This window comes from Bemisia tabaci, chromosome 7, assembly GCF_918797505.1.
Source record: "Bemisia tabaci chromosome 7, PGI_BMITA_v3".
NCBI lineage: Eukaryota > Metazoa > Arthropoda > Insecta > Hemiptera > Aleyrodidae > Bemisia > Bemisia tabaci.
The window spans coordinates 7,393,637-7,465,725 of NC_092799.1; the positions used below are offsets into that span (position 1 = coordinate 7,393,637).

Here is a 72,089-nt window from a genome sequence, read left to right on the forward strand (position 1 = left end):
GTTGTTCGATAAACCGCTCACCATCTTATCGATCAATCATCATCATCCTGGATTGGCAAGCCGCTGATTCGCAAAGCCGAGTATTAATACGCCCCGTCTAAAGCGTCTGAGTCAATCCCGGACACGTCTATCAACTATAGCACCGTGCTAAAGAGGAACACCGTCCGAGCCTTTCGGCGTTGTCAAACTTTCTTTAATAAAATGCGAATTTTCCGGAAAAACTTGGAGATATTTTGCTCTTAATTTTCCAAGTAATCTTCTTCGTAATTGAAAGCAGCTTATTTGAAGAAGGGCGTATCCACTAGAAGTCAAGTTTCGAGAAAACAAGATAAACATTGATTTATTCAACAATACTTCATTTTTCTATTCCAAAAAATCGACCAATATTCTGCATACCATCTACGATAAAGTCATGGCCTAGTGAGGAAAGTCTGAGAATTGGGCAAGAAATAAATAAAATTAAGATTGTGGAGGATACGCCTTTCTTCCGGATATACCGCGTGCTACTGCGATTGTTAGTAGTATTATGACAGTTAAGTAGCATACATAGGTAGGTATCGCAGAGCGGCCTAGCGCGCCGTAAAAGCGGCTAATACATACACAAGTAGCATACATAATCGATGAAAATATTAAAAATCACAGTTTGTGCCCTAACTTAAGAGTTATTATCATCAGGAAGTTCAAGGAAGCAAATTACGCCCTTCTGCCACTAGAGCAAACTCGCGAACGCTGGAAAAAGACGTTTAAAATGCAATTTTAGTAGAATCGCTTGGTAGTAAGATGCGCTAAGAAAAGTATTCAATCAAGAACTCAATTCCATTTAAATTTGACCGTTAAAGGCCGTCCCTGAAGAATACGTAACGCATTTTTTCGGTATTTTAGACCCCCCTTGTAACGCTTTTATGACGTAGGTCCCTGTTCTTTAATACGTAAAAAAAAATGGCGTAATGCTCTTCTCGACCCACCTCCCCCTAGAGCGTTACGTAATTGGACTACATTTTGCAATTTGGAACTATAAATTCTAGCCCAGTTTAAAAACAACGTATGTGCTATTAGTTTCCCTGTGAACATAAGTGTTTTTCCAGAAGAGGCAGAATTTATAGTTCCAAATTGCAAAATGCAGTCCAATTTAGGGACGGCCCCTTACGCCTCTCTCCCAATCACCCGTCCAATTTATTCTATCTAACATACCTGGAAATTCCAAAGAATAATTTTCCTCCAGAATACAATTGTTTTTGAACGCAATTCGGCAACACCTGAATGTTCATACGGCATAGTCTTGAGAATAAGCATCGCGCCGAGTTGAAAAACTACCGACGACCGGCGCGGCGGCGAGTGTTATGACACGTAAGTAAGATCCGCCGAGGTAATTGAATGGCCAATCCGATGCGCGGAGCCGTGTACTGCAGGTGGCGGCCCGATCGCGGCGCGACATCATCTGCATAGGACGGCTCTGAGCTCGGACTCGAATAGGAGTCCATTACGGAGAAAGTATGTTTAACTTGTGTCGTAACCGAGTAAATAGAAACACACTCGCCACTTTCTCCGCTTCGCGGCGTTGCCAAACCGGTGGCCTTAAGTAGCAATATTTGGGAGTGTTGCCATGTCTATGCCGCTTTCTGATTGGTGCATCTTGAAATACTTACACAGGAGTGTCGACATCTCCATCCTATTAGCGCAAGATAACTGTGCCGTTCGCCGATTGGTTTGTGAGCTTAAGGCTCTCATAAATCATAAATCCCTTTGGGACCAACCCAGTAAAGCCAACAATAAGTCTTAATTAATTTTAAAATATTTTATAATCATTATAAAATTGTCGTCGTGATAATTCAACATTCATTTTTGCATTTATTATGACAAATATTTTGACATTTTTTTAATATTTAATAAAAGTTAATTTTTTTTTTAAATTTTTAAATCATTATTATATTCTAAAATGCAATCTATATATTTCAATGAAATGGCTATTTTTTGTATCAGTGAGATCTGGAGATCCATTGGGCCGATTTTTACGATTTTTTTCGAGTGTAACGGTGCGTTTGAGGATTTGCCTTTTATTAGATTCAATTTTTTTAAATTCCTCGATCGTTTTTTAAAAAAAGGTTCAACTCATGTGCAGGCGCTGCATTTTTATCTCTCTCTGTTGCTTTGCACGGTCATTCACTTTCAGCTCCCACCTCCGCTCCCGTCGAAGTCATAAAAAGTTCTCGAGTCGCCTCCCAATATTTTTGTGGCCTCATAAAATCTACTCAGGGCTTCAATAAGTGGTTCAAATTTTCGTTTTCAATATTTTTGCGGGGAGGGATTGTTCAGGCGTGGCTTTACATAATTTTAGTGAATATATTTGCAAGAGATGTTTGGAAACACAAATAAATGCGTAAATAAAGAAAAACCTGATAAGAAATATTTACTTAGGCCTATGTTCCCTTATTTACACCTCACCTAGGATTTTATGCGAAATCCTCTGGTCAGATTTCTTTAAATATTTAATCCTTGATTCATTTTTATGGACTCAGTTCTTTAACGCTTCGATGAATGATCCTAGGCCAATCAGTAAGGTAAGAAATATTGTCTTATAGTTTTGGATCCCACCGCACCAGACTTTGAATTAACCGTTGGTTGCTTTTAGTTTCTGACTGGACTTTTTTCTAACGCTTCGGTGAAAATAAAAATAAAAATGTCTTCAGATGAGTAGTCGAATTTTCCGTGAGGTGACCGCAAAAAAACCTCCTCTAATTCGCTGATCTTCACGGAAAAAATTAAATTGCTGATTTAACAATTCAATTCCTAAAAAGTGACTGCAATATTTCAACGCAGATTTCATAACAACAAAATGCTACTTTAACCACTTTTTTTTAGCTAATATAACCACAGGGGTGGTTAAAGTAGCCTTCTTTTGTTGTAAAATCTACATTGAAACATTGCAGTCATTTTCTTTTACCAATTGAATTGTTAAATCAGCTATATAATTTTTTCCGCGAAGACGGGGGACGCAGCCCACATTTTAGGACGGCAATGTTTTATATATTCAAACAATTAAAGCATTATTTGGAAAATTGATCATGTTCGAATTAAAGACAGTGATAACTTACTTCATTGTCACAATAGGCAACATAGGAAATAAGTTACAGCCCAAGAAAAACGATCAGAGCGCCTCCAAGTACTATTGAATGTGACATCGCTCATTTTAACTCCAGGATGCAACTATTCGGGCTCTATGGATATCCGTGTTGCATACGCTTTGAAGTGAAGGCGTTTTGACTGTCCAGGCACTCACTACCTCACCCGCGGCTCTGAGCCAATGGTGGGCTTTACTGCGAGGATCAAAAATGACGGAGATCTTTAAGTTCTTCGTTTATACTGAAAAGATATCTCTTAGAAACCAATAGTTGGATGTGAGTATCTGTTGTGCTTCAGTTTTGAAATCTTGATGTGCTGAGCATGATTTGTAGAGCAACTTTTCATGTCCAAGAGATTTTTTTGAAGTATAAATGAAGAATTAAGGGCAGTGTGTCATTTTAGATCCTCGCAATAAAGCCCGCCGCTTCATAAAATGATCCTTTCAGGAAGGTTGGGCATGGAATTTTCAACTGAGACTGCAAACTTTCATGACAAAATATTTACACTATAGATTATATGGGGTGCTTATTGAAGGGAAGTAGGTAGGCGAAACTACATATAGCGAAATAAAGTCTGATGAATATATTTGTAAGAATTATATTATGCTCTACTCTTTTCCTCTTAAAATTTGAGTTGCATCTAGTTTTATAAAATAATCTGCATCAATAATGTGAAGGATAAATACATTTCATACTTGTATTCTTATTGTACTAGTGGTTCAATTATAGCAGAGATCATCTCAACGATCGACACTTTCGATTGAACAGCAGATTTGGCGGATCGAATCGATGACTCTTATTCGTCTACATTTCAATTGAGCATTATGAAAAAGAACTAGTGAAACTAGTCCGATAATGGATCAGTCGCGCTAGTCATTAGTCATACAAATGGAGGCGTGTTTTGATCGCCAAAACTTGTGGATTAGCAAAGAATAATGGAATCCGTGAGAACGCTGAATTTTTAAGGCTTATATTCACGGATACATATCTCTTCAAATATCGAGTTAATAAAAGTCATCTATTCTCGGGAAATGGACTATTGATTCTTCTGCTTCGCATTTCCTAACACAGTTGAAAAAATTATCCAGATCTATGAGTTTTGGTGCCTGCTAACACCGACCTCTAAGATCAATAGTCAACTCAAACATTCCTTCAAATTAAGTAGACGATTCTCTCATAGGTTTACATACAGAATGTTTTGCCAATTTTTGGCGAGATGTTACATTGAATGCAGGAATAGGAATTCTCTGTGGAATTCTTTCGGACCATTTTAATGCCGTCTAGCCCTTGAATGAGCATTTAATATAATTTTGGGTAGTGCGAGTATTTCATTCGATAGAAGGTATTCACAATTTTCGTTGGTACCAGTGATGGCGGTGCACACTACTTAGTGAATTTGATCAAATATTCAGTTATTAGTGATAGAAAATATACAAATCTTCATCGGAAAAATGCAAAATCTTGTGCGAGTAACAGAGCCCGGCAGCGTCGGGCTCTGTTACTCGCGCTTCTTACCCGCGCTTATTACACGGCTCACCGGTTCGATGTCTCACGACTTGCGAGGCGGGGGGGGGGGGGGGGGGCGTCCACCGCCACCGCGCCATGCCACTGAAAACTTTCCCCCGCGCCCCGCCGACCGACAGCCCCGCTGCCCGGCCGCGGACAATGCATCGATGATGTTACGATGATGACTCTTTTGTGTCGAATTTTCACCGCTTGTGCCGTCCGCGTAATGTGTTACTCAACACAACACAACACGCACTTGTGATCCTGACTTTGCTCCTTTGTTCGCCGTCCGACTCGCGTCCTTCCGTTTTCCGCGTGGCCGTCGCGCCGGAAAACGCAGCTCGGAGGAAGTCAACTACTGTACTGAAGAAAAAGGCCGTATGAACATCCGAATGTTGCCAAATTTCCGTTCATTTTTGAGGAAGTTTATGAGTATGTTTCATTGAAATTTTCAGACACTGAAGATAAAATTGCGAGATAAATTCTTTGAAAATTTGAGAGAAAAATGGCCCCAAGTCTCCTTGGACATAGTGTTTCCAAGTGTTCCTATGTAACGCCGTTTGCTGGTTTTTATTTTAATTTCTTTGTTATTTTTAATTCTTTTTTAGCAGTTGATAATGGTGCCGTAAGGTACCGAAACGTCCTGCCTTTATATTTTGTATTTTAGCCTTGTTTTCGCTTTTTCCTGTGTTTTCAATTTTTCTTGGACATTTATATTTTATCAGAAAAAGTTTGGCAACGTCTGAAGGCTTGCACGGAGTTTTTCCTTAGCATGGAAGTTATGCAAGAGCGTTCGAATAAGCATCGTATTGCGGGCTGGAATACTACCTAAAAGCGCAAAGTCCCGGAAGTGCAATAACCAAAAAGGCAAGAACGGTAGGGAGCGCGAGAATGCACAAACCTAAAACGCAGATCTTAAGCACAAGGAGTCGTCCCAAAGCGCAAACGTGAAACTCAACATAAACCTACCCTAAACTAACCAAACCCATCCTAACCGAACCTATTTTTATGCTAGGTTAGGTAAGGTTAAGCCAGGTATTGACTACTTGATTCCCTCTCTCCATTTGTACCTCACTGTCGTCCCAAAACCTTATACCATTTTCGTGAAGGAGCCACCACTCGAAAGCGCGCTAATATGCACCTTTGACTCTTGCGATTTCGGAAATTTGCGCTTTCGGATGTCTCGGGCGGGCCGATTGTCGAAATCAATAGATAAAACGATAGACAAAGAAGACGAAGAAAACACGGAGCGATCCTACTGGTTGAAGCGGGTGGTTGCAAACCGGTGGCTGGTGGTTGGAACAGAGGACGGAAATGTTGAACGTCTCTCGTGGATCGCCGTTAGTCAGTCTGTCACTTACTTCCTTTGTCGATTGCAACCAACAGCTTCCACCAATAAAATCGCTCCATTTACCAGTCTTGTGTTTTTTCTATTGCTTAGTCTATCAGTGTCAATGATCATCCCGCTGTGCGCATGAACAGCGTTCGGCGCGATCAGGCAGCCACGCCAAGACGCCCATTTTCTTTGCCTTTCGTTTGAGTCTCCAGGAAAAATGTCATCGAGATGAAGCATGGAGAGTCTGTAGACATTCTGTAGGTGCCATTTCTCGGTACATGATGGCTTACTTATACCGCCTTTGTTTATGACAATGCAGCCATCCACTATAGCCAATAAGATCGCCCCATTTTCTCTGTGTCTTTACTGTGTATAGTTTTGTCGGTCATATGAAAAAATCAACCCAGTGCGATATCGGTGTTGGAATCTGATACAATATTATATGTTTTTCCCATCTTATGTACAAGATATCTCTTTCTTGAATGGAGCTCTTGCTCAGTTCTTACAAAAATAATTTACTTCTAATAACTGTAACTCGCTAAAGCCGCAAATGTAAATCATTGCGAGCATTATAAGGCGCGTCTACGCGCACCCAATATAACGCCTTCGTCATCGGAGGAATACTTCCAACGCTACACCGTTTTACGCATTTGATGTGCAAATTGCCTATACTAAGTCCGGAGCGTACACTGCCGTGCTAAGCAAGAACGCCGTAAATCCATCAATATTTTCCCTCGTTTTTAGGAACTCAACACTTCATGAAATAAAAACTGTTTTACCCATGCACCTCAAATTTTCAAGTTAAGTTCTTGATAGTATTTGCGAAAGAATTCTGAAAAAAAAAACATTGTCCCAAGGTACACAAGTTTTTCTGCTACGATAAATTGTTTCCAAAACATGTAAAATGGCGTTTACGACGTTTTTGCGTTGCACGGCAGTGCAGTGCACACGATGTTTTAAGGTGCTTTTCATGCGAGACGCCCCAACGACGAACCTTCCTGCAAGCTGTTGAGAGTCTCCAGTGCCACCAAATTTCGCAGATTAGTCGGCGCGTTTTAGACAATGAAGCTCTTGCATGTGTCAGGGATTTGCGATTTAAGTGGTTTTCCTCTAGTAAAATTTTGTGATAAACACGATGATGCCACTGGTTTTCTCTGAAATAAACTACCTAGCTAGGAAAAGCTGCTAAAGTTGAAGCCCTAAGGAGGATGATCCCTCATGCCGCGCAGAGTCCATCCGCTTCATCCAGTCAAACTCTCCATTTGCTTCTCTATTACTAATGATTGTTAAATATTTTCTTTACATTTATCAATTTAATATATTTAAGTGATGATTTATTAGTATGTAAAGATAGGGAGCAAATAAATCTGCAGGGTTACCGTAGTCACGACCCTGGAGTCCCTAAATAAGGTGGAAACCCTGGTGATGCAATTGCTCCCTACACATGGAGACCGCTCTCCTTTTGCATAGAGTGTTTGAATGGATACAGAGGTGGACTCTCAGCTTGGCGTGGGTAATCTCCTCCATTACAGCCTCAACTTTTAGAGTTTCTTCGAGCCTGAGAGTTGGTCTCAGAGAAAACCAGCGTAAAATTCGCATTCCTCGCAAAATTTTACATTTGGAAAAGCACTTACATCGCAAATCCTGAGTGTTCCAGAGAGAAATTATTTCTCTCCGGAACAAAAAGTTATTGCTTGGAAGAGAAAATATTTTCTTTCACAGCGAGTCAGCGTTTTTCAACTCGTTATCACCATTAGGTTTATGCACATGTATGGGCTACCATCATTTAAAATGATAAAAAATTACACAAAATCTATCTTAGAAAGGTGTTTGATGAGACTGCACACCTTTAAAGAAACTTAAGGAGAACTGAAGATCTGCGGTATTTTACCATTTTTATGTCTGTTTGAAATGCTAGGGAATATGAAAAATAGAGAAGTTTAATGAAAAGGTTATATTTATTTTTGTTAGAAACTTATTGATCAAAAAATAAAAATAATAATACAATAAATTATACTACAATACAACAACACTGGACAGTTCGAATTTGTAAGAGCTAAACATGCTCTATATTTTCGTGGATTCATTGCTTTTCCCAGTAAATTTTACTGATAACACAAAATCATACACAAGCCGACAATTTTTTAGAATAAATCGGTGGTTTTATTGCATGCAAAGAAACTACTCGTGCTGGACCTGATATGGATATCTGCAATGGGAGCTTTTTGAACACGGTTTTAAAAGCTCAATTAGTTTTAAAATACTCTAAGACTTAAAGTTCAATTTGTTGTAGGTACAAGACTCTTGATGTTATCATGCAATTCTTAACGTTCTGAATTCGATAGTTTGAGAAGCTTAGGAGGATACTGAAAAAAGTGGACCTCAATGAAAGTTATACAAATCACCTGGCTAAAATAAATTTTCAGGTAAACTTAAAGTGATGTTAAAAATGCTTTTACTACCTTGCAACATCACTTCTCATATTCAAATGTATATTCAATATTCAAGTATTCTATTGTAGATTTAACGGTAACCAGAGTTTTGATTATTTAATCCAAGTTAGTGTTGACCTAATTCAACTCTTTCGTCTAGTGGAATCTGCTGGGAAGTGTCCAAAAATTGCTTGACCTTGAAGAGAATCACTTTATGTATAAGAAATAATCTCTATCAAACGTTACATTTCAATCAAAAGAGTGTATTTTTAATTAAACATTTGATAAATTTGTAAAATAGTCAACGTTGAACTGAAATTATTTAAACTTTTTATCAGAAGACATATTTTTTGTTTTATATCTGATTACTCTTTTCCAGTGCCAATGTTCCCCGAGGAAAGTCTCACTCTACACACAGATGAAACTTATTTCATACTAAAAAATAGGAGTATTGCAATTGTTCGGATCCTTCAAACAACTTTAGTAGCAACACAATAAACTGAACAATGCGTTTTTAACCGGCTGCTGTTAAAGGAAGACACTAAAATTTAATTTAGAGTATTTGAAAAATTAACTACCTAATGCATTACATGTCAGTGTAAAATTGAATGAAGGTTTTCAAAGCAATAAATTAAGGTGGTAAATAAGAGTTAAAATCACAGTCATTTTATACATATTTTCAGCAAAAACTTTAAAAATATAAATACAATTAACTATATATAAATAAATAAATATGAAAAACGAAGAACAAAAATAAATAATTTAAAGCTATAATTATATTATACAATAGTTGTAAAAAATGGCTCTCGAGCGATTTAACTTCCAGCTCATTATTTGAGGACGCCGTATTGATGCCGTTTTGCTTCCCTCTTTTTAATTTTCAATTGTGACTGCCAAAAACAATTATTTCTCCCTTTCTTATATTTCTCATTTAAGTTAAAAAAGAGAGGAATGAGCGAACCTCAAATTACATCAATAGCGCTGGAAAACGTCTCGATAGCCCATGATTGCAAAATTAAGTTGGCACCATGGAAAAATTGCGAAAAATCCGGGTAAAATTTAAAACAAAATTATCAATCGTTGTTACTGAATTCAAGCACAAAATAATCAATAGCAAAGGCTGCTTAATATCATGTGAAATTTACTTATCCCTGCATGTATTTAACTTTAGTAAAACGTTTAAACGTTGAACTAAAAAAAGACTGAAAAATCAAACAAAATAAGAACCAAATTATTTATGTACATTATTATGCAATAAATAACCTGGTGAGATATCCTTTAAATTTTGACTGTCATGTTACCGTCATCAAAAATATAATGGAACTTTCCCGCAAGTGTCATTCTCAGTCAATTTACATCACTATATATAACGGAGGACAAAAGTCAAAATTGAAAGGATTCCCATCAAAGCTGTGAATTTTACTTTACTGAACCAGAGGCCGATAAAAAAACAAAACAGAGAGAGAGAGTCATTTAAAAAAGCTGAAATTAAGAACTCTCTTCTGCTCGGAAGAGCAAAACATACTCCGTAGTATTTCTTTAAAAAAAATCAAGCCCGGAACACCTATACTTTTATTAACTTTAAACAAATTTTGTAATTCAATCTTCACATAAATGTAGAGGATCTCAAAATTCCCTTTTAGACTGTTTCCTAGGCGAGCTACCGAAACGAAACTTGAGGAATGTTCCATGGTCAGAGACGATTACTTAAAAGTACCACTTAAGCACTACCACAGTTCTCCTCCTTGATCTAGAAACATTCCCCGAAGTTTGTTTCAAAGGCGCCGTTAAGACAAAATTTTAAAAGAGGAACTACGGACTTTTGGAATACCCTATATATTGGATCACAAAACCGATATCGGAATAGTAGTGACTACAGCTGACGTTGTTTTACTTTTTTTTTCGTGCAAAAACCTTAGCCAGAACTAAAACAATCTATACACTCACTCACATTACGACGATGAAAGCAAGAATTTGAAAACACGTACCTGCTTCAAATTTGATGTCTCTATGACTTAGTTACTGTGTAATTTTCTCAAAGAAAAAATATGAACGTTACTCTATAATTTTTACAAGAAATTCTGGTCATGACTGATTCGGGAGAAAATTGATAAAAATTTCTTAAAATATATTCAATAATTAGTTTTCCGAAAAATTAAGAGACAAATGCTTGAAATATCAAAAATTGAGATACGTCTTTTTCGACTTTCACCATCGATTAGCTCTTAGCTACTGTTAACATCGACATGAGTATAAACAGTTTAAAAAAACATAAGTCTCGCACAGAAATCTAACAATAAGCCCTACCAATTGTAAGACAAACTTATGCGTCGAATCTTATCAGCTTCTGACTACAAAGGCCCGACTGACCTGATTTTGGGGATGAACAAAGGACTATCACCCAGGAAAGTATTCAAATTGAATGCCCGTTTTAACTCCCTTTCGGTGTCTGCAATTAGATGAAGAGGTTTAAACAAGCACCCACGCTAAATTTTACTAAAGGATAAAACGACCATTTTTACGTCTTTGGTTTGTATCAGTCTGGTTATGCGACTCCTCATTACGATGAGATCACATTTCAACGACCTCTGTGCCGTCCATGGTGGTTCTGCAAAATTGAGAGAAATAAGATTAAACAGATTAATTTTTGGTTCAAATATCGTTGTGTACAGAATTTTTACATTTGACAATCATAACGTGAGTATTTGGGTCTCAGCAAATTATTTTCCATGGATGCGCTACCGGAATGCTCTGGACCGAGCCAATACTGCCGTGCTAAGGAAGAACGCCGTATGAACATTCGAGGGTTGCCAAATTTCCTTTGTTAAAATGCTCATGTATGAGAAAAGTTATGAATATTTTTCCTTGAAATTTTCAGGAACTTTAGACGAAATTGCGAACAAAATTATCTGAAAAATTGGAAGAGAAATATTCATAAGTTTACCAGGAAATTCTTGTATTGTCAAAGAAAATTTGGCAACGCCTGTAGGTTCATACGGCGTTTTTCCTTAGCACGGCAGAATAGGAGAAGTCGGACAAAATCTGGAAACTTTGAAAGTTTATATTTTTGAAATAGTGAAACAAAAAAGTTTAAGTGTCATTCCATTGGGTTTCTTATGAAATTTACTTCGTGAGAACATCAGAATTTGAAATTCTAGCAAAAAATTTCATGTCCAGCCCTCTCCTCCTAGCACATTCCCTTGTGCGGAGGCATTGATTGGCCGCGGATAGTTCGAATCGCAGATATTCGCGGATGTTTGAGACTCCATAGTAGATTCTTCTTTGAAACTTTATGTTTGATTTTTGCACCATATATAATTTGTTTTTACACCCAGAAATGCAAAATTACAGAAACAATTTCATGAATTTTTTAAAAAAAAAAATTCTGCAACGGACTTAGTATTTCATGAAACGTACAGGAATGGTAAAATCTTAATCATGAAATTTTTGAAAAAAAATTAATAAGTCAAATTTCGAAGTTCCTTATCGGATTCTCAGAAAACCCTTGCAGGTTGCATGCCCAATCCTTGAAAAATCGTTGAAATCTTATGAAAAATGAAATTTTGTTTTGTATCTCTGCTCTCGATTGAGTAAATTCAGCGATTTGGTAATGCTGCATATTTCCATCAACAATTTTAAGAACTGAATTCATCAAATGAATAGACAATAATAGCTTCCTTGAAATATTTACCTCCAACCATCATGGTCACATTTTCCCCCTGATTTTTACTTTCTCACGCATTTGAGTACTCATTCTGGCATTTAAATCGGCCGCCATGCATCAAGATTTTTCCCTCGTTCGGCATAGCACGTGACGCGCGCACAATTTTCGACTCACTCTCAAAACGACTGCTACTTAGTCCCCCTATTTTATTGTTCCCAGATCAATACGAGCGCGGCGTCGGTGAACTACCGGCGACCAGTTCCGTTCGGCCAAAATTTCTTTGTGTTTCAATGGCGTTGAAACGAATCGGCCGTGGAAAATTTCGCGGCGCTTTCGTCCTCCGGCATTGCCAAATATCCCCATTTCTGCACGGGTCTCGGGGTATTTTAGACGATATTCGGCAACGCTCGTAGGCGGCTCGAGCCGCGATCACGAAAGTCTGGGAAACTGGAAGCGAATATTGCCCGCGGCCGTGGCGGTATCATTGTTCCAGTGACATCGTCCAACTTGCGATTTCTTTTTTTTTCTCATTGTAATTGCTCATTGCTCGCGTTTTGAGAGCGATTGCTCGAGTGCGGAATTAGCCGGCCAAATACACACAACCGGCCATAAAAATGAGAGAAACCATCCGCTGGAACAATTCGCACTCTCTTAATTTTTCCCGCCACCGCGCCGCCGCCGCCGCCGCGCATCGCTGACATGCGCGCTGCAACGAGCAGCGACTCTGGATCTGATCAGCTGCATCCGCGGCACTGCTGCCAAATTGCGCCGCGATACACTCAAATTTTAGTAATTTCTGATGCGTGCGCGCCTGCGCGGTAGCCAAAAATTTAGGTACTTTTCTACCTTCCCCTTCCTTTCCAGAACAAAAGATCTAACTACGCCCCTACTCGGAAAGCGTTAAAGAAAAGTTAGTAGGAATATACCACATCGGCAACTAAGCCCGTTAACGTTTCGAAAATTGTCAGCTGAGAAAGTTTTTCCATTCATCGGTCCAGCGTGTGATTTACGCATCCGTCGGCGAAATGTAAATGCTCAATAATTAGACACGTTTCCGGCGAAATTGAATACATCATGGTCACCCCGGAGATTCGTCTGTTGGCTGTCCCAGCGAGCACGCCAAACAGGGGATCGAGTCAATTAGAGAAGTCAGAAATGAAATTCTTGACTAAAATTACACTTTTTGATGTTTATTTCGTCACATTTTAAATTTCAAGGGGTGCTGCGAGAAGAAAATTTGACGATGAAACCAATGGAACCACTTTTAGAACATCAAAATTTTGTATAAACGGAGTTATAAGATTTTAAAGTTTCCGAATTTTGTCCGACCTATCCAATTGACTCGATCCACTGTGCACCACTTGTCTTACCTCGCTGACATTAAGAGATTTCTGGGGGAGAAAAAAACACCAATTGAGATCTTTATTTGGGGTTGACTTCAGTTACTTTTGTCACGCAAATTGTGTTGCACATGAAATTTTGAAAATTAAACATACATCAAAATGCGTAAAATTATAATTTATCCGATAGTTTATTAGGAATACATCGTCAATGCTACGATGGTCAAACAGGGACATAGAGAGACTGCGAGAGACTTAAACGCTCTACTAAGAAAATCAACCACTCGGATTCCATCGTTCGGGTGGACGTGAAATAGAATCAAATCAAGATTCGAATTCATTTCAGCAGTTCAGCACATTCTATGTTGAGTTTTGAAAATATGTAACATATCAACGGTGAAACTCCATTTTTCAATTTAGATTGTATTTTAAAAAATGCTTATTTAACCACCCCCGTGGTTAAATTAGCTTTGAAATATTGTAAAATATACACTGAAAAAAAATTCTCGGTGTTTTTACCAAGGTCCGTTGCTACCTTTACCATCTCACTTTTTTTATCAATTATTGGTAATTTTACCAAGACAGACTAGTAAACTTACCTAAAAACCAGTATTTTTACTGTTTTTTTTTTCAGGTAAGAACACCACTTTTATTGGTAATCAATTCCCGGTAACTTTGCCATTTTATCTCGGTAATTCTACCACAGTCGATAAAAAATATTGGCGTTTTTACCGAGGTCCAGTAAAATCACCGAGAAAGTTCAATAAAGTTACCGAGATTTCTCGGTAAAATTACCAATTCCACAAATGGTAATTTTACCAAGAATAAACTGGGATCAAATAGAACCCTGAATTCTTGGTACTTTTACCCTTTTCGTAGTAAATACACAGAGATTTTTTTTTCAGTGTACATTGGGAACATATCGGGCATATGTTTTGACAATAAAATGTTTAAATCAGCATTCCATTTTTCCGTGTAAATAAAATCTGAATTTTCTTTTAAAATTCCTTTTTTTGTTGTTTTTTTTGGCCCCAACCCTTAATATATAACATGACGGAATTTACCTTCCAACAGCGACCGCCCCGAGTCCTAGAGCAGCCCCTCCGGCGACGAGTCCGAGGGCAGGGAGGAGAACGGACGAGGAACTAGCGACCCCGAGTTTCTCCTTAATGGTGGAGAGCTCCTTGCCGCCTCCGTTGAGACCCAGGTTCTGGGAGATCTTGTGCGTGGCCTCCACCAGGGGCTCCACCACCGGCCGCGTCAGGTCCGACACCCTCTCGATCCCGGTCTGCATCTGCTCCTTGAACGACTCGCTTATCCGCTCCCAGAACGGCCGGTTCTCGCTCACCTGTCAACATCAAAAATCTTTGAGAACTTTTCACGCATTTCAAAGGGTGAGAGCCAGAAAGTATTAAATGGACCGCGTTTCTCATCAATGACCATCGGCAAAGCTGTAAAAGCTACCCTGAAAAAATTAAATTGCTGATTTAACAGTTCAATTAAGTGCTAAAAAAAGTGACTGCAACGTTTCAACGTAGATTTTACAACACAAAAATGCTACTTTAACTACTATCGTAAGCTCATTTAACCAAAGGGGTGGTTAAAGTAGCATTTTTGTGTTGTAAAAGCTACATTGAAACATTGCAGTCACTTGTTTTACCAATTGAATTGTTCAATCAGCAATTTAATTTTTTCCGTGTACGTATTTTGTGACACACCACAAAATTGTAGAATATTGCCCTGAATTCTAAAATCACCCTAGAATTTTTTTCGCTGCATTTTTGCAGTTAAAATTTTTCTTTTTTGGCTTGAAAAATAAAAGTTGCTGTTAAGCTTTAAATGATGTCCTCGTCAAACACAGCACCATGGTACAGGTACATGTACATGGTACCATGTCATGTTGGACATGGTACCAAGTTAAGCATTCTGATACATATTTCTTAAACCAAAATTTCACGTAACCCATGATTCGCACGACGAAACTTACTGGAATTAACTCCTTACAAAGATATTTAATGTTGCAAGACGCGTGAATTCAAACCTCCCGCCAGTGAAAACTCAATGATCTACGTGAGTCAAATCGCACACCAAACGTTACCGTGGTAGTCTCCGCGGTGCGAAAATATGGCAACCTCAATCTTGACGCTTTGGTACAGCTATATCAAATTGTTTACGCTTTGCACAAAAAAGGATGAGAAGAGAGCGATGCTCGTTTGAAGAAGCCCGCCGAAACCGTTGCAAGGCGCGATTTGACTAACGTGGAGTACTGCGTTTCTTATGACCGGTCAACTCAAATCTCCCGTAGCCAGTCGACGGTGTGTAAGTCGGTAATCACATAACTCGGTTTGCGACGTCGCAGACTTCCTGTCATACTTTATTTTTCAAACAGAAAACTCCTCAACAGCAATTCTTTAAAACTGCCGTGATTTTTCATCTCTGTGCGAAGAAAATTCTACAAAAACTTCAAAGAGTGATGTCAATTTGTTCTCCTTTAAAAAAATAACATAGAGGCGGAGATTTTCAGACACCGCAAACGAGATATGTGATTACGGACTTACGCTGTTGATATACTGGAGAATGTTTCTGCTTATATCAAGTCACTTTTTTCTCTAATGAAATTCAAAAATTATGCTGAACGTAATTCAGTATGGATGCTAGGACTAAGTGAGTTTTTTGGAATATCGCTCTCTTTTTGTGCCATACTAATTTGATTTATTTTGCGAGGACATCTCTGTACTCTTAAAGGATGCCTGTCATTCTTGATACGCTTTCAATTTTGCATGATACTGTGTAACACCTTTGTCGCGCAATAGTTGCTTGAAGCGGCGCGGCGGGTAACTAGCGTGACACGCGCGCTAGCGCCTACAAACCTAACAGGGATACTTCACGCATTGCGCAATGCTTGAAGTATCCCTGTTAGGTTTGTAGGCGCTAGCGCGCGTGTCACGCTAGTTACCCGCCGCGCCGCTGAATGACCCCTGAGTGGGGTTTTCTGATTCTAATTAATCGAGAATCCAAGAGAACAACATGACTTTACAATTAACATGCTGGTTTTTTTAGAGAGAAACCATCGCATTCGATACTGACATCGAAACTGCGATCGAATGCGATATTTTCTCTCTAAAAAAACCACGCCTTCATTACGTTGAATTTCTTTGTTAAAATTGGTAAAAGAGTGCTTTAGTCTCTTGAAAACAGAATTGCGATCTCGAAATTGAAGAAAAATGACGAGTAGCTGAAAAAATGGAACCAACTGATGCGATATATCGCATGCCGTTCTGACACAAAATATGGCGTCCATCGAATCACCTTAATTTCAGTATTTTAGATGTTAAAATCGGGCTCTGCGTGAAATTCTGGTTGAGGAACATGTATCAGAATGCTTCAATTCGTTCCTCGTCTAGTGGTCCATTCAACGGAAAATTCCAACTCACCTGGGCCTGGTAGTACGGGCTCGGGTAGCCGCTGATCTTGTAACTCGGGCCGCCCTTCGTGTGATACTTGTTGTAGGTTATATCCGGGTAGGGCGCGTGAGGCGCATGGCGGCGCGTGGGGCGCATGCACAGCCTGGTTATCATAGAAGTAGGATAGCGTCTTCTTCGGCCGCGAGAGGACCCCGGAGGTATCGCGCCCCTTCTTCGTGCTTCCAGTAGGCCCCGCCTCCGGCAATTCAACCTTGGCTTCTTCCTCTAGCCCGGGCTCAAAGGCGAACGGACTCCTATCCGCATGAATATCATGCGAGAAATACGCTAACGCCTGCTCCCTTCGCCCATCCCCCTTCAGCATGAGCTCATCATTGGAGGGCGCCGTGACCTTGGCCGCCTGGACGCCCAACTCCGGGTGAGCGTACTGCAGAACGGGCGTCCGCACACCGTCCTCGAAAGACACCCTCGAGGGCGCCTTCGAAGTGGGCGAATACAACAAGGAGTTCGGGTACACACTATTCCCCGGGTTATGCAACACGCGGGACTGGATACCACCCGTCTTCTCGGTCGCGGTCGGCGTGTTGCGCACCATCCGGGCGTCACGGATCGTGAACTTCTTATTGTTGTTCTGGTTGTACATCTCCTGCTTGTTTATGTTCCTGATGTAATCGATGATCTTATCCGTCACGTATTTCTCTTCGTAGTTGGCGGTCGTTTCGTCCTCGCGGATCCACAAGCCGGAAGGATGCTGCTTGTATTTCTCCCGGGCCACGGAGGGTTTCGGCGGCGACGGGTCGACCTTCTGCCAGCTGGGGTTCAGGTTCGACGAATCCGTTTTTAAAAATCCGTTCGAGTAGGGTTTACTAGTCACCAGACCGACGCGATCGTTGGAACTGGGTTTCCATTTATTTAAACCCGGTTGTGGAAGCGTGACCTTGACAGTGCTCGTATGTAACGTCTGGGTGACTGGTTTCTTGATCTTCGACCACTCGTAACTAGCCGTCGCCGTTTTTGTGATATTGAAGGGATGTTTTTTGTTCCCCTTATCGTAAGGGACTAGAATCCCGTTGATGACTCTGGCGTTCCGCCAGACCTGTTTATCGCTTTCATCGTCAGGGACGCGAATCCCGTGAATGATAGGGATCCCGTCTGAGTCGATCTGCAGGCGTCGGCTGTCCCTGCTCGAGTTTTTCGCAGGGTTCTCTTTGACGAGGACGGTGCTGGAGTTAATGACGACCGGCGCCGGTAGGGGCGACACTGTCGATTCTTCTTTTGCGACGCTTTTCCCGACGCGGACTCGAGAGCGGAGGCTCTCGATGCTTTGTCGCTCGGCGTCTTTTCGCTCCGCCGAGGGGTGGATCTCAGCCCCGGGAGGGATGAGGAGCGACCGGGCGCCCTCTTCGCGTTTCTTGACGATGAGCGTGGCGATGTCCCCGGTTCGAGTCCGGACGGTCATCGTCTCCGTCGCGTCCGGGTTGAGGCTACGGGCGATCTTGACCGAGGTTCGGGTTACTTGTACTTGAGGTTGGGCCGGAGGGTTTGAGTTTGGGTTGGGGCTTGGGTTGTCCGCCACGCTTAGCTGCAGCAAGGCTGACAGCAGCGTCACCGAGAAGTACCATCTCATCTGAAACATACAAATGACGAAACGATTAATTAAATATCAACATGATAGAAGAAACAACTTAATCGGCCCGAAACACTGACAATAAATCGGGACTAAGGCCGAAAATAATAAAAAGAACACATAAAATAAAATACAGTGCATAATAAATAAAACGAGTTTGTTTCAAGTTGCACTTGCTCGTTTATTTTGGTTGGACTATCAGTCTCACAATAACTGCGGTGAGGCCCATAGTGTCCTTCTTTCTAATTTTCTTTGTTTTGCCGGTTGAAAATTCGGGTATGATCCCTGCAAAACGTCCCGGGTTTTATTTTATTTTATGTGTTCTTTTTACTATTTGCGGCCTTAGTCCCGATTTAAGTTGTTTCCTTAAATATCAACGCATGCAACAGAACACCATGTATGGCTGTCTACGAGAAAAAGGGTCATACTGCCGTGCTAGGCAAGAACGTCGTATGAGTTCAAATTGTGCCAATTTTTCCTCGAAAAATGATTAATTTTTGAGGAAAGTTAAGCATATTTTCTGAGAATTTTCAGATGATTCAAATTAGGTAGATTGCAAACAAAATTGTGTGAAAAATTGGAGGACAAATTTTCATTATTTTCCCAGTACATTCGTTTCTTATCGAAGGAAATAAAGCAACGTCTAAAACTCACACGAGTTTTTTCTTCGCACGGCAATTTAGTCCATTGAAGTGAGCATTAAGATATTGATACCGGAACACAAAAAAGTGCTCTGCGAATATTGTAAGATTAAAAACGCCTCACTTTCCCCGTAAAATAGTGTGGATCCATCACTTACCATCTTGTTACATGCAGATAAGGTCACATTGTCAGTGGTTATTTCTTGCTCATAGAAATAGATTTTAACGATTTTAAAAGAAGAAAGCCATATCATTATTACATTAAATAAACTTTTGTTGCCAAGATTGAAGTTGTCCTTATCGTGTTGTTTGTTTCTTTTCGTAGATGAATATTTTCTCAAATGCAGCAAAACCAGATGTCGTCACCTTCCGACCAAAGTATCACGAGCGCCATACGACGTTTAAAAATTTCCGCCGCCATTTTATTTTTTTACAGAGCAGAAACTGTCCAACGAAGCTGTCCGAAAATTTCACATAATGTTCTTTGCGCTGCTAATAAAATTCAGTAAAATACTCAAACAGATTCAACCAACAATTTCTCTGTGAAAAATTAAAATGGCGGCGGAAATTTTGAAATGTCGCATGGCGCTTGTGATACCTCGACCGGAAGGTGACGATGTGATGGTAATGATTCAGATTTTTTCCTAAAGAGAGCACCAAAAGTGCTAAGTAATTTGCAAACGAGCATCTGCTCACCTGCTCGTGATCCAAAGGCCAGAATTCAACTCTCGGGGAATTTACGAGGAGGTCGACCTTGAACTCAAGCGTGAAAGATTTCACTCAAACGTCGTCAGCTCACGCGGTCGAGGCGCATAGACGTCACGGACGTCACGCATCACGCCACACCGAGCCGGGTGAGCAGTGGTGGTCGCGCGGCGCGCAGCGGTAGGCCGCACATGACGTGTTGCTGGAGCGAAGCGATCTTAACCAGTAACCCAGTGCCCTGGAGCGCGGATATGCCCTCTCTCGACGGTAGCATTCTTTTCGTCATTAATTGGACGTATTTCTGCCAAACGGAACTACGTGCATTATGACGTGAGCTTTGTAACGCATATGTTACAGGCAAATAGTGAAATCAGGCATTTTGTCAAATGCCTAGGCAGATAGTTGAATTTTGACCGTCTACAAAATTTTGTGGATTAATGCCGAAGATAGCGCAAGAATTTTCAATATTTTTGGGGAAAAAATTCATTAAACCTAAAACTCTTCCTCTTCAATTGCTTCTCATATTTTTAAATGTTGAAATTCTAAAAAACTGTATTTTATGACATGTTGAAAATTTCAAGATAAGTGTTTGTCCAGAAGCTAAAAATCGTTAAAATACTATGGTTTTATGCAAATGTTTACTAAGAATGTTTTCTTACAGGCGGAGCTAATTATTTTGTCTAAAATTAGGGAAAGAATCAGAATTTCAATCTTAGGTAGGATATTTAACTATTTGCCTAGGCATTGACAATATGCCTGATTTTACTATTTGCCTGCGACACATGTATTCTTATGGGTCTCAGGGCTCATGTATTGATGCACATAGTTCCGTTTGGCAGAAATACGTCCAATTAGAAGTACCTACTTCAAAAATATCCTAAAAATTTAAAACTACGTATTGATGGTTATAACCGTGCATCTCCATTGCGATGTGTCAAAATTTTCGGTCCGGTTTATTTTTTAAAAGAGAAACAAGCTAGCTTTAGAGCTTGACATTTTTACAGAGACTGCTAACAGAGAAAAAAATTACGGAATTTTTAAGAAATTACGTTTACTGGTTTCACAATGAAAAAACGTCAGGAACAGAAAGTCTGCAACGTCGCAAACGGAGATACGTGGTTTCGCACTATGGCTATCGATATTTTGCTGATTTTGCGTGTTTGCAATCCATTCGGACGGATTTAACGAGAGCCTGTTTTACCGCCTCTTCTTTTCTCTAGTTGTAATGCATTGTCGAATTCAGAGTCGGATATGACACCCGTACTCGCGACGGTGGCGCAGCGTGGCGTGAATTGCGGTGTATTGATTTTTATGCCATTTAAACGTATGGTAAAGAATCGATTATTAAGGTGTTCGCTGCGAACACCCTGTTTATCGATCCTTTACCATATCAGGAAATGAAATCACGGAAATGCACGGGGAAATTAATGGTGCAAATGTGTTTACCACGATGAGCCAAAAATAGTAGTTCCTCATCGCAAACCGTAGATTGAGATGCTCACTCCAAATAGACTACATTTTGCAAGAATGAACACAGTTTCTGGCTCAGATTAAAAACAAAGTATGTACCATTAGTGAAAATACCATAGCTGAGAATCGTAGTTCCTAATTGCAAAATGCAGTCCGAATGGGCTGTACATTTTGCAATAAGAAAGTACTACTTCTGGCCCGCCAAAAAAAGCATTTACCTGCAAAGGGAAATTCGTTGCACACTTTTTGTTTCTAAAAAGAGCTAGAATTAGTGTTCTTTGTCTCAAAATATGATCTTAGTATTTAGAGGCAAGTAAATGAATCCTCATATCGAAAAAAAAAATGTAGATAACTATGGCACTATACCACATTGCCAAAGGCCAAAAGGTACCTAACTCCATTTCAGCCATTCCGAGATATCGAGGGAAAACGTTTTTCAACGCCTTTCCTTGCCTCGTATCTGCGGGTAAATGCAATACGAGAAGAAGAGACCTATGTTATTTTAGGCCGTATGCTCTCTCAGATTCTAGAGAAGTTGAAGGCGAAATTTGAACCGAAAGTGAGCTATGAAGGCCTAAATCCAAAAAATTGGAGTTAGGTGCCTTTTGACTCTGTACAAAAATTGAGTTAGGCACCTTTTGCCATCTCGCTACCCCCGTTAGATACTGGTACCAAATGTTCCAAACATATAAAACTCATGCTGAGCCTAGGCATGCCAAAAATGCAAATAATTCGATTTTATCAAACATGTTAGTTAAGTACCTTTTGGCTCTGGGGTATACTGATATCATGGATTAGGGGAAATCCATTTATCCATTTTATGCTGACAAAAAAAAATATTAAAAAAAATTAATTCAATTATTTGCGACCAATATTACATCACATCGACGATTATTCAATATTAACGTAACTGGGCTGAATGAACAGTCTCAGAATTTTTTAAGGTGTCCCGGACGGAAAAAATTTCTCCCGGATTCACCTGCAAATAAAAGGCTGCCTTTCTCTCTTCGCAGCAAAGCCGGATTTTGCGAAAAAAAAACCAACCGTCAAGGCTGGCATACTCATGAGTCAGCATTTTGCAAATACCTGCCAACTAAAATCACGCCTTTGACGTCCGCGAAAAAAATTCGCGTCGCCACGGAATTTATCGCGCGGAAATTTAATCCTTCCTCATATCAGTGGGTCGTGGTAAACCCTCAAATTTCTCCAGTAATTTTGGTTCTTTATTTTCTGAGCTCGTCCTTTCTTCCGCGGCTCTACTGGATAGTTTTTTTATAATTCTTTCGCTGATCAAAAGATTAAATCAGAATTCAACAACGCTACGGAACCAGTTTTCGATACAAATTTGCATGATGCTGAAAAACGAGAATTTTTAAGTTTCGGTAAAACTTTACAAATTCTAACACGAGATTGAAAGGTAAGAATTGAGGGACTTGGAGAACAAGGCGCATAAGTGCAATTTTTGCAAGTTCGAGAGAAACATGTTTGAAGCTTCGAGATTACACGTATCCTTATGGCGGAGAGAAAGTTCAAACTGACTTTCTGATGCTTAAAAATTAGAATTTTGGAATGATTTTTCCCAGAAAACGCATTCAGATTAGTGTTACTTGAAAACATTAATATCTCAATTTATTCGAAAACAGCACTTGTCCTCCAAGTCCCTCAATTTTAATGTTAAAATAATTGGATTCAATTTAATGACCAGGAACTACAATGCGAAGAATCTTCCTGATGAATGGACTACATTTTGGGATTGGGATCTGCAATTTTTGGCAAAAAAATTACAACATATTTTCAATTAGTTTACTCATGCAGATGGGCGATTTTACGCAGCAGCAAAAATAGTATTTCTCATTTGAAAATTCGGTTTAACGATGCTACGATGGTAATTCCTTTTTGTCCAAAGGGGAGTGTTGCATCAAAGAATTTCAAATCCAGCTTTACATAATCCCTCACCACGAGAAAAAATCTGCATCTTTAAAGTGCAATGAAGGCCGCATAACGAATTTTAAAACAACTCTGTGCTCTATCAAAAGTTCAAGTTTCTCCGTTTGTCAGGAAAGACTAATGAAGAAAGTTACTATAAATCTTAAAAATGTTTGTTGGTCTATAAACTTCAACTACTATCGCAAGATCCTGTAACTGACCCATTAACCTGCAATCAACGATATACGAACAACTTGACACTCTAATTAACTACACTAAGCAGATTGCGAACATTAAGATTTTTAAATCTACGTGTTAAGTAGAGGCGTTTGGAACAGGCTATAAAGTCGCGATGACTTGAAAATGAATGAAGATGTGAGTGCCCGAGGCATACTTAGATCTTTCTCGTTTCTTTGCTCTGCAAAATGAAGATGCAGTTACCGGTCGTAAAAGGCGATGCATTTGCCGTTAAATGCTCGCCGGCCGATTTTTATACTTTAACTGAGCTATAACTCATTGTGAAGATTTCAATAATCTGCTTCCGGATTCATAAAAAATCGGACATTTATTCGATTCAGACCGGACCGTTCATTTAAATGCAGACGCCATCAATATTTCGACGGTGTAAGTCGGCAATCACATAACTCGGTTTGCGACGACGCAGACTTCCTGTCATACTTTATTTTTTAAAAAGAAAACTACTCAATGGCAGATCTTTAAAAGTGCCGTGATTTTTCTTCTCTGTGCGAAGAAAATTCTGCATAAATTTCAAGGAATGATGTCAATTTGTTCTCCTCTAAAAAAATAACTTAGATGCGGAGATTTTCAGACACCGCAAACGAGATATGTGATTGTGGACTTACGCCGTCAATTTGCCGTAAACGTCACGACATAAAATGATCGTGCACCAATTACAATTATTGGGCAGCTTTGAGCAGAATAAGCCCAACTACACTACACGTTGCCTGGTTTTCTCGCATGGGTTATTTTTTTTTTTGTCGGCTACGTTTACGCGTCGACGAGATGAAAGAAAGTATTTACATCTCGACGTTGCAAAATTTAGCTCATAGATTGTGTTTTTACCGGGAAACTGATGGGCATCTCTCACTGCCAATAAATTATCGTCGCTCCTCCGACGCGGAGTAGATCGAGTTAATCGGAGAGGTCGGGCTGGAGTTTGGAACTTTTGAAAGCACATAACTCCGTTCATACAAAACTTCGAGGCTTTAAAAGTGCTGCCAATGGTTTTCTCGTGAAATTTCCTGTGAGATACAGCCCTTACAATTTGAAATGTGATGGAATTAACATCTAAATTTGCAGTTTCGGTCCAAAATTTCGTGTCCGACCTTTCTAATTGACTCGATCCACTGTGCGACCTGAGGGCGTATCTTAGTTTCCACTCTAGCCCTATTCTCCATGTGACTATATCGACGGTGAAACTACCAAACCACGTATCTCGTTTGCGGTGTTTAAAAATCTACGCTCGCATTTTATTTTTTTGAAGTAGACCAAATCAATATCATTCCTTGAAATTTTCACAGAATTTTCTCCGCACGAAGAGGAAAAATCACAGAAATTTTCAAGACTGGACGTTAAGTAGTTTTTCATTTAAAAAATAAAGTATGACAGGAAGTCTGCGACGTCGCAAACCGAGATACGTGGTTTGGTAGTTTCACCGTCGATATGCTTTTTTGTGCTCATGATAGAAATACCGTCCGCATTCCGAGCTCAGAGGCCAAAAGTTCCGAGCGCAGCACCCGTAGCAACCGAAACTACGGCTCCAACACCCGGAACGCTCGGCCTCTGAGCCCTGAACGGACGAGACAATCTGTGTATGTAGCCAGTCACTTTTTTTCAGTGAAAATTTTTCGAGGTATTACTCTACTTATTCATCGTTTAAAAAATATAAAAAATGAAATGAAATCAGGAAACGTGGAAATTCATCTAGGCTAATGGAGATTTTGCATGTGTAAGGCATTTGCGATTTGACCATCGATTGTTATGTAAAAGTTCGCAAGAAACACGACAGTGCCACTGGTTTTCCCTGAAATCAACTCCTAAGCTCAAAAAAAGCTCTGAAAGTTGAAACAAAAAGGAGGGAATGTCCCACGCTATCCTGAGAGTCCACGTCTACATCAAGACAAACTCTCCATGCAGAGATAGGGAGCAAATACATTAGCAGTGATGCCATGTTTTCAGTTTTAGATTCCCCAAATAAAGTGGCAGCCCTGTTAATGTATTTGCTCGGGTGGACTCTCAGGATAGCGTGGGATATCTCCTCCATTTTGCCTTAACTTTGAGAGCTTTTTATGAGCTTGGGAGTTGATTTCAGGGAAAACCAGTGGCACTATCGTGTTTCTCGCGAACTTTTAAATGAGAATCAATATTCAAATCGCAAATTCCTCACACATACAACATCTCCATTCTAGTTAAAATCGCGTTATGGCTCATACAATGTTTCAACTTTCATTTGCGGACCGAAGACGGAGTCGCTGAAAAATAAACGTCGCCTCTGATTTATTCGGATGTTAATCAAAGCGAGATCGAATCGCTCATGCGCGCGGTTCCGAGAAGGCTGAAATTTCAGCGCGGGAGCAAATTATGCACGCGGGTCCCGCTCGATCATAACGCGTACGAACTTAATTTCAGCTCCGGCGGACCGGGAGAGAGGCGAAAAAGGGCGATGCACCAAACAAAAGAGTCGGTCGACGCTGAAAGCGACCAAGCGCTCCATATCGTGAACCCTAGGATACAAGGGCTCTTATGGAGCTCGAAGTTCATCGGAGAATAAACATGTGAGGATACAACATTTATAAATCCAAAAGTGTTCCGTGAAAGTATGCCCGCCCGGCAATTTGCATCGGGCGTCTCATAAATCATAATTACAAGGTGGGCTTTAAAAAGTTCAACGGGTTTGGCAACAACAGGTATTTTCCGGCCCATCGCTCGGGATATGGACTACGCCGCCGCCCTATGGAAAAATACCGTATAAGCATTCGAATGTTGCCGAATTTACTCTCAGAATTTATTTATTTTAAGGAGAAGTTATGTTTATTTCTTCTTGAAATTTTCCAGAAACTTTGGATCGAATTTCAAATAAATTTCTATGGAAAAAGCGGAAGACAGGTATTTTCAAAACTTTTCAACAATTTGTGATTTTTCGAAGGAAATTTGGCAATGTCTTAGGGCTCATACGGCATCCTTCCTTGGCACGGCAGTACGAAGAAACGTTACGCGTGCATAAGCCACGCCGCTCAGTGTGGTGAAGGATGAACAATTTTCAAGGTTGTGTTTTTTAAAATTAGCATTTGTCATGAAAGTCGCGAAACATGCGTGTCAAGAATTTGCCCTGTAGGCTGCTAATTGAAATCGATAGACAAAGGGAGCGATTCTATTGCTTGAAACAGGTGAGCGGAACAGCGGCGCGGCGGGTAACTAGCGTGACACGCGCGCAAGCGCCTACAAACCTATAAGGGATACTTCAAGCATCGCGCAATGCGTGACGTATCCCAGTTAGGTTTGTAGGCGCTAGCGCGCGTTTCACGCTACTTACCCGCCGCCGCGCCGCTGAGTGACCACTAAGTGGGGTTTTCTGATAATTAATTAATCGAGAATCCAAGAGAACAACATGCTGGTTTTTTTAGAGAGAAAACATCGCATTCGATACTGACATCGAAACTGCACTCGAATGCGATATTTTCCCTCTAAAAAAACCACGCCTTTATTACGTTGAATTTCTTTGTTAAAATTGGTAAGTGTGTGCCTAAGTCTCCTGACAACAGAATCGCGATCTCAAAATTTTAGAAAAATGACGAGTAGCTACAAAAATGGAACCAATTGATGCGATATATCGCATGCCGTTCTGACACAAAATATGGCGTCCATCGAATCACCTTAAACAGATCGGTTCTACATCTGTTTGATAATCTAATAAGTATGTAAGTAACTCTCTGTATAAATTCGTCCCATTCTCAAATCGTCGTTTGTCGGACGTAAGACCGTATCTCAATTTCCACTTGAGCCTTGTTTTCCATATAACTCCATAATTTCCAGGGTTCATGAAAAAATACAGATACACTTTTATATCAAAGGATCGACTAAATGCAGGAGAGTGCCTGTGCTCCTCTTGCTTTGTGGCATTCCGGTCCCTCTTCCCACTCTCTGTTGCACTGTGCGGCGAGCTTTTAAAGTTCAATCAATCAGACCAACGAGAGGCTGTCCGTACTTCGTGTTCCAGCTGAATCCTACCTAACCGGAAGTTGATGTCATTAATCAAAAAAGACGTATGAGAGTTGGACAGCCTCAAAGAAGAGCTAGGGTAAAGAAGATGTTCCTGAGAGTGCATGGAGTAAGTTATTACAAATTTCGACGATCCTGTTTTCATTTGCATCAGAATAAGCGGATTCCTTTTTTCTGGACATGTTGGATTTTTTCATGTTATGACCCATGAAAATGGTTTTAATCTCAGAATACGCTCTCAATTTTCGGGGCATTGGCGTAATCTTGCCCACTTAAACGAAGAAAGTCTCTTCAAAAGAGAGCTTACCACAAAAAAACTCATTTTTCGATTTTTTGGACATGCCAGGTTTTAATATTGCTGCATTTTTAAAGTCCTGCGGAATTAAGGAATACAATTTACAAATTTTTAGAAAAAGTCGTAACGAACCGGAAGAAATTAGGCACCCTCCGAGTGTATATACCTATTTTTCCTTGGCACGATAAAATTCGTGGTGACACGACGTGACACTGAGAAAAAACGTCGATTGGATATTCAAATTTTTCAAAATCAGCCATGCCAAGGAATAACGCCGTATAAGCACTCAAAAGTCGCCGAATTTCCCCCAACAAAACACTAATTTTTGAGGAAAGTCATGAATTATTCACAAGCTTTAAATCAAATTTTGAGCGAAATTCTCTGAAAAATTTGAAGATAAATATCCAACAGTCTCCTTCGAAATTCTTATTTTATCCGCGGGAATTTGGCAACGCCTAAAGGCTCATACGACGTTTTTCTTTAGCACGGCAGAAATGCCCCCCCCCCCCCCATAAAATTTGTCCTTTTGGAACAAGAAGAGAAACGAAGGCCGTATTTTTCCGATGCAAATTTGGCAACATCTGAAAGCTCATACGGCGTTTTTCTTGAGCGTGACAGAGCTTAGTGTGACACGACGTGAAGTTGAGCGCAAGGGCAAGGGCGAGTGACCCACTTCATACGCGACTCTTCCATCACAGTCTAATTACAACGGTCACACTTGTGATTTCGCGCCGCGCGTCGCGACACTGTATTCATTATCCTTACGCTGCCGCGTCAAGGAAAAACGTCATAAACACATTCCGACATTGCCAAATTTCATCCCACAAAATCATCATTTTTGGGATACTTCCGAGAAATTTTTCTTGAAGTTCCAGACACGCCAGATTTAATTAGACGTACGAGTATTTAAGCTAAAAGGGAATATGTGCATAGGATTTACGTGCAACATAGTTCCTTTCAGCATAAATTACGTCCAATTGTGGATAAAATTCTTGAAAAGTATAAAAAACGGAGTCTTAGAGCCATGTTTTGGGTGCATGACACAGTCTCTTACCGCAATGGGAAATCACCGAGGGAGGTTTGAGGAGCCAATCTCAAGTAAAATTCAGCAGCATAAATTCGGAAACGGACCCGACCCCCGCTTGAAATTACAATTATTGGAAAATAGACATACCGTCCGCGTTCCGGGCTTAGGAAGCCGAAATTTCCGGGCGTAGCCTCCCTGGCAATCGAAGCTACGGCTCCAGCACCCGGAACTTTGGCCTCTGAGCCGGAGCAGACGGTATGTCTATATAGCTCATAACTTCTTTTTTTAGTTCAGTTGTTTGAGGTTCGACTATAAATGAATCAGTGAGAACGAAACACACCAACTCGGTAACTCGAAAATGCTCAACTTCCATTAAAGACAATTGATTTACTTACATAAAGATCGTTGAAGTTAGCACATCTGCTCCAACTTGTAAAGTGTCTATAAGTAATTGTCTTTCGGCAGCAAAAATATTTTTCTTCAAAGTAACTTCTTCACCTACTATGCAGTTTTGTGTGTGTCTTGATTATTTTCATTTTTCCGAGTAGGTGTGCTTTCGTTCTCACTGATTCAAATACGACCCATAGTAGTCAAGGAAATATGAGTTTTATCGGAGGCGATTTGGCAACATCTGTACGTACATACGGCGTTTTTCCTGAGCACGACGTATTCCTCTCGTCAGTGCAGTGCAATGATCTCGACGTCGTCGTCGCGTCGGCGACGCGACGAGGCGAGCAGAGACCCCAAGTTCCGCGGCATCGCTTTCGTGTTTACTCTCCGTGCTCATTAGCGAGGCTCCTGACAGCCGTGCGACGGGGGACGGGACGCTTTTGACTTTTCCCAAAATCGGCGTGACGCCAACTTTCACCCGAATTCCGAGGAACCGAATCCGTCGTCGTCGCTGTGAGCAGTTGGGTTGTTGGGTTGCGCAATCGCTAAAGGCTGTCGCCAAGGCCGTTTTGAATATGTAACGAAATTCGGGGAAATCTCACCGAGACGTACGGCCGTTTCGAGACGGAATAATTTAAACAACTCGCCTTGCTGCCGTGCTAAGGAAAAACGCCCCGGGTGGCATAAAACGTAAGAAAGAAATGAAAGATTGGAATTTTCAGTGAAATATTTCATGAAATTTCACGAAGCCCCTGAAAAATATTTCATATTTTTCAGGGGCTAGAGTATGCAACCGGCACTCAAACATACAAAAATAGAGGAAATTCACAATTTTTACATTTTTTGAAACGTGAAAAGGAACCGGTAGTCTCAAAATCTTTCATAAATTTCTGAAATTTCGTGAAATATTTCACGTGAAATTTCAAGATTTTATTTTTAATGAAATTTTGACACCCTGAAAACGCCGTATGAGCCTTCTGGTGTTGCCAAATTTCTTTCAGTAAAATGCGAATTTATTCGGAAAATTTTGAATGCTTTCTTTCAAAGTTTTTCAGACAGTTTGGTCCACAATTTGATCTAAGATATCTGAAAATTTCATGGAGAAATATAAATAACTTTTCATAAAATTAGGTACGTGTTTTATTCGTGGAAATGTGTTGACTCTCGAATGTCTATACGGCGTTTTTCCTTACCACAGCAGTTTGGGTGGACATTGCTGACGAGGAGGGCAAAAGCCTATTCAAAAATTTCGACGTTTTCGTTTGCAACCCGGTTCTATACTTAGGTACTCTTGACGAATTCAACTTTAGATAAACCAAAATTATAAATGCCGTTTCGAGGGTTTATAAACTTTCAGTGGTAAATTTTTACAGTCTCAACATCTGACTCAAAATGTTTGACTCTGATCGAAATTGTTGAACTTTTTCGCCCTTGTTTTCCCCGCAAAATAGTGTGGATCTAGCACTATTTTACCACCTTTTGAAATACAGTTTGGGTCACGTGTCCTTTTATTGTGTTATTCTCGTCCGACTTGGTTGGAACACTTCGTAACTGAAAATCTTAACTTCTGGTCTGGTTAAAATATAACATATACTTGGAGGATCAGGAAAATTTTACCGAGAAGTTGAGCAATGTCATGAGGCATAATAGAGTCGTATACCTAAGACAGCAATCGTCATCCTTCTCTAATAATAGTTGATGAATGTCACATTGAGAGCCGCCCTAGCATAGGCGGATCAAGGAGGGCGTAGGAGGTGTACGCCCCCCCCCCCCCCCTGCTCGGAAAAAAGGAGTAGGAAAAAGAAAAAGGAAGAAAAAGGAAGGAACATAGGAAAGAAGAAGGAAAAATGCGTACATTTGGTAATTATCAATGATGACATTGTATCAAACTGCTCATTAGATGCTTCAAAACTCTTTTTCTGCCGTAGTATCTTGATTTATTGTGCAAAAAGCTCTGTACTCTTAAAGGATGCCTGTCATTCTTAATATGATGGAGTGCTCTCGATTTCGTATGATACTGTGCAAAACTTCTGTTGTAAAATAGTTGCTTAAGGCGCCGTGGCTGGCGCACTAGCGCCTACAAACCTAAAGGGATACTTCAAGCATTGCGCAATGCGTGGAGTATCCCTTTAGGTTTGTAGGCGCGAGTGCTCTTTTCGCTCTGGCAGCACGCCGCGCCGCTCCGCGTTAGGCTAAATATTTAAACTCGCGGAGTTAGCGTTTTTCAACTCTTGATTTCAACTCCTGATTTTGAAATGTTTGTACCCTCTGCATGGATTATTCTCATTTAAATTGATGGGGAAAAATATGTATTAAAGGAAAATAAAATTTGTGTTCTATAAATATGTATTAAGGTGGTTCCGTGTCAAATTTAATGATTTCCAAAGCACTTTAGATTTTTTTTTTGTGCTTTTAGTGTGCTGCAGCGTGGTGTACGCGGTACGAAATGCTCAAAATTGGACCTATTTGACTCTAAAAGATCGATCTACTAATGGGCTAAAACCAAAGATTGCGTGCCTCTGGATTTTTCCCTCTTTTATTCATTTTTGTATAGTTTCTTTCATCACAACTACGACTCATTGAGATTCATAACGATGCCATTGCTTAAAAAAGGTTTTACAAATACTTGCCACGTTTTGAAAATGTAAATGTTTTTAAAATGAAGTAATATTTTCATTTAATGAAACAAAAACTTTCCGCTTATTATTTACACTTTTTTCGCTCTAAGAGTGGTGATACACCGTAGCATTCCGCGGCGCGGCGAGCAACCAGCGTGACACGCGCGCTAGCGCCTACAAACCTAACAGGGATACTTCTCGCATTGCGCAACGCGTGAAGTATCCCGTTAGGTTTGTAGGCGCTTATGCGCGTGTCACGCTGGTTGCTTGCCGCGCCGCGGAGTGCTACGGTGTTTCACCACTCTTAGAGCGAAAAAAGTTTACATACGGACTGAAATATAACCTTCGGACCAAGTCACTGTTTCTTATTTTGCGCGTGGACGTAAATTACTGGACTAAACAGGTGCCCGGACGAAAATTCGTTGACGGAATGTCCTGAAACCGTAGAAGACCTTCCCAACCAAACAGCTTACACTCATGTCAACGACGCTAAGATTTTGCAACTCTCACTTTTTATTACAAGTAAATCTGAAATCAATCACATTCCCAATTTCTCTGCCAAAATATTCAGAATGACAAAAAGAAAATGTTAGGCAAATTTCAAAACAGAGCATACGGCTCCATATCAACTTAACAGTCCAATGATGAATGCACAATCTTAGCAACGTTGACATGGGCATACGCTGTTTGGTCAGAAAGATTGGTATAGAGGGTTTTCCGGGGAAGAAAGTGCCGGACCAATACTGTCGTGCTAAGGAAAAACGCCGTATGAACCTTCAGACGTTGCCAAATTTTCTCTGATAAAATACGAATTTATTGGGGAAATCGTTAATATTTTTCACCAAATTTTTACAGTATTTTGCTCGCAATTTAAGCTAAAATATCTGAAAATTTCAAGGAAAAATACGCATGAATTTCGTCAAAAATACATTTTTTATCCGGGAAAGTTTGGCAACTCTCGAATGTTCATACGGCGTTCTTCCTTAGGACGGCAGAATACCTCCTAGACAGACCTGGCTGGACCTTGCTGGCTGCAAAGTGAAAGGGTGGAGCCATAAAATCGAGCGTGATATTGCGGTGGCGGTATGGAGAATGCGCTGGACTCTGACGCTTGAATCAGGAGTAGGAGCAGAGAACATAGTAGGAGTGCGCAGCTGATTTGAGTTGTGGACTCCTCAGGATCAGGACTGATCATAGTGTCCCGTCTGGCAGGGGCAGGATTCCTAGCATCGCGCCGACGTAGAACCACTGTTGCCACGAGCACGAGCCAAGGATTTTCGCCATCAGGTATGATGAGACACTAGACTGCCGTGCTAAGGAAGAACGCCGTATGAGCCTTCAGACGTTGCCAAGTTATCTCCGATAAAATACGAATTTACTGGGAAAGTTTTGAATATTATTTCCCAAAATTTTCAAAAAAATTCATACGCAATTTGATCTAAAATATCTGAAAATTTCAAGGAGAAAATATGCATGAATGTTGTTAAAAATACATGTTTTATCAAGGGGAATTTGGCAACTCTCGAATGTTCACACGGCGTTTTTCCTTGGTATGGCAGGAGACAAGGTACAAACTCAATTGAGGGGCTTGGAGGACAAGGCGAGGAGCATAAGTGCAGTTTTTGCTGTTTCACGTATTTAATGTTTCAAAATTACATGGAGGCTTGTGGCAGCAAGGAAGTTAAAACGCACTTTTTGATGCTTTAAAGTTAAATTTGAGTCGTGAATTTTTCACAGGATATACCCACAAACTATTTTGAGTTGAGTTTATGAATGTCTCGATTTTTCAAAAAACTGCACTTATGCGTCCTGTCCTCCAAGCCCCCTAATGACTTTTTTACATGTTTTGTCGAGCGAAAAAGCGATATAAGTCTACTGATCCAAAATTTTCGGGGTAGCAAATTTGCTCAAGTTGAATTGAGTGATCATATTTTAATTTTTCGACGAGAGGTACCTCTGTCGTGTGCTCATCGAAGTAATTTCTCGCAACTTCATCGAGGAACATGAACTTCAAACGATTAAATGCGTTGCGCGCATCGACACGAGGGCTAGAAAAATCAAAGCGCCTTCAATAGTTTACGTTTGCAATATGGACATCCCTTGAGCTTGAATAGTTGTATCAAGGCGCCTTTTCCAAAGGCGTATGATGTCGCATCACATCCATCGATTCAGACATCCATAGAAGGGGCCTCATCGTGTAAAGTGTCGTTTGTTAATGAAATGTATTTCTTATTTATCAATGCTAAAACTATCGTGCGATAATTTTTTTTACGAAAATTGTGTTTATGCTGTAAAATGTGGCATAAAAATGAGAATAAATAAATCGAATCAAAAGAAACAATTGCACATAATTTTCGTCTTTCATATTTTCTTTTGATTTAAATGTGTGCAATATACGTTATATAGTATGAATACGCTCATTTCATCGATCCAATAGGTCATTTTTAGAATTTTGAAGGAGGGAACAATACGGTCAATCTGATTCATTTTTTACGAATCCTTGAGACACCTGACCAGAGGAGATTTAAAAATTAAAAATGTGACTTATTTACTGTCAGCTTTTTTGGTGGCAAATTATTGAAAACATCAAATGCATTTCCGATAAAAAAATTTATATTAGCTACATTTTTAAATAAAAAAAAATTAAAAAAACAACCGCGACGCCTGTTCGAGTTGATATTACTCGAGGACATCTGCCGAATCAGATTATCCCCATTCACAGGCATCAGTCACAGGCTAATGGAAAATTACCAGGTGTTGACCCTCTTCTTTGGTGTCAAATGTAGCACTAGAGAGAAATTAAAAACACACAGTAATATAAACTCTCTCTGGTTTCGTGCGTTAGATCCAGAACGCCCAAACAGTTCCATTTTGGGGTCCTAATCCCGAGTTATACAACCTGTGAGAAATTTTGAGACCACAGATATCTGCAACCGCTCAGTTTTGACTCACCCAGCGTCGTCGTATAATTAATTGAATGCGAATGCACAGAAGATAGCACGGCGAGGCTCTTTCCAAGCACAAACAAATAGGAGTAGTAAGTAACATGCTTCGCAAAATGAAGCAAAGAGCTGCACACGACCATAAAGTAATCGAGGGCTCGGTGGATATTAGCATCCAGCGCGCAAAAACCTCAATTTCGTTTTGTTTTCTCACTACTATAAATGAAACGGGCCAACGAAAGTAGACTGACTAGTCTTCCGCCAAATGAAACCGCGAGAGTTCGCCAGATGGGAAACCGTTCGAGGGAAAATTGACTTTCGAGACCCACTTCCGCGACTGAAATAATTTCGTAGAAATTATAGGCTTATGCAAAGTTCAGACTAGGGTGTTCCTGTTATGGGGAGAACATTGCTATGTCTGGGCCAATCTCAAATTGGTTCATAAGTAAGACGCATTTAAATAGAAAGGAACTATACCCATTCTGCTGTGCTAAGGAAGAACGCCGTATGAGCCGTCAGACGTTGCCGAGTTTCCTCCGATAAAAACCAAATTTACTGAGAAAATTGTACATATTATTTTCCAAAATTTTCAAACAATTTCATACGCAATTTGATCTAAAATATCTGAAAATTTCAAAGAAAAATATGCATGAATGCTGTTAAAAATACATGTTTTATCAAGGGAAATTTGGCAACTATCGAATTTTCATACGGCGATTTTCCTTAGTATGGCAGCATTGTGGCATGTTCCCTGTCATACATGTATTCCTTTGGATCTCAGGGCCCATGTCAAATGAGCATGGTTTCTTTTTATTTAAATGCGTCCAGTTTAAGGTTTCGTGTGGAACTCTGGAGGACTGATGCAAATAGACCTGATATCGTTACCTTCCGGCCAAATTATCACAAATGTCACGCGACGTTTACAAATTTCCGCCGCTATTTTATTTTTTTACAGAGACTTTGTTGGTCGAATCTGTTAAAAAATTTCACTGAATTGTATCAGCAGCACGAAGAAAATTCATTGAAATTTTCGGACAGTTTTGTTGAGAAATTTCGCTAGAAAAAAATAAAATGGTGGCGGAAATTTTTAAGCGTCGCATGGCGCGTGTGACACTTTGGCCGAAAACTTTGTACTGTTGAAAGAGACATGCAGACATCATGTCGTGTATTTTGGTGCCAAATTGCTAGATCCGCGTCTGGAAAATTGGAGTTATCGTTGCGAAGTTGAGTGGGTCTCTGAAATTTACAGGAGTTGCGCAATTTCCAGTAATTGATAAGTGGGTTACATTTTGCAAGAAGGAACCACTATTTTTGGCCCATTTTGGAAACAACATGCATGCCATTGGCTTCCTTATGCAGATATATGCTTTCATGAGAGAGCCAGAGTAGTTCCTTATTGCAAAATGTAATCCAAGTATCGGGGACGGTACAGTATTCCGATTGTTCTGATAAGTTTGATAGAAATTTGGATTAAAACCTCAAATAAATGAAATAACGGCTGTTGAGCCGTACTAATAACTTCCATTTTTAGCGCCTACTCAGCATTACAGAAGACAAATCTAATTTTTACGTACACATGTAACCGTTCTCGGCGAAAGGGACTTCTGTACTGAAAAGCTAAAAATATCAAGTTATAGGTACCTTTACTTAGAGGAGTGCGCCATGAAAATTTTGGCACAAAAAGGCTCTTGAATTCCAAGCTAAATTGGGAATATATGCCGGTAATTTTGCCAATATGAATCTCGTAGTTTTTTTTTTTTTTTTTTTTTTTTTTAAAAAAAAAAGGAAAAATAAATATTTTAAAAAAAATTGAAATTTTCCATTTCCCGGGAGCTAAAAATCCAAATTATTAGCTTTAAATGTGACTCCATGCCATGTATTGCCAAAAAAGTGACATACACCGCTCGAAAATCATAATTTCGAAAAGGTATAATTTTAGCGCTAATCTTCGGGCGTATTAACAATCAGGTATTGGGATCAGGTTTGTTCAAGTGGTGGAAGTCTTTCGTGAGGAATAAGAGTCATAATATAACTGACAAGCACTTTGATCACCTCAACCAAAGTTCGATTCCTGTAACCGAAATTCTCAGTTACTTGGACCAAAAACTACGGTGTTCCTTGTGAAATGAAGATATCTTCCTCACTGGAAAAAAAACACATTGGATCTAGAGTCCAGACTCTTGAAAACATTGACAAGAAAGAAGACTCTTGATTCAAGCAGATTTAAGCTTAAATCAAAAGGAAATCCGCTCAAATTAAGAGGCTTGGTTCTTGATTTAAGCTTAAATCTGATTGAATCAAGAGTACTTTTTCTTGTCAATGTTTTTGAGAGTCTGGACTCTAGATCCAATCTGTTTTTTTTTTTTTTTTTTTCCAGTGCTCCAGATTTAATTTAGCCACCGTTACCCATTTTGTAACCTCGGCGAATGAATGAATTCACAAAAGAATGCTCTGGCCAACATACCCGAGCGCTGAGCCACGATAATCCGTGTAAATACCGTTTCGGCGCCGACTTGGCATCCGGAGTGGTCGAGCTTTGAGAAGACAACTGCCAGACGGAGATTTCTATGAATGTCCATAGAAAGTTGGCTAGTAAGGCTGCCCGAACCAGTTTCGCGGGTTATCGTAGTCGCATCGAAGTATGCTAACTTCCTCCGTCATTCATTAATAAGAGAGACGGAGAGGCGACGCGACTTCAGGCCGCCCGGCAAAAACCGCCTATCCCAAACGAGGAACCCTAGACTCATCCGCGGTTTTCGCTCGACGGAGCACACCGCGAGTTGTGAAATTAATCCCTCAGACTTACGACTTTTACCGAAGCGTTTATTAAGTTGTTCGGAGCCGGGAGGTAGACCCCCTGCGCGGCGGACCCCGACCCCCCTATGAATGGGGGCCCCTGTTTCGCCCCCCCCTGTTCCTCTCTTGGTAGGGGGGGGGGGGGCGTTTCATTCATATTTTCGACCGCGAATCCTGAGCAGGTGCGTTTACTTTTTCCTGGTCCTCCGGAAGCGCCGCTAATCAAAAATTCCTCCCCCCCCCCCTTTCGACGGGGCTTGAGGTTTCATTCATATTTTTGACCAGATGTTTCGCTCTCTCGTAATTCGGCGCCGTGTGGGTGAGAGTGTACCGCTTCGAATTCTTGTCTGTTCGAATTGGCTCTTTTAGGCCCTCAAAGTTTCTTTTTTTAATATACATAGGTTGTCCCAAAAGTACTGCACGTTTTTTTATTTTGGACGAACGGTAGCAGATATCAAAATGCGGTTTGTGTAGTCGTAAAGACAGAGCAATTACCGATAAAACAACACAAATCCGAGCTCTCTAAGTCAAAAAATGACCAAGTTACAGGGTTTTGAAAAAGGCTTCCAGAGGGGACCCCTACGGAAATTTTAGCTTCTTTTCCGGGAAAAAAACAAAGAGTTGATTGTTTTTTTTTTAGACGAACGGTAGCAGATATCAAAATGCGGTTTGTGTAGTCTTAAAGACCGGCCAATTACCAATAAAACAAGACAAATTCAAGCTCTCTAAGTCAAAAAATGACCAAGTTACAGTGTTTTGAAAATGACTTGTAGAGGTGTCCACTCCAGGATTTTTAGCTTCTTTTCTGGAAAAAACAAAGATTTGATTAATCAAAATTCTACAGAGAAATCATCGCGATCGAATGAAGTTGGCAACATGATATCAGCCCGGACCTTGCATCCTGCGATTTTTGGTTATTCCCTACGCTGAAAAAGGGCTTAAGAGGCAGGAAATTGAACTCCATCAACGAGATAGAAAGAGCTGTTGAAACTTTCTTGAAGAACATCAGGCAAGAAGAAAAAACATGTTTGAAGAAGTGGGAAGAACGGTTGCGGCGCTGTGTGGCAAGCGATGGAAGGTATTTTGAGAAGGAAACCAGTGTCCAGTCGTCAAGTGAAGAGGATTAAATGCCAGTAATCTTGGTAAGATTGTGTAAAATTGATTTAATAAAACCAATTGATCTTGAATCTTTAAATCTTTGTTTTTTTTTCCCCAGAAAAGAAGCTAAAATTTCCGTAGGGGTCCCCTCTGGAAGCCATTTTCAAAACCCTGTAACTTGGTCATTTTTTGACTTAGAGAGCTCGGATTTGTGTTGTTTTATCGGTAATTGCTCTGTCTTTAAGATTACATAAACCGCATTTTGATATCTGCTACCGTTCGTCCAAAATAAAAAAAACGTGCAGTACTTTTGGGACAACCTATGTATTAAAATCGAAATGTCAAGACAGTGTGTTTTTGAATTACGCTGAATAATAAAATTGGGGAGTTTTTCAGTAAAAAGCCGTATGAGGCTTGCAATGCTACTAAGATTGTGCAATTTGTACAGCGTTTGCAGCAGATAAAATTCATTCACAGTCGACTTACTTCCTGACAATGGTGAGAAAAAACTACGGAGCAGATTCGGAGAAAATTCATAGCAGAACAGTGGGGTAAACAGCTAGAGAACTAAGTTGCACAGTCTGAACAGCATTTGAAGTCGTCTGCGCTCTTTTATCGCAAAATGCCACAATTATGTGAATTTCATACTGTAAAACCTTTTTAACCAGGCAAAAACTAAAAAAATGGGACAGCGTTGAGTAGTTATTGCAGGATTGTCCTATAAAAACTTGTGAAAAAATCGACTTTTGTATTAAAAAGTTTAAAAATAATTTTAAAGGGGAGAGAACGCTATTCAAATTCCAAACAATCAAGAGCCAACAATCGACCTGACGTAGCAAGGCCGTGCCTGAAGCTGAGTTGAGCCAATCAACAAACGACGTTTTCCACCGCTCGGTTACGTATTCAGAGGATTCCAAAAAATAGTTTTAAACAGGTTCTATTCATGACAATTTTAAAAAAAAGTCTCTTCGTCATTTGGTGTTAAAAAAATATGAAAAGTAGCTTTATTCAGCCCGTACTTTTAGAAAACGATTTTTTTAATGGTTACCACTGAGTCATTATATATTGAATTACGAAATCATGGGAAAACTTCATATCATTAGACAATTTTGATTCGGCAAAAACTCCAAAATACACAATGAATCATTCTAAACGAAAGTGAGCTACCGTATGCAAAACCTTACTCACGGTTCATACGATCAGACTTCTTTTCTACGTGCAGATGGACCCCTCTGTCGTGCTAAGGAAAAACGCCGTATGAGCCCTCAGACGTTGCCAAGTTTCCTCCGATAAAAACCGAATTTACTGGGAAAATTGTGAATATTATTTTCCAAAATTTTCAAACAATTTCAGACGCAATTTGATCTAAAATATCTGAAAATTTCAAGGAAAAATATGCATGAACGTTGTCAAAAATACATGTTTTATCATGGGAAATTTGGCAACTCTTGAATGTACATACGACGTTTTCCCTTAGTATGGCAGCCCTATAATAATCTTTCTCAGGATTTTAATTCGCTACCGAGGGATAAGGAGCAGGGGCACGAACGGAGAGAATTAAATTATGTGAACTTGATCTCATCATCAGACAAGTTTGCAGTTCGCAGCCGGCGTCGAGCGAAGATCGTTTAATTTAGCAGCCATGGCGAAGATTGATCAGGGTACTTGCTTGGCGAGTGACTCGACTCTCAGTAATATAATTATCCCTCGTCCCGCTGCTACCAACTTGAGATATTCACGATCTTAGCATACGATTATTCAAGCTACTCTTGACTGCAAGCTACGTACCTACATAGGTACGAGTTGCATAGATTTTGTGGGTCTATTCTGCCCACTGGAAAAAAGCACATTGGATCTAGAGTTCAGACTCTTAAAAACATCGACATGAAAAAATACTCTTGATTCAATCAGAATCTAGCTTAAATCAAGAACCAAGCCTCTTAATTTAAGCTGATTTTGTTTTGATTCAACCAAAAATCCTATTGAATCAAGAGTATTTTTTCTTGTCAATGTTTTCAAGAGTCTGGACTTTAGATCCAATGTGTTTTTTTTCCAGTGCGTGCTAAGAAAAAACGCCGCATGAGCCTTCAGACCTTGCATAATTTCTCTCGATAAAAACCGAATTCACCAGGAAAATCATGAATATTGTTTTCCAGAATTTTCAGACAATTTTGTACTCAATTTAATATAGAATATCTGAAAATTTCGAGGGAAAATACGTATACATTTTGTCAAAAGTACAGGTTTTATCAAAGGAAACTTGGCAACCCTCGAATGTTCATGCGGCGTTCTTCCTTAGCACTGCAGTAGGTATTACACGGGCCATGTCGACGAACAAAGTGCGAAAGCACGTATCGTCATTCTGCCGTGCTAAGGAAGAACGCCGCATGAGCCATCAGGCGTTGCGCAATTTCTTTCGGTAAATCACGAATGCTGAAGAAAATTTGTTAAAATTGCAATTTTTCAGATAATTTTGTTCACAATTTTACCTAATGTTTCTGAAAATTTCAGGGAATAATACACGTAGCTTTCTTCAAAAATGAACATTTTATCGAAGGAAATTTGGCAACTCTCGAATTTTCATACGGCGTTTTTCCTCAGCACAGCAAAATGGCGGCGTTTCAAAATTTCTGCTCCTATTTAATTTTTTCGAAGAGAAACAGGCCAACTTTATAGCTTGAAATCCATAGAGTGCTCTGCTAACAGAAAGGAAAAATCATGGAAGTTTTCAGGAAATTAAGTTGACTAGCCTACCAAAGAAAAAATAAAGTACGATAGGAAGTCTGCAGCGTTTGAATAGAGATACGTGGTTCTGCTCTTTGGCCATCAATATAATACCTACTCAAATGTTTGAATGATACGTCGTTGATGAAACCACAAAAAATGCGCATCTAAACTGCCACTGTTTTTCAAAGTTTCGGCCTTAAAAAACCAACTCATGAGAAAGTAAAGTTCAGGCGTGTAGATTTCGTAACACTGCAATCAAGAGACGTTTATCTGACCTTTCACCTGCGGTATGAGACAACTTCAAAGGCTCTCTGTGCCTTTGAAAAACTGCAGTCCCAACTAGGGACTACATACCTTAGAGATCCTGCACTCACGCAGTGGCTGTTTGAAGTATGTGAACGCTTGAGGAAAAATATTCCCGATTGCTCAGTTTCTGGACTTTATTAATCTGTACTAACAAGGTAACAATAAGATAAATACTTGGTGGGAAAAGGGAAAAGTACAGGGAATAATGGAAGAGTATCTTCCCCCGCATTCAAATGTCACATTAATTTCCTCGCTAATAGACGCGTGGACGAGTTATTTGATGGCCACAGCGAAATTCTCTCCGAAAGTTCAAAGCATTTAAATCCCATCCAAAAATTTAGAAACTATATTGATATGGAGGTAAGTCATTAGTTACTATTATAATGGTTGTTCACGCGTCTCACCCAGTATGGATGTCCGGCTGAAAAGTTACCGAGAGAGGCTAGAATTGATTGTCTCTCATCTGAAAAAGAACAGCTGAAATTCCAAGGTACCTCATACAAAAAATCCACCCATTCTCCGCGGTATGAGGTCGGATTGATTTGGGTTGTAGATTAAGTAGAAAGTCAAAAAGCATTCGCCACCCTCAGGTGTTCCTAGATTGCCGGTGCAGATCGTGTGCGATATTCCTCTGAGTAAAAAGGACTTAAGGTGATTCGATGGACGCCATATTTTGTGTCAGAACGGCATGCGATATATCGCATTAATTGGTTCCATTTTTTCAGCTACTCGTCATTTTTCTCAAATTTTCAGATTGTAATTCTCTTGTCAGGAGACTAAAGCACTCACTAACCAATTTCAACAAAAAAATTCAACGTAATAAAAGCGTGTTTTTTTAGAGAGAAAATATCGCATTCGAGTGCAGTTTCAATATCAGTATCGAATGCGATGTTTTCTCTCTAAAAAAACCAGCATGTTGTAAAGGCATGTTGTTCTCTTGGATTCTCGATTAATTAATAATCAGAAAACCCCACTTAGTGGTCATTCAGCGGCGCGGCGGGTAACTAGCGTGACACGCGCGCTAGCGCCTACAAACCTAACAGGGATACTTCAAGCATTGCGCAATGCGTGAAGTATCCCTGTTAGGTTTGTAGGCGCTAGCGCGCGTGTCACGCTAGTTACCCGCCGCGCCGCTGAATGACCACTAACAAGGGTTTTCTGAATATTAATTAATCGAGAATCCAAGAGAACAACATGCCTTTACAACATGCAGGTTTTTTTAGAGAGAAAACATTGCATTAGATACTGATATTGAAACTGCACTCGAATGCGATATTTTCTCTCTAAAAAAAAACACGCCTTTATTACGTTAAATTCGTTTGTAAAAATTGGTAAGTGAGTGCTTTAGTCTCCTGACAAAAGAATTGCGATCTCAAAATTCGAGATAAATGATTAGTAGCTGAAAAAATAGAACTAATCGATGCTATATATCGCACGTCGTTCTGACACAAAATATGGCGTCCATCGAATCACTTTAATTGATTTTGCCTCATAAAATCATGATTTGGCAATTTTCTCCAAAAGTAAGCGATATCATACTTAATCATTCCTTTGAAAAACTACTCAACGTCATCTCTTGTAAGCTTCCTTGATTTGTTTTCTCTATTAGCAGAAATTCTATACAAAAATTGAAGGTATAAAGTTTGCTAGTTCCTCCTCAATAAAATAAAGAAGGAGCGGAAATGTTTAAACCGCGCAAATTCGTGGTTTTGCACTTTAGCCATCGATTAACCCTGATTGTATTGTGGCGTCCACAGGGAAAAATTCGGAAGTTTCCCGGAAAACTTATATCCATTGAGGAAAATTTGTCACCGTCTAAGTCAGGGTGGCATAAAACGTATGAAAAAAATGAAAGCTTGGAAATTTTAGTGCCAAATATTTCATGAAATTTCACGAGGCTGTGAAATATTTCATGAAATATCACGAGGCTGTGAAATATTTCATATTTTTCAGGGGCTAGAGTATGCAACCGGAACTCCAACACACAAGAATAGAAGAAAGTCACAATTTATCCATTTTCCGGAACATGAAAAGGAATCGGTATTTTACAATATCTCCAATACATTTCTGAAATTTCATGAAATATTTCACGTGAAATTTTAAGATTTTATTTTTTATGAAATTTTGCCACCCTGGTCTGAGTGTTCACACGACGGTCTTCCGTTTGCAAATTTGCTCGGCGGAAACCGCAATTGGACGTATTGCTATCAAACGGAACTATGTGCATTAAGACATGAGCCCTGAGACCCATAAAAATACATGCATAACAGGGCTCACGCCATAATGCACATAGTACCGTTTGACAAAAACAGGTCCAATTTTAAATTCGCAATGAAACGCCCGGCCCTTTTTCACGAACGCCGGGCGGAAACGGCGCCAAGCGGGGACGACTAAGATAAACATCAAGATCGGCGCGGACGGGACCCACGACGGTCACCAGTGACCGGTCAGGTGGTCAATGGCACGTCTGGGAGTGTGCCCGCGCCGCGATCTTGCGACGGGCGGGCGGGGGGGGGGGCACAAAGCAGAAAGGGAAAGCGGAACAAGGAGGAAGGTGACGGGCGACGGGCGTCGCGACGCGACGCCACGGACGCGGCCGGCGCGGCACGCCGACCCCGGAACTCGACGTGCATTGCGCCGTGTCGCCTGCAACCCGGCATACAGTGGAATCTCCCACGCGGCTAGAGTATCTCTATGAAGAGTGTTGACATCTCAATCCTTTAGGAGTCCCTTTTATGTCGCAAGTATCCATTTCTGAACGGTATCCCGTAGACTTAGCCTGCCACTGAAAAAACGGATAGAGTCTTTTACATGCAAAGATTAATTGAATGACATCTCAAGAACAGAAATGCGTTTCTTGATAGATCCGATGATCAAATTTCTTCGGCCAAAGTGCGAAACCACGTATCTCCGTTCGCAATGTGACTTCCTGTCCATGCTTTATTTTTTCTCCGGAGAGCTAGGCAACGAAATTTCTTGAAAACTTCTCTGGGTTTTCTTCTCTGTCGGCAGAAAATTCCGTGTGAATTTCAAGCGATTAAGTTGGCTTAAGTTGTGTCTCCTCGAAAAATTATAAAAAAGAAATGGAATTTTGAAACACCGCAATGAAAATACATGGTTTTTCACTTCGACTGTCGATTTGGCCGTTGGAGCTCATTGTAAATAGAGAAGACGTTGTCACGGCCTTAGCCATGAAAACTGCCGCGCTAAGCAAGAACGCCGTAAATCAATCAAGATTTTCCCTCGATTTTTGAAACTTAACACTTTATAACATAAAAACTGTTTCACCCATGCACCTCAAATTTTCAAGTTAAGTTCTTGATAGTATTTGCGAAAGAATTCTGTAAAAATATTGTCCCAAGGTACACAAGTTTTTCTGTTACGATACGTTGTTCCTAAAAAATGTAAAATGTCGCTTACGGCGTTTTTGCGTTGCACGACAGAGAAGAGATGGAGAAACAAAATATTCCTCAACTCTAGAAATGATATTAAATATAAATGTAATAAATTTGTATAGGTTTAAAAGCGAGAGTGTTTTTGATGAAGAAGAAGAGGACAAGAATGAGAAAGTACTCGTAATCATTTTATGAGAGTCTCATAGGCATGAAATACTCTAGAGCGGTCATAAAAGATCCACTGTGCGGTTGTGGTCGTCTATTTATTCCTTAGCGGCTGCCCGTCTTCAACTCCTTTCAATGCCAAGGCTGATTCACCCATCAGACTCTCAAAAGACTCCGCTTCATTTGCAACGAGCAACCGTCAGACGTTCGAGCGTCTTCATTTTCATAGATAAATCAAACTGTGCCGAGTGAGACAGAAGTCACAAGTCCCATTTCCTTCTTTGGGACGCTCGCTGGACACTCGGACAGTCTGAAAGAGATGCAACCTCGGTCAGTGCTTTCACTAAAATGGACGTATTACTGCCAAACAGAACTATGTGCATTAAGACGTGAGCCCTGAGACCCAAGAGAGTATATGCATAACAGGGCTCACGTCATAATGCACAAAGTTCCGTTTGGTAGAAATACATCCATATAATCCTTATGGCAACACTGCCGTGCTAAACCTCCAGGCGATGTCATATTTCCTTCGATAAAGCACCACTTCCCCGATAAACTTATGGATATTTTTCTTCCAGTTTTTCAGATGGTTTTGTTTGCAATTCCACCCGAAGTTCTTGGAAATTTCAGGGAAAGATATTCATACATTTCTTAAAAAATGAACATTTCAGTGGAGGAAATCTAGCAACTCCCGAATTTTCATACGACGTTTTTCTATGGGACGGCAGAACACCTCAGATGGACTCTTTTACCAAGAATACACGTCATGTTTACCACGATCTCATCCAGGTGCATGTAGAGCTTTAAGCAATATTGGACCTTATTATGAAGTAGGAACTACAATTTTTGGCTCATCTGTAGAAACACTTATGTGCGTAGCAAAACTAATGATATGCACAAGTTGTTTCTCACCTGAGCCAGACATAGTAATTCCTAACAAAAGCATAAGCGCTGGGAGAAAAAAATGAGGTCTTTTCTCCTATTAGCTTATTTGTTATCACAAATGGGGGTCTGGGGGGTTTTTCGATTTTTATATTTTTATTTCTTTGTCGAAGAGGGGGTTGAAATCACCCAGTAACATCCTAGGCATGTTTTTTGACCAGGAATTCTGTTCGTGTGTTTAGCCATGGTTTCCAATATTCGTGTGTTTTTTTTTCGTTGATCATCAAAAAAGAACTACAGAAACTGAAAATTACGAGTAATTGCGTAAAAGAGAGAATCCGCTGAAAGGCTTAACATCTGACACGAGTGCGAGAACCGCATTAGCTCATCAGAACAATAATTTTACGATGTCCCTTTTCATTGTAAAAAAATCAGTTAATCATCGATGTCATCCTCTATGTAAGGTGTCTTGCCGGAAAAATTACATCACCTCTCTCATTGCAACGAGCGTCCAGACGCTAGCGCTACCGTGCCAAGAAAAACGCCGTATATGCATTCAAATGTTGCCAAATTTCCTGTCGAAAGATATTTATTCTCGAAGAAAGTTATGAACATTTTTCTTTGAAATTTTCAGAAATTTTAGATAAAATTGCAAGTAAAGTTCCTTGATATATCGGGAGAAAAGTATTTATGAATTCTACCAAAAATTCGTGATCTGTCAAAGGAAATTTAGCTACGTCTGAACGCTCATACGACGGTTTCCCTTCGCACGGCAGAGCGGTCAAGCACCTATCGACGGTGAAACTACCAAACCACGTATCTCGGTTTGCGACGTCGCAGACTTCCTGTCATACTTTATTTTTTAAATGAAAAACAACTTAACATCCAGTCTTGAAAATTTCTGTGATTTTTCCTCTTTGTGCGGAGAAAATTCCGTGAAAATTTAAAGGAATGATATTGATTTGGTCTACTTCAAAAAAATAAAATGTGAGCGTAGATTTTTAAACACCGCAAACGAGATACGTGGTTTGGTAGTTTCACCGTCGCTATGCTGCTCGTTAGATTACCAAACGGCAGACGATGAGTAAGATGAAATCTGCGGGAGGTGCACATCAGACAGACACTCAATCATCTGCACAGTGGGTACTCCATAAGTACCCACCTATTGTCCTTATTATCAGAGTGATGACTTCATGTGTTTCCGTTTTATATGCCCTGCACTGTTACGCAATTCAGCACCCTCTGCTCTGTCCAGCGGGTTGATTGTTGAAACTGATAGACAAAGCGATAGACAAAGAGGACATAATGTGTATGGAGCGATCCTATTGGTTAATTTGGGTAGCACTTATAGACTAAGGGGGTATATTATGAGCTATAACTAAAGGGTCTCTCGTGAGTTGTCGTTAGTTACTCTATTACGTACCTCCTTTGTCTATTGCAATCACCCGCTTCCATCAATGGGATCATCTCTTTTTTCTAATTTGTCTATAGCTTTGTATATAAATGTCGAAAATCGGCCCGCTTCGCTGGAAATATAATGACTAGGGGCGTAATTAGTGGAATAAGACAGTTGTATGTGCAAGAATGGAGGTTTTGATTAATCTGCATATATCGAAAGGTAGCCGTTTTTTTAAAGATTTGTCACTTGAGGAGTGACGATTCAAAAGCTGGTCAACGCCAACGATGTCTACTTTCAGCATACATAATAAAAATAGTCCACACATAGCTCACATATAAATTCTTTACGTACGTCAGCGCTCTTTACATGTTCAATGTTTGACTCAGGCAGTGACGATTACAGAAAGTTGGAAACACCGTCAATATTCCATTCAAATCCGTTGAATATATCGATTGTAGACACATCGACTATCGACATGATCAATCGAAATAGGCTGCCTGTCCTAGAATCGATTATTTAACATACTTTTAAATATGGAGAAACAACAGTGTTGCCAACTTGCTGGATTCGCCACTGGAGTCAGGAAGCGTCCTACGAGGCTCCGCCGTGTAGCGACCTGAGGGCGTGCCCCTACTTCATTAATATTCAAACCTTTAAAACGATTAATTAGTCGAAAGGATATGATTGATATTTGTGCCTCGGAGCTACGGAAGATTAAAAAACCCAATAGGTCCTAACCGTGCGATAATTTCACCTGAATTTTTTCCCTGAGTATCCGATCACTCGATTTATGAAAGGCCCGTCGAATCCCTTTACCTGGAGATAGATAAACGAGAACGAGACGTTAATAATCGATATTATCTCATCCGAAGCTATGCTAAATAATCGAATATTAAGATATACCTTTTTAAACGATCCTTTTCCATAGCTTTAAATGACCTATCGATCGATTAATCGCAAAGCAGTCATCCTTGAACTTTATCCCGGCAACTTTCATAATTTTTACTCTGGGCCGTGGCGCGGCCAAGGTGGCCGTCACGCGACGATGAGTCGAAATGTGAAAGTCTTTTGACTAAATTTCATTTATTTTCATCTTCGCGTCTTAATCGTCGATCTGATTTTCTTTTTCCTCCTTCGTTCGGATGCGCGGGCAATTATGCCGCTTTGGGTGCGGTCATCGCTTCCCGTTGTCGATTTGTGCGTACTGCGAAAAAAATCACGCAGTGAAACAAACGCAACGGCGGGTTGATTATTGAAATTGATAGACAAGGCGATAGACAAAAAAAAAGTAGGGAACACGGAGCGATCCTATGGGTTGAAATGGATGAGCCCTCTAGACTATGCTGCCGTGCTAAGGAAGAACGCCGTATGAACATTCGAGGGTTGCCAAATTTCCTTCGATAAAATGTTTAATCTTGCGGAAGGTTATAGATATTTTTCCTTGAAATTTTCAGGAACTTCAGGTAAAATTGCGAACAAAATTATCCGAAAAATTTATATCAAGGAAAATATTCATAAGTTTATCAAGAAATTCGTGATTTATCAAAGGCAATTTGGCAACGCCTGAAGGTTCATGCGGCGTTTTTCCATAGCACGGCAGTATGGGAGAAAATTATGGACTAAATATAGGGTCTCTCGTGAGTTGCAGTTAGTTAGTCTATTACCTTCTTGCTTTGTCCATTCCAACATTCCGCTTCCACCCATATGATCCCTGCATATCCGTTTTTTCTTCTTTGTCTACAGCTTTGTCTATCAATTTCAATCATCGGCCCACTGGGGCTGTATCCGTAGAGCCGTTTTTATAGTCACTTTTAGAACAAGTCGATGGATAAGGTGCAAAACCGTGTATCTCCGGGAACTTCAGTTACACGAGTAGAATTTTTGACACTCTGGAGACTTGAACGAAAGGATAAGAAAAAGACCGACGAGAATTTTGGCATATAATTCACAAAAAATACCAGTCATGCTTTTGGTAAGAAGGACTTTACCATTACCCACCTATACCTCATCAGTACCTAAGTTGAATTTTAGATACTTTGGAGACTTAAACGAAAGGATGAAAAAAAGTGCGACCAGAATTTTCACGTGATTTACAAAGAATACTAGTTTTACTTGAGTTACCTGAGTTTATTTCAGTCACTATGACCAAAAGACCGGTTGACTGAACTAAAAACTTCGGTTTCCTGTACCAAGAACCTTGGTTACCTGGACTAAAAGTTTGGGTCGCCTGGGCCAAATACTTCATTGTGCTATATAAACCAGCCTCTTTTTTTAAAAGCTTTTTTCTCTGTGTACATTGCAGTGTCGCACAGTGGATCGAGTCAATTAGAGTGGTCAGACATGGAATTTTTGTACTAAAACTGCAAATGTTGGCGTCTATTTCGTCACATTTTACATTTCAAGGGGTGCCTAAAGAAGAAATTTTCACGAGGAAACCAATGGAACCACTTTTAGACGCTTAAAGTTTTGTATGAACGGAGTTATTAGCGTTAAATGTTTCCAAATTTTGTCCGACCTTTCCAATTGACTCAATCCACTGTGCGTTGCTGCGAGAGCCCGGTCCTGCTCATCAGCTGGGCAGATTTACGACGAGGAAAATGACGTATTAACGACGAGATTATCGAATCGAGTTTGACGAGGCCGCAACGAAGCGAGGCGCGTCCACGCGGCGAAATCGAAATCGAAATCGGCCGTCGCGGTCCTGGAATCTCGGATAATTGCTTTGGGCGCATAAAGATTCATCTCGCGAATTTCGTTTAACCGATTTAACCCACTGCTTCGAAATCCACTCCGCGAGAGGGACTTTCTTTCTTTCTCTCCGATGCCTCGCTAAAAATAACTTCGTAGCTGTGCGATATCGATACGCTTCAGAATCATGCCGTGCTAAGGAAAAACGCACTATGAACTTTTGAATGTTGTCAAGTTCACCCAGTCAAGAAATTAACTTAGAAATACTGGAAAAAAACACATTGGATCTAGAGCCTAGACTCTTGAAAACATCGACAAGAAAAAGTACTCTTGATTCAATCAGAATCTAGCTTAAATCAAAAGGAGATCCGCTCAAATTAAGCGGATTTCGTTTTGATTCAAGCAAAAATCCGATTGAATCACGAGTATTTTTTCTTGTCAATGTTTTCAGGAGTCTGGACTCTAGATCCAATGTGTTTTTATTTTCCAGTGAAGAAAAATAGAGTAAGTTATAATTTTTAGCCAACGTGCGTTAAAAATGAATCAGTGAGAACGAAAACACACCGACTCGGAAAAATAAAAATAATCAAGACACACACAAAACTGCACAGTTGGTGAAGACGTTAGTTTAAGAAAAAGATTTTTGCTGCCGAAAGACAAGTACTTATGGACTCTTTAAAGGTCAAAGTTGGAACAGATACGCTAACTTAATGACCTTTATGTAAATTAACTATCTTTAATGGAAATTGGGCATTTTCGAGTTACCGAGTTGGTGCGTTTTCGTTCTCACTGATTCAAATTCAGAAAACTGGAAATCTCAATACAGAGGGAAAAAGCTCACATGAGCACAATTTTCCCTCAAAGAGATACGCTGTTTGGTGCAACACTTTGAGGGAAAATTGTGCTCATATGGGCTTGTTCCCTCTGTATTGAGATTTCCAGTATTTTGGATTTTCAACGCACGTTGGCTAAAAAATTACAACTTACTGTCTTACGATTAGTGTGTCTACTGCAATCAGTCCGGGAAGAAAAATATGCATTTTTCTTTTTAAATTTCTGAGGTATTTTAGAATAAAGTGCGAACGAATTCTCTGAAAATTGAAAGAAAAATGTTCGCCCTAGCACGGCGAAATTTATGTCAGGGATTTATGAATTGGCGGCTGCTTTAACCAAAATCAGCCAAACTCCACGAGACGTCCCAAAATTTTCTCCGGCGTTAAATATTTTTAACAAAAAACTTAGCAACATTCGGTCTTGAAATGTTGTGGGTGGATTTTTGTAATCTGAAGAATTTTTATGGAAAATTTCAAAGTATGGCCTAATTGTATTGTATTTGTCTTGTATGGTGATACGTGATAGGTGATTAGGATGAAAGTTCGATTGCATGCACCGAGAGCACGGTTTCATGGATCGAGTGGTACGCCCGATATTTGAACTTGCAATTTGGAACTACAATTTCTGGCTCAGTTTACAAACCGCGTATGTACCATTAGTTTCCCTATGCTTACAAGTGTTTTTATGTCTGAGCCTGAAATTGTAGTTTCTAACTGCAAAATGTAGTCCAACACGGAAAAAATTAAATTTCTGATTTAACAATTCAATTGCTAAAAAAAAGTAACTGCTACGTTTCAACGTAGATTTTACAACAAAAAAATGCTACTTTAACGACTATTGTAAGCTAAGTTAACCACGGGGGTGGTTAAAGCAGCATTTTTTTGTTTTAAAATCTACATTGAAACATTGCAGTCACTTTTTTTAACAATTGAATTGTTAAATCAGCAATTTAATTTTTTTCGTGAATTATAAGGTTCTATTACCCAATTTTTTTTCCTCAACGCACCCCATTCTTTCACCTCAGAGTTTCAGGTTAGTTTTTCACGGACCGATGTTCATATTCTATGCATGAAAGGACTCCACATATACTAGCTTCTACTTCGTCGAGTTTTGGCGAATAAAGTTGGCAACATTCCGCTTGGCGTCTTTCAAACATTCAGAGATGCGACTCGACTTAGCAAACACGTCCAGAGCAGAGATCGAACAAAAGGAGCTCGTCCGTTGATGGGGCACCACCACGCATCCCGTCATTGCCGCGCTGCATTTAGTGTGGACGCACCTCCTCACGCGCCTGACAGTATTTGCAATGCTCAAAGCGGGGCTGTCAAGTTTATTTTTTATTTTTTTTTAAAAAAAAAATCTTTCTTGTAAAATAAATTACAAAAGGGGAAACCGTCCTCTGACATTACATCCCCTAGAATTCATTACTAATACTTTACGTTTGGTACTTAAAACTAATTGGTCAAAAAAAATTGGTCATAAAATTACAAAAAATTTCGATTTACAGTTAGCTTAATGTCAAAATTATCTATTGTCATGACTCAGTCAAAAACCCCTCCGAGAAGGGGAAAAAATCTCAATTTAAATTGCTACTGAAGGTGTTAATCTTACTTAACTTTGTGTCTAAATTACTGTAAATAAATGTCAAGTTTATTGGAATAAGAAAAAAACGCTGAAAAATGTGGCCTGAAATGTATGTAACAAGGTGGTAAAATAGTGCTGGGCCCTCACAATTTTTCGGTGAAAGCAAGGCCAACAAGTTCAAAAATTCCAATTAGAGTAAAAAAATTGAGCTCTGATGAGTATAATTTCAAGACTGAGGAGGGAGGGAGAGTTTTCAGCTCAGGCAGATGCACTGGAATACTAAGCTGCGGGTTGATTATTGAAATTGATAGACAAAGCTATAGACAAAGAAGACATAGAGGGTATGGAGCGATGCCACTGATTGAAATGTGTGGTTCCTATGGACTAGGGGAGAAAATGATGAACTAACTGTCGGATTTCTCGTGGGTTGCCGTTAGTAAGTCTATCACCTACTGCCTTTGTCCACTGCAACCACCAGCTTCCACCAATAGGTTCCCTTCATATCCCATTTGTCATCTTTGTCTATAGCTTTGTCTATCAATTTCAATTATCGGCCCGCTGGGGTCACGCTGAAATGACTAAAAGTCGAAAAATGCGCACTACCGATTGCGACAATTTCGTTTATTTTATTTTTCAAGAGAAAATAATAGTTTCAATGAAGTACATGTAGTTTTTTTCTTGAATTCCCTTTGAATTTTCCTCTCTCACTTAACAATCTTTAAGACAATTGCACACTTTTCTTTTCTCAAGAGTTTTTTTGTCACTGCCATGGAAGTACCCCTTCTTCAAATTTAGCCATCCATATAGATCGTCTCTTAGTGCGACTAACCCATATTAAGGTGATTCGATGGACGCCATATTTTGTGTCAGAACGGCATGCGATATATCGCATCAATTGGTTCCATTTTTCCAGCTACTCGTCATTTTTCTCCAATTTTGAGGTCGCAATTCTGTTGTCAGGATACTAAAGCACTCGCTTACCAATTCGTATGATTTGTGTATAATACTGTGTAACACCTTTGTCGCGCAATAGTTGCTTGAAGCGGCGCGGCGGGTAACTAGCGTGTCACGCGCGCTAGCGCCTACAAACCTAACAGGGATACTTCACGCATTGCGCAATGCTTGAAGTATCCCTGTTAGGTTTGTAGGCGCTAGCGCGCGTTACGGTAGTTACCCGCCGCGCCGCTGAATGACCACTAAGTGGGGTTTTCTGGTCAGAAAGATATCGATTATTAATTAATCTAGAATCCAAGAGAACAACATGCCTTTACAACATGCTGGTTTTTTAGAGAGAAAACATCGCATTCGATATTGATCGAATCTGCACTCGAATGCGATATTTTCTCTCTAAAAAAAACACGCCTTTATAACGTTGAATTTCTTTGTTAAAATTGGTAAGTGAGTGCTTTAGTCTCCTGACAACAGAATTGCGATCTCAAAATTGGAGACAAAATGACGAGTAGCTGAAAAATTGGAACCAATTGATGCGATATATCGCATGCCGTTCTGACACAAAATCACCAGCGTCCATCGAATCATCTAAAGGATCCATCCTGTAGACTCACAGTGCATGCACTCTATCAGACAACGCTGCTGTATGCATATTTAAACAGCGCATCCTCGCGTCAAATTTCGGCAGAGTTCAAAGGGTGCCCTCGACCTGCAAGCAATGGCATCAATACGCGGGCTGAATAGAGCAAGCGCACCCGTGAACAAGGATGATAAAAGCGTATGCTAATCTGCGGACCGTTTAAGGTTAGGATCGATCCCAGGTGTCAGATCCGGTTTAACGGTTTCAGCTCGGAAATTGACGGCTTCGGCTGTGAAACGAAAACGGTTTCAGTCACCGGTCACAGTAACGGTAAGTTTCAAAGCGCAGTTTCATGCGTGTAAACATGAAGAATGAAAAAAGTTTGGCTTTGGACACAAACACTCAAATCAAGAGAGTATTTGCTCTTTTTCCGCCTGAATTGATTAAAATATTTGGGAATGGTCGTGTGCATGAACATGGGCCTTCCATGCATATGACGTCAGGCGCGTAGGATGAAAGGGAGTGTGGAGATGCTTTATATGTGCCGAACTGTAGGCTAATTATTGAAGTAGATAGACGAAGCTATAGACAAAGAATAAAAATGCCTATTGAACGATCCTATTGGTGGAAGCAGGTGGTTTCAATAAACGAAGAACGTAAATAATAGACTTACTAATGGCAATCCCTAAATGACCCCCTAGAGACCCCAATGCTAGTCCATTTAACATTTCTCCTTAATCTATAACAAAAACTCAGCTCAACCAATAGAGTCGCTCCATTTCCTTTTGCCTATCTTTTTATCCATAATATCCAATAATCAAAAAGTTTCCGGTTGTCAAAAAGCTCCGGGAAAATTTTTTTGACATCAGGATCCTTAGTTCTTTCGATGCAATCAATAAAAAAAATTGTGCAACAGGCACATTCTGCCGTGCTAAGGAAGAACACCGTATGAACATTCGACGGTTGCCAAATTTCCTTCAATAAAATGTTCATTTTTGAGGAATATTTTTCTTTGAAATTTTCAGACGTGTTAGGTCAAATTATGAACAAAATTATCTGAGAAATCTGTAGACAAATATTCAAAAAATTTCCTGATAATTAGTGATTTGCCAGGGAAAATTTGGCAACGCCTAAAGGCTCTTACGGCGTTTTTCCTTAGCACGGCAGCATTGGGACAGTACCGAAACTGATGTACTCTTTTTGATGGCTAAACACTACTTCCGGAACCTCAAAATTCCTCTGACGTCAAACCATTTTTTTTTCCAGGTGACCTTCATCTCTAATCGAGCAGGTTCTCGAGAAAGTTCGGTGTATCAAACGTTCAATGGATTTTCTCCCGGCCGGGACACGAAGAGAAAATACTTTTCTTGCATCGATCTTGCTTTCTTTCGGCCACAACTCACGCTTGCTCCCCATTTACTACTTGTCATCAAACCACTTCGCTTACTTAACCAAAGCTCGAAAAACATCTCGCTCCGATGAAATGCTTAATTGAGGGACCCGGGAGAATTAGCCTCCTTGTTTCTCGGAAGGCAATCGCGGCACGGTTCACTTTAATGGAAAAGTTTATAACTTATTTCGACCGCGGTTGTTAAATCTGGCAAAAACTTGCTTCGCAAAGTGCATCACGGTGGTTTGGCTGTAAAAACACGTGTTTCTGTAATTGAGACATTTTTTGCAGAGACGACATTCGTCACCCTCCGGCCAGAGTATCACAAGCGCCATGCGACGTCTCAAACTTTCTGCCGGCAATTCATTTTTTACAGAGAAATTGTTGGTTGAATCTGTTTGAAAATCCCACTGATTTATTGCAGCACAAAGAAAATTCAGTGGATTTTTGGACAGCTTTGTTGAACAATTTCTCTGTAAAAAAATAAAATGGCGGCGTAAATGTTGAATCGTCGCATGGCGCTTGTGATAATTTGGCCGAAAAGTGACGATTTAAGTCCCGCTCCGATCGTACGATTTCGTATGTTATTTGTAGGAAACTGAATTTACGCATATATTGATGACTAAAGTCGAATAATGTGTACCTTGGATTATGACGATGCAAGTCTCCGCTTGTATTTTTTTTTTGTAAAGAAAACTAGCTGGCATTTTTCCTTGGAATCCCTTGTGAATTTCCTTTAACTATCACAAATTATTTGCAAGAGACATTCTGGATATTTATTCTCATGAAAATAAAGCATAATCGGAGTTTTTCATAAATTGAAATGGAGTTGCACTTTTCGCTATCGACAAACTAATAAATTTACACCCCCTCCCCCCCCAAAAAAAACTACAAATACAGTAGATTACAGGGTTAAATTTCTGATGGAACATTCGAATTGATTAATAGCAAATTAAGCACGAAATTGCACAATCTGAGCAGAACTGCAAAATGTGTAGGTGCGTCATAATTTATAAGATTCCCGCAATTTTGCCTGAAAAACTGAAAATTCCTTCATTGCATCAATTAGTGCTAGATCTCAAAAATTTCTATGAGTCTCTCCTACACGTGAATCATATTTTGCTAAACTTTAAGCCACGAATTAAGTTCATTCTCGAAAATAAAAAATAAAAATTTGACGAAGAAAATTGATGGAACGAAGAAATAATCGCACTTTTATGGCACTACTCTGCCGTGCTAAGGAAAAACGCCGTATGAGCATTTGAATGTTGCCAAAGTCCCTCTCAGAACATATTCATTTTTGAAGAAAGTTATGAATATTTTTCCTTGTGATTTTCTGGTTTTAAGATCGAATTACGAGGAAAATTCTCCGAAAAATTGGAGGAGAAATATTCATAAATTTTCCTGAAAATTCGTGATTTATCCAAGGAAATTTGGAAACGCCTGATGGCTTATACGGCGTTTTTCCTTAGCACGGCAAAGCTGCAACAAGACTCAGAGTTTCATAAATTCGTATTCTACGTTAAAATTATAGGGGCTCGTCAGAAAAGAGAACTAGGCGGTCTAAAAATGATGCACTTGCACCGTGAACGAATAAAAAATATCAATTAGGCCATGAATCTGATCCGTTGCACTCATGGCCCGATAAAAACCACTCGATTCTGAGCATCATCACAATTTCACCCGTCTCAAACACGGGATGCATCAGTATGCGAAACGCAACGATTGCATAATTGAAGTTTCCCATGGACAAGGCACTATGTCGGTGTGTAATCCACACATGTTTCCAGAGTTAAATTTATGCCGAAGCACGCCAGGTCAAAAAAGAGCGCTTTCAACAGCGATTATTACTACAAGACTGCCCTCCAAGCAAGAACCACTTATATCCAATACTAGGCCGTCATAGACTCGCGCGATTTTTACTCAACGGTTGTGTTTATTTACGGGTGCAATTTCAGCGTCCTTAATGACAAATAAGCGTTCATTAACGTGATTAACTCGAACAATACGCCCCCCTCCCTCCGCATGTGCGTCGACCGGGTGAAATATTTATGTCTAAACTTTAGAAAAAAGTTCACCGCCATAATTTGGCTCTGGCCGTAAAATATGGGTAACGAATTTTCCTGGCGACCGATATCTCTCGGTGTGGATTTTTATTCCTGCACGTGGGGGAACGTAGAGAGGAGAATGAGGGGGGAGGTTTCAAAGCGCTCCGTAATCTGATTAAATGCATGCTCTTCTCGGACCTTTACCGCCGCAACATGGGGCAGTTTGATGTTGCAAAATTCACAAAAAGTTTTATTTGACAACGCGATTATGATGCAGGTTGATTCATTTTATCAATTTAAAAAAAAAACATAAATTCCTAATGATTATTCAGGATTTTTTTTTTTTTTTGCTATTGCTTGTTCAAAATGGAAAAATTATCAAAAAGGCGTTTAAAGTTCAAGTACATGCACGAAAACGCACCTGAAGGAGTCAAATATAGGCCGTTCAAAATTGTCACATCAAACAAGAGTTATAGCTATTTGAGGTTAGCTACTATGCAGAACGTAAGAAAAGCTGTCATGAATAAGCAATTTCAAATTCTAATCTGTCATGTTACAGGCATAAAATTGCTGATATACGTACTTTGTTGGCACGACGATGAACATGCACTCTTGCAACTTATTCTATAGGACCAAAAATGGCATTCCATCGAAATTTATAAATCCAATACTTTAATCATACTCAACACAAGTTTTTTTACCGAAAATTTTGCCTCTACGGATTTAAGACCCTTATCCCGTGGGCGGTCATGTGATTTGGTCAAGCAAGAAGGTCTTATTGAGGTGAAAAAAAAATTAAAACGAGATGATCATATGAAATTATTTGTTCAAAATTGAATGCAAGGACGAAACTTCTTACAAGAACATAACCGGGCAATTTCTATAATTTTGCTGATTTTTGCGTGTGATCAGGAGAAAATTCATTGAAATTTTTAGTTGGGAAGTGTAGAACAGTTTCCTAGTAAAAATTTCATCTGTGAGTAGAAATTTAGCAATTTTGAAATGAGCCGGCCTGAAGGATAAGGTGCGCATAAGTGCAGTAATTGAAAAAAGTGAGATATCACGAGATTTCAGCTGAAACTAGCCTTAATATATATCCTGTGAAAATAGGTTCCATGTAATTTCAAAACTTATAACACGATTATCTTTTTTTAAAAAAATTAAAAACGATACCGAAAAAAAGTATGGTTTGAGACACAGTGACATAAGTGCGGTAATGTTTTTACGAGCAAATACTAAATAGTAATTTTAATCGCAACTATACCAAAAGTATCGTAAATGCTACCAGATTTCTGATTATCTTTACTGCACAGCAGCACTGTGCAGTAATCAAGTAGACTCATAATGGAGTTTAGCCATGGTGTCTAGGAACGTGAAAAACCGAGAAAAGCGGGATTCATCAGGGAGTGAAAAATTTCAGGGAAAATTAGGGAAAAATCAGAGAATTTGTTCGAAAAATGGTAATCTCCGCTGATTCCGCTTTGAGATCATTGACAAGTTTATGTCATTGCAGAATGCACATGCATTTGAGCCGCAATTATTGATCTTTTGAATATTCAAATCGTTAGAATGATAGAGAGGCTTGCATGTATCGGATAAATTAAACGTCAAAAACGCTTTGGAATTAAAAATTCTAATAAGCGTCAAAGGCGGCTGAAATTTGAAAAAATGAATATTCATATCCGAAACTCCTAAGAGTGATGCAGTTTTTTTTCTTCTTCTTCTTTTTTTCAAAAAAAAAAATCCTAGAGAATTTTGGAAGAACTTTGATTTCTTATCAGGGAATGAGCTCCTGGAAGTCATGGAAAAATCAGGGAATGAGCCTGGTTAACCGTTCCAGACACCATGAGTTTACCACACCTCCAGTAAAATTCACCACACTTTTTTTCAGCGAACCCTCGCGCGGCAAACTGAAGCATCCAAAAACATTTACCTTGAGGGAAAAGTTTAAAATCCTGGCTCCGAATCCACCGCACCAAAAGCCGACACGAAAATCTGAAAGTCCGATCAGCTGCGAACTCAACACACACGAATACTCAACGGACACTACGCGGGGCTACATCACTGCGCGGCGCCGAACCGAAAAGGAAACTGAAGCCCCAAAACCACCGGCCGGTCCGGGCGGCCACGGCCACTGGAGAAGAAGAAGAAGGAAAGGAACGGATTCACTTTTTATCCGGCGAGACGGTTGGCTTCCTGGGCCCGGATAAGCCGGGCATCTGGGCCGAAAACGCGGGATCGGGGCACCGTAACTCTGCACCGTAGGACCGTAACTCGGTATCGTAGGAGCGTAACTCGGTATTCACCTTGGAGGAGGCGAGGAAAGCACTGCCCGGCGATGAGCGCACAGCACCGCGAGACCGGACGGCACAATCGAAAAAGAAAGAAAGTTATTCATCTGGGCCCGAGATAACCTACTTCTAGGTCTTCTTTCCTCCGACGACGACGCTGGCTCCTGCACCGCTGCATCGAGGGGGGGGGGGGGGGGGGCTGTGATTCAACTTTTTGGAGGCGCCGCGCTGTCTGCCGCGCGGTCCGGTTGCGTCATGGGCGACGCGTGTTTTTGCACATCCTTTGGGACCGGGGGTGATGCTCAGGGATCAAATTGAATTTTACAGGAAATTTCGTTTCACTGGAATGTGAAAGTTCGTTTTCCTTTAAATTTCGAAGATTTCCTAGGGGCTGCGTACCGATGGCTGAAGTGCGAAACCACGTATCTACATTTCTTCGCTATTAACAGTATATTCTGTATAAATTTTAAGTCGTACAGTTGACTTCTTCCTCTTCGATTTAGCGGTTTCAGGACATTTCGTCAACGATTTTTTGTCCGCGCACCTTTTTTGTTCAGTAGTTTACGCCCACACGTAAAATAAGCAACAGTGACTTGGTCCATGCGTCATATTTTAGTCGGTATGTAAAATTATATTGATAATATGGAAATGAGAAATTGAGAGAGAGGGAGGTGTTGTTATGGTTGCTCATTTTCTAAATGAAATTTTATTACTCTCTCCTTTTGAATCATCTTTTTAAATTCTCATTGGTGAATATTTGGTTTTATTTCTATCCTTAAAATATTCGATGTACAATATACCTTATATATGTATAGGTACTTTGTTTTATTTTTTTTTAATTTTTTCTTTACGAAATTATTACTTCATTTTGAAAACATTTATATTTTTAAAACGTGACAAATATTTGTAAAACCTTTTCCAATAAGCGACATGAATCTCAATGAGCCGCAGTTGTGCCGACAGAAACAGCAAAAATGAATAAAAGAGGGAAAAAAACCAAGAAGCACGCAATCGTTAGTTTTAACCCATTTGTACATCGATCTTTTAGAGTCAAATACATCAAATTTTGAGCGTTTGGTTGCGCGTGCACCTCGCTGCAGCACAATAAAAGCACAAAATGTAAAAGAAAAAATTAAAGTGCTTAGGAAATCATTAAATTTGACACGGAACCACCAATATTTAAAAAACACACATTATATTATTATTCTCCTTTGATAAATTGATACTATTTTTTTCCATCAATTTAAATGAGAATAATCAATGCAGAGTGTGCAAACATTTCAAAATCATGAGTTAAAAACGCTGACTACGCGAGTATAAATATTAAAGCCTAACAGAGCGGAGCGGCGTGCTGCCAGCGAGAGAGGCTCATTGGCGCCTACAAACCTAAGTGGATACTTCTCGCATTGCACAATGCTTGAAGTATCCACTTGGGTTTGTAGGCGCCGTCGTTTCGCGCTGGCCGCCCGCCCGCCGTGCGGCGGCGTCTGAAGCAACTATTTCACAACAGCGGTTTTGCACAGTATTATACAAAATTGAACGTATTAAGAATGACAGGCATCCTTTAAAAGTACAGATCTTTCCTCGCAAAATAAATCAAGATACTTATCGTACACAGGAAAAATCTAAGAGCCTTTAGCTGAGGCAAATATAGAGGTTTATCCAGTTCAGGTATAACAAGGTGGGAATTCCTTGAAAGATAATTAAGTCCTGTAGAGAGTTTTAGTGAATTTTTTCTCATCGAATTGACGCTCCCCCATTTTTACCAAAACTCTCAACTATATATTATTCTCCGTTGGAAATCTGTTGGACATCCGTTGGACATCGTCTATGAAAAGAGGGGCAAAAGTTTATTTTCTACATTATGGAGGAATACAACCTCGAGCCTCTTTTTCTCAGTTTCAACTTTATGTGGGTCGGTTCCTTCCTGATGAACTCGGTCCATTTTTCCCCTGATTGGCTCTCATTGACGATGTTGACTTTTGCTACACCCATTCATACTGGTAAATTATCCTACACGAGGGCCCCAAAATATGCCATCTCTGGGCGGGAATTAAGCAGAACGAAGCGAAATATTCGCGAGGAAGCATCAAAAACACTATTAACGCGGTAACTCCAACTCCATGTGCTCCATGCAAATGAAGCCCCGGTCGCCGCAGACTAATCTCAATTTTCGGTCCGTTTTTCCCAGGGTATCGGGCGCGATCTCAATTTCAGGGGCCCTTTCTTCCCGCGCGGCCCGCGACGGTGGAAACAACAGTAAACGCATAAAAATCGCAATCATGAAGAAACTATCTTTTTATGACATCAAATTGAATCGGAGAGAAATCACGGCGCGGTATTCGCGGCGGCGTATGCGCGCGTGATGACGTCGCGGGCGCAATCGGGAGCGGTTTCAGGGTTAATTGCGTTTAATTCATTTTTACTGTCTTTTTGATTGTCGCGGTCGGTCCTGCGTCCTGCCCTGTCGGCTCCGGTTCCGCGCTCCATCCCGGGTGCGGCAGGATTTCCTCCTATTCATAAACATAATGCGACGCTGCCGGATTTCGAAACGGAATAATTAGTCGCTCGCTTTCGGAAAATTGATTGCAGCCAATTTTTGTGAAAACAGAATTGGATCTCGCTGAGCATAGAGTCCCTTTATACTAAAAGTCAAGACAATGTGAATCCATTTCTGATTGGTTCCCGTATTTTAGGCCTTCACAGTGTCACACACGGGAATAAAGATTACATTTTCACCGATTGCAAAGATTATAATCTGGAATGGACCAGGGAATTACGGGTTCGGCATGGAACAAACGGAATGAGAGGGAACGGAGAAAGGAATTTGAGAATGGGCCGATCAAAAATTACAAATAACGTTCAAATTCTGTAATCTTTATTCCCGTTTGTGACTCCATGAGGGGGTGAGTGTTGTCTTGACTCTCAGTATAAAGGGACTCAAGCTAAGCAGAGAACCAAGCCACAAATTGGGAAATTCAATATTTTACATGAAAACGGCAATGCGGATTTTTGTGCAAATTTCAGTGAATTTTCTGCATAGTATGAAAATTCCTTATAATTTTCAAAGGAGTCCGCAGAAATGGTTCTTGTAAAAAATTATATAGCTCTATTAAATTTGGCAATATCTGATGTGGCTTGGTTCCTTTCTGCTAAACGCGGTCCAATCAGCCACTCACTTTCAGAAAATTGATTGCAGCCAATTTTTGTGAAAACAGAATATGAAAAAGAGAATTGGAAATCGAAGCATGAGGCAAATAACATCGGTTGGGCGCCATTCAAGTATTCCGTAAGCACTGAATAAAAGTTACGATACGTATAGACGTACCGGCCGTTCTAGTCGAAGAGGCCAAAAGTTCCGGTTGCTGGAGCCGTAGCTTCGATTGCTTCAGGTGCTACGCCTGGACCTTTCGGCCTCTGAGCCCAGAACGCGGACGGTATGTCTATATGGCCCGTAAGTACGACTTCCACGTTCGGAATTTTTTTCCAGTGAAGCAATATGGCTTTTTTACCCCTTCCCCTTTCCGTCGTGCGAGACAGACACCCGTAACACAATCTCTCATCTTCCCTTTTGAATTAGGTAAAATGGATCCAAGCCTGCCCCCCCCCCTAATATTTCAAAAACGACCGGGAAAACTTGAAAATATTTTTAAAAATGTATTGTTTACCATGGAAAATATATTTGCGGCCAGATCTGTGAGAAGGGGCCTGCAAGTAACTCTTGCTCATAACAATGATTCTAGATATTTTAATCTTAGAAAAAAATACCTTAAAAAATTTTGATGAGAATTCAAAATTGGAGCAGCGCAATCCAAACGTTACCTGCTTTCTTTGTGTGTTCGTTCACATGTTCAGAAAATTAGAGAATTTTCTGTAAACTTGGCCTCTATGTACCAGAACACTAATTACTTGTATGTCATTTGTACCCACATATGTAGAGTAATGAATTAAGGGCAGTAAAGCAGACCAAATATCATCGCTTTCCTGGAGAGTCCAAATTTGATGACTGTCCCAACTTTTCCTTTTAACTCTCATTGTGCCTAATAGTCTGACATTTAGTTTCAGAGAGGGGACATTATCATGGTACTTCCTCTATTATTTCATGCTAGAAACATGATTTCTGAGAGTTCTTTCAGAGCCACTGTATTACGTACGCTTACTCAAAGATTTCTGGCCTTGTGGTCAGGAAGTCCCGGGTTTGATTCCTGGCCAGGTGACCCGAGTTTGAAGGTCTCAGGCGAAGATCACTTGGGGCTAAGTGTAAAGGAACTGGGAGATCAGGCGTGGTATTGGTTACCTAATAAAAAGGATTGATTCATTTGAATTTTATCAGCATGATAAGAACAGATTTTCCTACGATTGTTAGGGACCGTGGGACGGTGGAATCTAAATTATTTGCTACAGTATTGCCTGGCAAGGTATCTGCTGCTTTTCAACCCAAAATTTCCGAAGAAATAATTTAAAATCATCTAAAAATTAATGTTTCTCCTCCCTCCGCACTAAAAAAATATTCGTAATTATAAAATAATCTTAAAATATTCAAGATTTCGATCAACTACAAACCTGAAAAATTTAGGCCGCTTGCGTTCCTAACGATCTATTGAGGATAGTTTGGAGTGTGCCGTGCCTATACGAGCAGTTCAGAATGTATCGCTTATTATCATTATGTCCGTCTTTGAAAATTATAACGATCAGGTAATTTCTACCTCCTTTGCAGTAGTCGGATACAAGGTTTCTCGCCCACGTGTTGACCGAAAAAGCACCCACCACGCTAATTGGCTGTGGTGTCTACTTTCTCATCAAAACGCGATGAGGTAAACAGCGCAGAAACAATTAAGAGAGAGACACAAATAGAGGAGGATTCAGTAGACAGGATGTACGAAAACGAAGATTCCGAGGACTATTTACCACAGACAGAGGTTCTACTGAGGGACCTGGAGCCCTTTAAAAGTAATCGATTATACCTTAGCTATATCCTACTTCGAGACAAAATGTGAATGTTCATGAGAAATATCGTAATACCGAGAAACTCAAAAGTGCAGAATTATTAGCTCATCAGAGTTCATGTTTAGGACTCTAATTGAAAATGTTTGAATTTTCAGCCATAATTTCCCTGCAGGATTGCGTGGACCCTACGTTTATTCTATCATCCTGTTGCCTAACATTATATTAACAATATTGTTTGTCAATTCAATCTGAGCTGATGGAGCGATAAAATTGCGTGTTCATCGAATAGATAACTATTCGCGCTCCGCGGTATGGTTTTTGCCTATGCAGCTAATTGAAGGCGAACTTCGGATGGAATATACCTACTAATAGGTCATTTATCGGTTCGATCAAAGAGCGGGATCATTTTGTTTTTGAATAGCTTGTTATTCATACTCCTCGGTAAATTCGATACTCTCAGTTCCTCTTCATCGCTGAAAAAAAAGTGAAGTTGATTCTACATTCTGGATGTGAAAAAAAGAATGGGCGAGAACTCACAAAACGCTGAAATAACCTACAGCAGTTACTTTAGCGATGCCAAAATTTAAAACAAACTGCTGTGGCGGGTAATTCAGCAATTTGTGAGTTTTCGCGTACTTTTTTTACATCCAGAATGTTAAATCAACTTCACTTTTTTTCGGTGATTTGTTTCTCTTCTCATCTTCCCTCAGCTCTCTATCCGCGGTAGAGCTTGTGCATGAGGTCTCCCTTCAAGCCCGTAAGGTTTTATGCAACCGCTTTAAACTCAAATACGTCCTTAAAATGGATTGCATTTTGCAAATAGGAACCGGGAGCATTGCAATGTTGCTGAGATTGTGCAACTTTATCCATTGCAATATAACTATTAAAACTCTGAAAAAATATGAAATTTAAACGGTAATTTTCGTCCTAAATTTACAGTTTTCAGCGATTAAAATAGAAACTGTTCATAGATAATCAGGGTTTCCTTCCAAGACAAAAGAGGCTGCACAATCTTAGCAGCATTGCAATGCTCCTGGTTCTTTTTTGCAAAATGCAATCCAAATGGTTAAGCTCTTCCTTGAATACATTCAATACAGAGTTGGATCTCCAATGCTAAATGGCTCGCAATTTATATGCTCGATCTCGTCCCTCAGATGCGTGGTGGTGATAACCCCCAACGTGCGGTTGTTAACTCGTTAAACCGCATGCCATCCGCGCGGTCGAAGGCACCCAGCCAGGTAAGCACTCACATGCTATACCCGTAATTCGCGTCAATTTGCATACACCCGTCCGCGCGAATGTCGTCTCGTTAGAATACGAATGGCTTCTTTCCAGCGGCCTTTCCATTTTTGGCTCCGCGAGGGAAACAGAGGACTTCTCCTTTTTCTGACTCCGTCAGCTAGGACTGACAAATCGTCGCTCCTCTGACGTGAAGTCGTATCTCGATTTCAACGTGAGCCCTGTTCTCCGTCTGACTCTATACTACCCGGAGCTCATGTGGAAACAGCGTTAAGTCCCTATGTCAGAAAAGCGACGAGGTGTAGGTGGGAAGTCGTCGTTTATCTACCTGAGCGCAACGAGTTTAACATATTTATTTACTTAGGGAATAGGTTAATCGACAGCTCCGAAGTCAACACCTGAAGTCGTTGTGATATCGTGATCTTCCATCCTGAATCGGGAGATTCCATCGAAAGAAAAACGTGCCTCTTTGCACTAGAGCGCAAAGGGCGGATCTTCAAAGAGTGGTAATGGGTAGCAATATCTTCGTTGCATCGTTTATTTGTGAAGGACAGGATAATCCCCCTAGGAGGCGGGGATTAAAAATGGCAAGCGGTACTTGCTTTTGGAGCGGATCTGACACTGAGGTCAGCGTCCAATGACTCTTAATTCAGTACAGAAAAAGACTGAGATAAACTCTGGAACAGTCTGATAACTCTCTAAAAAAAACTCTAATATCAGTCTTGATCAGTGTCAGCTCAGCACACCTGAAGACTGATCAGTCTTCACGAGCACTGAGCTGACACTGTTCAAGGCCGATATCAGTACTTTTTGCACTGACCTCGGTCATATTTAGCGCTGACGTAAGTGTTATTGAGTGCTGACCTCAATGTCAGATATGCTCCGAAGACAAGTACCACTTTCTATTTTTATAAGGGGAAATCGACCAGCTCCCCTCCGTTTTTGAGTTGATCATTTCACGTGTCAAAAATATTGCATATTGACGAATTCAACTGGTTTTCTAGGAGAGGTCTTGAACATTAGCCCCCCTTCTCCAGGAAAATTTGGCCTCATTGGGAGATGATTGCTTTCTCCTGCTGCTCGGCAAAAAATTACACCCCTGAGACATTCCCATGGTAAAATTTTCATTTAATATTTAATTTTTGAACAAATCTGACACCGAGGTCTGAGCCAAATAGGACTTCCAGAAAGTCTCAAATAAGACTGTGACCACTAAGAGTAACGCTAACGTCAATCTTGATCGATGTCAGCACAATACTCAAGAATACCAATCGATAACTCCCATTTACAGCGAGTGAATTTGATATCAGAAACCGATTTCCACGCCTCTGCAGAGCGACAGCGCAGGAGATAAAACCTGCAGTTGGATTCTGTAGAATGTCGAAAATGGATTGCATTTTGCACTTAGGAACTACAATTTCTGGCTCATGTTAGGGACAGCATTTGTGCCCTAAGTTTTTCCATGCAGGAAGGTCTTTTCATGAATAAGCCTAAAATTGTAGCTCCTAAGATCCCTCTATATGCAATTAGGAACTACAGTTTCTGGCTCATGTAAGGAACAGCATATGTGCCATAAGTTTTTCCATGCAGGAAGGTCTTTTCATGAATAAACCTTAAATTGTAGCTCCTAAGATCCCTCTATTTGCAATTAGGAACTACAATTTCTGGCTCATGTTAGGAACAGCATATGTGCCATAAGTTTTTCCATGCAGGAAGGACTTTTCATTGATAAGCCTAAAATTGTAGCTCCTAATTGCAAATCGAGGGATCTGCCCAGCGGCCCAATCATCTTGCAGAGCGTGAAACCTCGAGCACCATTGTAATTTTAATAGGTGCTCACGAGACAAGATTACGGTCAGTTTCGGTCTTCCAGGATTGCGCGAAAGGTCTAAGAGAATATATGAGGATTGCGCGAAAAAAGCAATAGCATTGCGCGAATAGAAACTTTAACATCTACTTCAGGAATGCGCGAATTTAAAATGAAGTTAATTTAAGGTAAAAGTTTGGAAAAACAGGAAACAGATGGGAATAAACGCATTTTTGTGTTAACGCTAGTTTAGGCTAGTTTGTTGACAAGTCATCGATGTCTTACCTTCTGATGATAAATGAAGTGAAATGATTGAATAATGGTCTTGGGTATAAAGGACTTTCCTAACTTTTCTCGAAAATAAAAATATTTAATCGGGAGAAACGAAACGACGATGGAATGCTCATACGGCGCGCGTTGGAACACAACATGGGCCTTTTAAGCTCCATTATTCGATGCCACGATTATTCTAACGCGGGTTCGAATAATCGCGCCAAACAAAGCGCGGCCGGTGTTACACGTATATTAGCGCCTGCAAGACCTTCGGAATATTTCACGCATTGCGCCAAACGGACAAACAGCGTGGACGGCGCGCGGCGTAACGTTAAGTCCATATTAGCGCCTACAAGACTGCATGAATACTTCTCGCATTGCGCCAAACGTAGTACGTCGGTCAATTAGCATGATACGCGCGCACTGCGTGTCATCATCCTTGAATTTTTGCTCCAGTTTTTACCACAATTAAAGGGAAAATATGTATACTCATTGTAACGATTCAGAAACTCGGATGATATTTAATTTATTATTATTATATAAAAAAAAAAAAAAAAAAAAATAGTCGTTCGATTTGTTTGGTGATACGCGGCCTCCTTTCTCATCAAAAAGGTGGTCTGCTACCGAAAAAGATTTGGAGCCGGTGCCCTAGAGCGTTAGATATTTTATGGACGGCTTTCAAGAGCCTTACAAAAGTCCTAAAACTGGGGAACCTAGGAGAGCGGCAATATTCTTTTAATATACAGGGTGTCCCAAAAGTCCCGCCCCCTCCTCTCTAACCTTTTAACCATTCGAGATAATAAACGAGACTTTGCGAATGTTTCTATCTCAAAGGGCACCATCCTCTGGAGGAGCGCAACATTTTGACCCCTCCCTAAAGGGGGTAGGGGGCCCCAATTTCTTTGGTTCAAATGGTGACCCCTATTTTGTGATACTTCATTGGAAAGAACATAATAAACTAAGAATTTTAGTGCAAACTGCAGATCAGTATCTTAATTTTTGACCGAGTTATGATTGGTCAAAGGTCAAATTTTACCTATTTTCAAGAAATCATAACTCCAATTCAAATTATTGTAGAGAAAAAATAAAACGGGAAAAACCAAATTGTAGTACAAGCTTTAAGTACAAATCGCAAGATTCACCTCAAACTAATTTTAAGGGATGTTTCGGACCCCCAAAAATTAAACGATTTTCCCGCCAAATCAGTCGATTTTCCTTAACTTCCCGAAATTTCCAAAGTTTCGTTTTTTAATCTCGAACGGTAAAAAAGTTAGAGAGGGGGAGCGGGTGTTATGGAACATCCTGTGGGTAGATAGGGTACTCCGCTTGAGACAGCCGATCGCTAATGCGACGCCGCATGTTCAATACACCTCTCCTCTAACGAAAAAGCGTATCTCTATTTTCATATGAACCCCGGAAAGCATATAGTTACACGGATACCGGGGCTCACGAGGGAAGTGAGATACGCCCTTGCGTCAAAGGAGCGACGAATATGGTGTGCAGATCCCAGGCCGAGCTTGGACACCGCCGCGGGCATACATCCTTACTACACTCCCGTGCCAAGGAAAAACGCCGTATGAGCCTTCAGGCGTTGCCAAATTTCCTCTGATAAAATACGAATTTATTGAGGAAGTTTTAAATATTTTTCTTCAAATTTTTTAGACTATTTTGTGACCACTTTAATCTAAAACATCTGAAAATTTCAAGGAAAAATATGCATGTATTTCGTCAAAAATGCGTATTTTATCAAAGGAAATCTGGCAACGCTTGAAGGCTCATACGGTGTTTTTCCTTAGCACGGGAGAACACGGCTCGGACGACGGTCCATTAAGGGGCAGACGAAGCGTAGTCGGCAATTAGATTTCTCATTCATAAAACACGCCCTCTGATCGGAGGTCTTGTTCGATGAGCGCCTTACACTGCCCGCCATTCTTGTCCAACTAGAGTACTACACGTGTTCGCGACACCGTATACAGGCTGCCCCGTCTCTGCCCGCAATTTCACCGCTAATAAAACATTCGGTGACTCAACTTATAGCAATGCATCGTACTCGATACATCGAACAGGTGCGATTGTATGTATATCGATTGGTTCAACGCGAGGACATACCCTCAAAAGTCGGTTGAGTAATCTGAAGGAACAAGTTTCTTGCATGTGATGGATTTTTGATACTCGTGAGTATAAAATGGCAATGAAACGTGAAATTGTCAGGAATTTTCTCATTTCCAGCTTTCCCTACTTGATTCATAAATTCTTTTGTTTGTTGTGCTCTGTTCTTTTGAACGGAACGATACATCGAAACTCTATCGAGTACGATCTACTAGGCCTGTAATCCTGCAACCAGAACAAATTCAACAGAGCGGCCTAACTAAATTTCACATCGCCTAATTTTCTTCTATTTTTTTTTCTTTTTGTATAATTACTTTACACTGGCTGTGAAGTTCACAGTGTGAACTCTCTCGAGCTCATGGAAAATACATTCGCAAATTTTCAAGATTTAGTGTTGCTTAATTTTCTGTTTAAAAAACAGAACTTCACAGAAAATTCCAGTGAAAAATACCAGAGAAAAGGCAATGTCTGATGTAGTTAGGCTGTTTCCAGTTATAATTAATCGTTTCCCTCACGAAAGAACATAACTACATTTCAATATTGCCAAATTTTTCCTTGCAAATTGCTGTTTTACAAACAGAATCTTTGGCATTTCAAGCTGGAAATCTCATTTATTTATCTTCCGATCCAATGCAAAAGTCACAAAAATGTTGAACAAGAAGGGCTTATATGCATTCTTATAAGACATTGAATTTTTTCAGTTTTAGCAACCTTGGAATGTAATTACGCTCCTTCATCCAGAAAACGATGAACTGTGGAAAAAATTGAAAGTACAAATGAAGTAGCAACATGTTACTCTTACGAGTACATATGATGTATTGCTCCCTCCGAGATAGTTTTTACATGCACTGAAAGCTCTAGGAGACATATTTTAACTTGCATAACTTTCTAAAAAGGAAATCATTTCTTGGTACATATATTTTTTTTTTCATAATTTACAGCATGTAAAAATTCAGTGAATTGTCTTAGAAAAACTCTTAGAAGGTCCTCTGAAATTTTAATTGCATACATTTTGTTTTTAAAATAATGTACTTTAGAAACTCCTAGCAAAATTTGCAATATTTTTTCCAAAGACTTTTCTCGTTTTAACCGGAAGTAAATTTTATCAGAAAGTAAATTCTACCCGAGGAGATACTGAAAAATGGTTTTCTCTGCAGTAAAAAATCAAGATTTTTAACGCGTTTTGACGATAGCTTTTCAACAGTCCCTCACTTACTCAGGTCCTCCTTGTATGGGCCTCCAAACGAAATTCCATATTTTTTTTCGGACGAAATTTCTTAAGTGACTCAAGAGTTTTACAACCGTCGAATTTCGAAAATGATCGATGAAAAGCTCTCCAACGAAAACGAGGAAACTAACGAACAAACCGAGGATGAGGCCAACGAAAGCTGATTGTAAATCGTTTAAATCGTACGCCCTCGGCTCCGCATCATGCTTTTTCACATCCCGAGATTCGAAGATCATCATCTTCATAGCAGTTTCCCCTTCTAGGATTAATTTACAGAACCCAGCTTCGAAAAATCCGGTGATTATCCGATTGAGCTCATCGAAGAGGAATGAATATCTTATAAAAGGAATCGTCAAAGGATACGTGACAAGGCATTCTTCCATCACATGATAGTTGGAATACTGCGTTTCGAATATGGAATGCCTCATGCGTATACTTCTCTTGGGGGCGGAGAATGGCACACTCACCAAGAAGGCGTCGGTTTCCGCTATTGAAAATATGTTCTGTAAAACTTTTTCGGCAATACTGCTGTCATTTTTTTCATCATCCAAATGGCCTTTATTCACGCGCACAAAGTCGGAGAGTAGTCGAGTATCATCATATACAACGTTATTCAGCTCCATGATGTAGAATTTCATGTTCTCGACCAATTT

At 40.0% G+C, this 72,089-nt stretch overlaps 1 protein-coding gene across 1 annotated transcript; it reads right to left on the bottom strand.

Annotated features, from left to right (window-relative positions):
* Positions 1–7,914: 7,914 nt before the first annotated feature.
* LOC109032726 (uncharacterized) lies at positions 7,915–59,980 on the bottom strand. Its single transcript, XM_019045002.2, has 4 exons — positions 59,476–59,980; positions 16,832–18,446; positions 14,462–14,745; positions 7,915–11,001 (listed from the first exon to the last, which is right to left on the bottom strand). Exons 2-3 carry the CDS (start codon positions 18,444–18,446, stop codon positions 14,564–14,566), a joined length of 1,797 nt encoding a protein of 598 aa, XP_018900547.2. The 5' UTR covers positions 59,476–59,980; the 3' UTR covers positions 7,915–11,001; positions 14,462–14,563.
* Between the last annotated feature and the right edge of the window lie 12,109 nt (positions 59,981–72,089).

Bases quoted from the DNA above. Each gene is read 5' to 3' on its own strand.
- LOC109032726 (XM_019045002.2), bottom strand. From the start codon at position 18,446: ATGAGATGGTACTTCTCGGTGACGCTGCTGTCAGCCTTGCTGCAGCTA. The intron at 14,746-16,831 runs GTGAGTTGGAAT...TGATGTTGACAG, and splicing joins GCCCGTACTACCAGGCCCAG to GTGAGCGAGAACCGGCCGTT.